Consider the following 72,089-nt stretch of genomic DNA (forward strand, 5'->3'; position numbering starts at 1 on the left):
AAATGGAAAAATACTATGAGGCAATGACTGATCATTTGCAGAAGTTATGAAAATTACGATTGAAACACCATGTATACTAAGCATAAGTAAGAAGAAATTCCTTTGATACAAGGAGAAAGGGGTCCATTTCCTCATTCATAGGTGACATCTTTTCACTTCATTCTCACATAGTGAAAAGGGCAAAGCAGCTTCAAAAGGCCACACCTTCAAGTACAGTGGGGACTTGCATTCAACAGATTTTGGGAGAGATACAAACATTCAGATCATAGCAGTGTTCAAATATGAGTTCATCCAACTTACTGGATCCATCCATGAGCACACGTCTACATCCTCTGCAACCTTCATTCAGATGTCCAGGAAAATTTTCCTAACGCTCTTCACTCCAGTCAACACTTGCCTGGCCACTGAGCCAATCATACATGGATTTTCTCCAGTTCTTATATTCTGAGTTCATTATTTATTCTGGTTCCTTATAACTAAATAGACATGGTTATTAATATCTCCTTCAACTGTATATTAATCTATCATTTTTTCTCTCTTGATAATTGAATTCCTCAAGAGATTTCATTTACTATACCTACCTCAATCAATTCTCACTGAAATTTTTAAAATAATAATATGCTGTTAATTATAAAACATGAGCAAATCCATTTCTAGAATCTTTTTATTGGTGCCTTGTGCTCAGCATAAATATTTTGAGATTCATTCACATTGCTGTGTGTAATAATAATTTATCGTTTTATTGCTAAATTCTTAGGTAATACTCTTTGTTTTATTATTTTAGTGGTCACTTGAGGATTTATAGTATTCATGTTTAACCTATCACAGCCTAAGTTAACTTCAAGTTTATACATTATACAGTTTCACATAAAATGTGAATCTTATAATAGCATGTTTTCATTTTTCTCACCTTGACCACACTTGTGCTATTGCTGCTACTTGCATATGTTATAAACTCACTATATTGAAATTATTTTTATGTAATCATTAGTTACATTTTAAGAAAATTTGAATCATAAGAAAAATAATATTTTTGCCTATTTTTAGTCTAGATCTAGATTTCCATTTCCATTTGGGATCATTTTCTGTCTTCTTGAAAAACTTCTTTTAACTTTATTTATTTATTTATTTATTTTTTGAAATTCAGGTTTCCTGGCTATGAATTCTTCATTTTTTTTTTTTCTTAGACAGAGCCTCGCCCTGTTGCCCAGGCTGGAGTGCAGTGGCGCGATCTTGGCTCACTGCAACCTTTGCCTCCTGGGTTCAAGCGATTCTCCTGCCTCAGCCTCCTGAGTAGCTGGGATTTGAGGCCCTGAAAATTTTTGTATTTTTAGTGGAGACAGGGTTTCGCCATGTTGGTCAGGCTGGTCTTGAAATCCTGACCTCAGGTGGTCTGCCCGTCTTGGCCTCCCAAAGTGCTGGGATTATAGGCGTGAGCCACCGCACCTGGCCTCTTCATCTTTTTTATGCCTGAAAACATTTTATTTGGCCTGCCTGTAATTTTGTTTCTGCCACTTAGTAGCTATGGGACCTTGATCAATTTCTCTAGGACTAATTTTCTTCGGGCATAACATAGAGATAATGCATATTTCAAAGAATTGCCTTGAAAATTAAGTTAATTAGTGCATGCAAATAATTTATAATAGAGCTTGACATAGAGTAAGCTCTCAATAAATATTTTAAATTTTGGGTGTTTCTAGAGACAAGCAATAGTAGTTTTAGCAATTCTGATTTATCACATTATGATGTTGGCTGGTCACTTGAAGTCTAGGAAGAGGAATTTCCAGGGTTGCTTTTGCAGCTCAATGATAACAGGGTAAAAGGTTGACATCCCAGCGATTTTTATCTTCCATGTGACACAAAATGATCTCCATATATTACATTTTCAAAGCAGTTTTCAAACATATAAAGGAAGAAGAGATGGCACAGTAAGACCTCTTTACACTCCTGTCCCTTTAGGTAAAAAGCAGAATTTTTTCCTGGCACCCTCCTAGTAGGCCTGACCCAACATGATGCTGACAGGAAGCTTGTCATATAACCACCGTTAACTGCAAGTAAGTAAAGTGAGTATATTCCTCAGGGAAAGGGATGATGATGAACCCATCATAATACATCCCTTGGGGCTGGCCACAATAGTGCCTGTATAAAACTGGAGATATCTTCATAAAGCAGAAGCAGGGGTAGCTAATAAATAAATAAGTTGAAAAAGATCCAGCTCTGAAAATTTTATATTAATTTTACATTTACATTTTTGTCTTGCAGACTCTATTACAATAATGCAATGCAATATTTTATTCATTTCTACTTGCAGAAAAAAGTGTTGCTTGTTAATGTTGATGGAAAATGGTTTCAAAGAATATGGAAATAGGCTTAGGATGTGATTGAAACTCTGATTGTACTTTTTTTCTTTATGAAGTTACTACTCTTGTTGTTGCAAATTCTATTTGAACAGAATCACCTTTGGCAAGAAACATCTTCATTGAATCACAGGCAGCTGTGAACCTGACAATTAACTGACATTTCTCTGATTGAATATGTGGAGCAATGTCACATATCCTGCCATCAATAACTTCAGGTGAAACATGTTACACATTAATCACCTTGTTTTGCTTTAAAAAGATGGTCGTTTTCAATAGAATCAGTGTATCATTTCTTTTGGTTTTAGCAATCTCTCTGGAGCAAATAGCAAGTATCTTCCCCACCATTATGTTCATAGTCATCCCAATGGTTTCAGTTTTCTCCTGTGATTATAAGTTAAAAAAAAAACACAGATACATATGTGGATATGGACACACAAAATATCAGCGTCTTCTCATTTATTTATTCAAAAATCATTTATAGAATACTTCATTTCTCAATTATTGAAGTGACATGATATAAAGCAAACTCTCCTTGCTGGCAAAAATTGTAAGTTTTAGATATGTAATAGCCTGGTGTGCCAGTGAAAGTTTTCCAATAATTATTATCCCATGTTTTTTCTTACTCAGAACACAAATGTTTAGGCACATTGTCACCAGACTCTGGAACTGGATTGGCCCAGAATTCTCTCATTTGAGTGCAGGGATACCAGGCTTTATCTCATTGCATCGCCAGGTTTTGGGAAGAAAAGAAACATAACCTTGAGTTAGCTTTCTTCCACCTACTGACAATCTTGGCAATCATAGGGTGAAGAAGGCAGAACTAAAGGGTAAGTGGAAACCCAGCTGAATACTTTAACCATTAACATCCCTAGCAGCTGGTAGGGAATGAGTGCTTCAGTACCCAAAGTGTGGAATACCACAGGGTATTATCTCTGAGCTGTCACTTTAGCTATAACATTACTAGCTGCTAAATCACTCTCTCATTCTGACAATTTCTGGGTAGTGTGGCATGTGATAGAATCAGTGGAACCCATTGTCATACATCCACAGCTGTGCTGAATGAGCTATAAATAGGTGATTTTTTTTTTAATGTTTGTTTCCCATACCTCATGTTTGATGCTCAGTGTTGGAGGTGGGACCTAATGGGAGGTGTTTTGGCTGATCTGTCATGAATAGATTAATGCCCTCCCTGAGGCAGGGGCTGGAGTTAATTCTCACTCTATTAGTTTCCATGAGAGCTGGATGTTAAAAAGGACCCGGCCCCTCTCCCCTCTCTCTTGCTTCCTTTCTTGCCATGTGATCTCTGCACATGCTGGCTCCCCTTCTCCTTGCTTCCTGAGGCCCTCACCAGATGCAGATGTTGATGCTATCCTTCTTGTACAGCCTGCACGATTATGAACCAAATAAATCTCTTTTCTTTTTAAATCATCCAGCCTCAAGTATTTCCTTATAGCAACACTAAATAGACTAAGACGTAAAATTAGTACAGAGAAGTAGGGTGTTGCTATAAGGATATCCGAAAATGCGGAAGTAGCTTTGGAACTGAGTAAGTGGCAATGTTTGGAAGAGTTTGGAGGGCTAGAGGGCTCAGAAGAAAAACAGATGACAGAAAGTCTGTAAATCATTTGAGATTGCATAAGTCTTTGTGATCAAAATGCTGATAGAAATATTAACAATAAATGCCATGCTGAGAGGTCTCAGATGGAAATGAGAAAGTTATTGGGAACTGGACCAAAGTTCATCCTTGTTATGCTGTAGGAAAAAGAAAAAAACAAAAAAACAAAGCAAAACAAAACAAAAAAAAACCTTTTGCTGCCTTGTGTTCATGCCCTAGAGCTTTGTGGAAGGCTGAACTTAAGAGTGATGACCTAGGGTATCTGGAGGAACTGCTTTCTCTTTTCTATTGCATGGCCAGGTTAGTGTTGCCATAAAGGGATACTTGAGGCTGGGTAATGTATAAAGAAAAGAGGTTTCTTTGGCTTAAGGTTATGCAGGCTGTAGAAAGAAGTAGGTGTCAGCGAATGCTTCTGGTAAGGGCTTCAGGCAGCTTCAACTCATGCAAGGATGCTGCAGAGCGATCACTTGCTAGAGAGATTTGCATGACTAAAAGGCAGCCAGATGCTCGGAGTCAAAATGATAGATAAAAGCTTCCAAAAACATTTCAGAAATATTCAGTTCTTTCTCTCCCATCACAGACCCTCTGGCCCAGAAAGACAGAATGGTTTCAGGGGCAGGACTGAGGTGCTGCTGCCCTGCTCTGCCTCAGGATGCTGCCACTTATATCCCCACAACTCAGGCTTCAGCCTCAGCTCAAATATCCCCAGGTATATTTTGGGCACTGCTCCAAAGAACAAAAGCAGTAAGTCTTGGCAGCCATGTGGTGTTGTCTGCAGAGTTGCCCAGAATGCAAGAATGATGGAAGCTTGGTGACTTCCGCTGAGATTTCAGAGGATGTATTGGAATGCATAGGTGCCCAGGCAGTAGCCTGCCAGAAGAGAAGAGCCTCTTCAGAAATCCTCTACTACAGCAGTACCTAGTAAAGCCCAGGAAGCAAGTTATTTTGAAACTTTAAGATTTAATGTCTGCCTTGCTGGGTTTGGGGCTTGCATGGGGCTTATTACTCCTTTCTTTTGGCCAACTTCTCGCTTTTAGGATGGGAATGTCTACCCAATACCTGTACAGCCATTACATCTTAAAGTAAATGTTTTTGATTGTACAGGTTCACGACTAAATAATTTGCCTTGAGTCTCAGATTTCGGACTTTGAACTTTTTTGAGTTGATGATGGAACAAACAAGTTAAGACTTTTGGAGACTATTGAAAAGGGATGATTGTATTCTTCAACGTGAGAGGGACATTAATTTTGGAGGGCTAGAGCCAAATGCCACAGTTTGTACGTTTTCTCCTCAAATTTTATGTTGAAATTTGATCCCCAATGTAAGAGACGGGGCGTGTTGTAATTTGGGTCATGAGGGCAGATTCCTCAAAAATAGATTAATGGCCCTCCTTGTGGAGGGTGTTGGGATTGAAAGTATTCTCACTCTATTAGTTTTCATGAGGGCTGGCTGTTAAAACAGCCTGGCACCTCCCTCCCCTCTCTCCTGCTTCCTCTCTCACCATGTGATCTCTGCACATAATGGTTCCCCTTCACCTTGCACCATGAGTTGAAGCTGCCTGAAGCCCTCACCAGAAGCATATGTTGGCACCTGCTTCTTGTACAGCCTGCAGAACCATAAACCAAAGAAACCTCTTTTCTTTATACATTACCCAGCCTCAGATATTTCTTTATAAAAACACCAAATATACTGAGACAGTAGGTCTCCTGCCTGGTTCAGTGAAGAGTTTAACAGAATCCATGCTGGGGGCTCAAATACTCTGTAAAACTACTTGGATTTTGGTGCTGAAGCACTAGGAACAGGAAAGAAAGGCAAAACTACACTTGAAATATGAGTTGATTTTAGCCAAGAAGAAGCACTGTCCCATCCAGGTTGGGAGGGCCCCAATGAAGGGAATTTGCTGAGTCAAATTTGTTCCCCTAGGGATTACAAAAAATTTCAGTCAATAGTAATTTGATGCCAAATATTTCTAGTTGAGTGTTACAAAATAACACCATAATGGCAGTAATCACTGAGACCAATCTTTTGGGAGAATGGGCTCCTTGAGGAGCTGGCAATCTAACAGGAGGCCAGTAGGGCTAAGCCCTTCAGTTAAATATGTGTGTCACAAATGAAGCTGCTACAGAATGTGACTTATTTTATTTTATGCCTTAAAAATATACCAAACAATCACAACAAGAGTTGAAGTCAGCACAGTTTGTAAAAGGAGCATCAGCATCAAATTTTATGTCATTCATATCCATACAGAAAAATATTCAGTCTTGAGATTATTCTACATGGGGACCAGGTAGAGGAGATTGGGACATGGAGTTTTGCTTTGTGTCCACAGAGCTAGATTTAACAACAACAAAGTATTTTCTCTTTTTCTAATACATATTATTTAGTGTCATAATTCAAGATAAACAAAAAGAAATGTGAGGGTGTGGGAAAGGGAAATTAATGAGCTTATTTCTTATTTCTTTTGTTTTAAATATGTTAATTCTGGCTCAAAAAATCATCTGCAATGGTGAGTCAAAAATTGAAAGAGAACATTTGGAATCAGCTGGGTTCAGTTAGACAAAAAAAGACACGTCTAATAAAGTAGAAAAATAGCCAAAAGATGACGTGTCAGGTTGGCACATGTCATCTAGCTACCATTTATTTAGCTAGGCATTAAAGAAACTTGCAAAAAACATAGAACAAGCCTACTCTTTCCATTATTTTGTTTTGTTTTGTTTTTGATAAGATAGTTATTTTATGTCAAACTGTGTTTTTGTTAATATGTAATGGGTTTATTGTTATTATTTTAATGTTTATTTTTTAATTTCACAGTTTTAATTTCTGCTATGATAAATACTGACAGATATAACCTAAGAATAAAAAAAAGCTATTTGTAGTCCTTGATAATGTTTAAGCTTAAAAGTATTTTTAGACAAAAATGTTTGAAAATCACTGGGCTAGAAGAAAGCAAACATTTGGACTTTGCTGCTTTACCTGTTTACAGAAAGATAGAAAAGTAGAGAAATTTAGAAATTATCAAGCAAATGGTTTCAGTGATAGACAAGGGGATCTATGCCAAAAACTACAAAGATGAAAAAATAGGATGAGACTGTAGTGATCATGGAGTGAAAAGGGACTAGAGGTCCCAGTGATGTTGAAGGGCCGGTAAAACATGAACCCCGTGGTCTGTAGGTTGATATTAGAGGGTGACAGATTTGACTATTCTACTTTGCAGCTTCCGTGTTTCCTGCATGGAAGGATTAGGGCTGGGAGGTGCAGTGGAAGTTCAAGTCACTGAAAATGAAGCAGAGGAGTGAGGATATTGGATGGTTGTTCATTGAACTGTTGAAGACCCTCCTGATGAAGCCATAGCTTGGGTAATGGTTCCAGAGAAAGGAAAGGCAGTAAGATCTTCAATACATGAAGAGAACAAAAGGAGACCAGCAAATGAGCCGAAACTGTGGGGACAGAAAACAGCAAAAAGTGAGAGAAGTCAAAACACACCTGCCTTTAGAAGTAATAATTTCATGCATGATTCTTATTTTCATGGGTTGGAAAATAATAAAGAGCATCCACTGCAAAGTGCTGAAGAAGATATGGTGCCCTCAGGGAAGATAGGTGTCTCCAGGAGAGTGTCTGGAGAGTTATGAGGAAATAAGAAAGTTTACAGGGTTCAGGTAGAGGAGAAATGGTGAGCTCCTTGGTATGGAATGGGGATTTCATGAAGCATCATGAAACAGATGTGGGTAGGTAAGGATCAATGGCAGTTATGGTCAGAAAAAAGGAAATGTAGACTTATATATATAAAATTCCATGACAGGAGAGATAGCTGAAGACATTTACAATTTGGAGATTGACAAAGCATCATATAAATATGAATCTAGTGGGCTGTGGTAGACACCAAGGCTATTATTCAAATTATTCTCACCATTTGCCCTCTCATTCCCACATATTAAAAAAGGCAAACATCACTTCCTCCAATATTCTTCCTTCTTTACCCCTTAATGCCGCTTTTGACCCTTTTCCCCATAATAGTAGTTTGAGGTTTTCCATATTATTGCATGCATCTTCCTGGTAAACATGGTACTTTCATCTGAATAACCAACTTACCTGATCCATAGAATCCAGAATCTTAGAATTAATGTGAATTAATTTTATTCACATTAATCCTAAGGAGGGGTGGATTTGAGGAGGGGGGATCAAACATGAATCATAACCTCAAAAGAATTAGAAATTGCAGAAACCTTCTCTTTAGATCACCTACAGAATGAAAGCAATATGTTGAATTTGATTTCCTCTAATTAGAAAGCTGAATTACCTTTGATCAGTAAATCACAGAGATAGATTTAGAGCAAATGCCATCATTCTACAAGTTACAACACTTTAAGAAAACACTGTACAAATACTATCAGGAAACATTTGAAAAAGTTCACAAGTAATTAAAATATATTTTTCAGCCAAATAGACATTTTATCTGCACATATTCAACATTATAAAGATTCATTTCTTATAAAACATTTCCTATTTTTGACTAATTAGTGAAATTATTTGTACAAGTTTTTAAATAAAATTTATACAAGTGTCAACAAGTAATTATATAACATTGATACAATAAGTAACAATTTACCCTAACCATTCTCTGTTAGATGTGGGTTTGTTAGCGAAGCTCTTAGGGAAACATCTTTTCTCTTGAGTAAGTAAGTAAATTACCCCTTTGATCTCTAATTTATATATCTAGTTCTTAATTTTATGAAATTGATATATTTTATGGAGATGTTCACATATTTGATTCATTCAGTGACAATTTGTTGAAATATTGTGAGCTCCTGGGATAGAGAGGTTTAAGCTGAGGCAAACTCTGGGATTTATCCTGGACAGACATGGCATGAGGGCATAGAAGTGAACTGCTAAAGCAAGATATAGTTCACAACAGGGGTACACACAAAAAGGCACTTCAAAACAGGAAAGTCCTGAAAAATTTGGACAGAGGAAATTGTAAGCACATTTTGTTTTGAGAGTCCAGCAAGGATTTTCTAAGACACACCAAAAATTATCTTCTATCCATTTCCCTAAAGGAAATGGTTTCAAAAAATGTAATAAAGGTCCATCAATCTCTTGTCTTTTAAAGTTAAATGCTTAGAAACATGCATATTTATAATGACACTAATTGTATTGAACTCTAATTTTATAGTTGTTTCAGAATTGCCAATTAAGTTATTTTCTCGTATAGTTCATAAAATCTGAGTGACGTAGGTCATATTGGAGCCTTAATGTGCATTATACCGTTCTAGTGATGTCTTGTAAGCATTGCGAATAGTGATACGAGTAAAGATTACTTAAAGATTAATTGTTTGTCATAAAACATAATTTTTTCGTTTGAACCATTGTAGATAATAGTTTATATAGCAATTCCAAGGAACTGTTATTTGAATCTAAATTTTTATTTAATTTATAAAGTTGCTTTAAAACATTCCACCAAGCAAAACTTGCCATCTCAACTTTTGTAAGTTCTTTATATGTTTATTTTCTGCCAAGGTAAAAACTAAACCAAGTAAAATTGGATTCTTTATTTTAGAAAATATTTGTAATTCACCTATAACTTATAATTGCTATGAAACTTTATAGTTAAAATTTATAACTGAGAGTGAGAGTGAGAGAGTATCCATGCACGAGCATGAGAGAGAGAGAGAAAGGGAGGCATTAAGTGAACCGAGAAGGGGGCCTATAGTAATTTATTCTCTTATATTTTCTTTGCATTTTACCATGTAAAAGCAATCAGCAATTTAGCAGTTCATAAAAGACTTTGATAACCAGTGGACAGAAAAATGAGAGTCATACAATGGAAGAAATATACACATGGACAGATGTGGAAATGGAGAAAACAATTTAAACAACATATTTTCTGGCTGTTGATTTTTTACTTGACCTTATGAGTATTGGTTAATTTGTGTTTTAGTGTTGAACGACTATACCTCCAGTGCAAAAAAAAAAAACAAAACAAAAAACAAACCTTGTCTTGTTAACCCTATAAAGGTCAAGCTAAGCTAATTTAAATTTCTAGGCTATTTCTACAATGCTATGTTTTATATTTTATTTCTTGGTAATGCAAATTGTAGTAAGTTATGTTATTTTTATGTCATGGATTTCTACATAAGGCCTGAGACTTACAAATATGACACATTAGTGATGTTAAAGAAACAGAATTGATAAAGCACGGTCTTCCTCATCTAAATCCTATTAAAGAATGACAGGTAGTAAATTAGAGAGATTTGAAAATTGTTTCAGTGTCGTTGACTTCATCCCTCAGTTTTAAGAAGAATCCCTCCATAATCTTTGACTGCTATCAAAGACAAAATTCTAATTATCACACTTTGCTAAATTTTTCTGTATATTTTAATTTTTAACTACTTGGGATAATTTATTGGTGGTCAGATATGCCCTGCTGTGGTCCTTTACATTTAAGAAACTCATTCAATAAAATAAGTCCCCTTTTTCAAGGACTAGCATGAACTGTAATGAGTCATGCATCTTCACTATTTCTCCAGTGATGTGTCGTACTAATACATCATTTCTGAAAGCTGTCTCTTTAATGATATATTAATATAATACATCATCAGGCTAAGGAAGAAAAAGATGGATTGCTTAAAATATGGTGTCCTTCATAGAACAAAAGATTTTTAGAGCCGATTAATTTTAATTAGAGAAGAAAAGAAGTCTACCTTTAGCAAATTATATTAGCTCTACCCAGTCAGTATCCGTGTCTCTTCACCTAATTTAAAGATTACATTTAATCTATTTTGTTTTGAAGCAATACATGTTGATTTTTGCTAGTTGTATTTGAAATATAGTCTTTTATGATTTTTAGTTGTTATATTCATAAGGCCTCTCCTCAACTAAAGTAGTTTTAACTAAAACACATGTTGAAAAGGACTTTATATAGGGATGATGTGATTTTATCTTATTTTTAAGGATTCTTCATCATGTATGATAAATTATAAACATTTATGTTATGTGAAAAATACACATCTACTGAAGCATGCTCTATGTGTGATTAACTATCATAATAAAATGCTGATCAGTTTGCTTACAAATTACTTGTTCCTATAGTTGATGTTCTTACCAGGAATCGACCATGATTTTGCCATCTATGTGAATTTTACAGGTCATATAATCTCTCTTAACCTTAATTCTTTTCCTATAGAATAAAACTCTTAGTACTAGCTAATTTCTACATGCATTTTCAGCTCAAAGAACCTGCACATCTGTCTTTGACTGTGTGCCTGCATAAGCCTCTTTGCAAATATTTGAGTACAAAACTTTTTGAAAAAAAAAATCAAATCAATCTGGAGCCCAAGGAAACACCTTCCTCTACCATACTGCATCTTGTTTATTTGGCGTCCTATCTTTTTGTTATTCCTTCTATCCCTATAATTCCTTTTACATTTGTCATTTGTATCTGGTTAATTCAGTGATTCAAGTCTTGCTGATCCTTTCTCTAGATATTTTTATTCTTTCCTCATCTAGAATCATGTCAACTGGACACACAACCAGAAGATCCAGGCTCAGATTTTCACTGTATCTTTTTATAAGTTTTGAGAAGTTAAAAGTCATTTGTCATTGTATAACCAATGTGGAAAAATTGTTTTTAGGTACTGACTAGAGTCAACCACATATACCTTATGTGAAACTGAGTGTGTCATCTGGGTGCAGAAGAAGAGAAATCTTTATTTGTCTTTATTCATCTTTAAAATGATTCTACCTTGGGCAGACGCATGCTGCCATAAATTTAACAGAAAATTTATATTGTATTTCTTTTTTTACATTTGTATGCATACATAATAATGGTACATATTTATGTGATACATGTGATATTTTCATACAAGCAAAAAATATGTAATGATCAAAACAGGATAATTGAGATATTCGTCACCTCAAACATGTATCATTTTGTGTGTGTGTATGCATGTGTGTTGGGAAATTTCCAAATCACTCTTCTAGTTATTTTAAAATATACAGTATATTATTGCTAACTATAGTCACCCTGTTGTGCTACTGAGCACTGGATCTCATTTCTTTTATCTAACTGTATTTTTGTAACCATTAACCAACCCCTATTTATCCCTCCACACCTACTATCCTTCCCAGTCTCTGGTAACCATCATTCCATTCTCTACTTCCATGAGATCTGTTCTTCTAGTTACTACATAGGAGAGAACATTTAATATTTGTCTTGCTATGCGTGAGTTATTTCAGTTAGCATAATGCCAGGATTTCTCCTAATGCATGTTGTTGCAACTCACAGAATTTCATGCTTTTTATGATGGAATAATATTCCATTGTGTGTATGTAACACATTTTCTTTTCCAATTCATGTGTTGATGGATACAGATTATGTTGATTCCATATCGTGGGTACTGTGAATACTGCTGCAATATATATGGGAGTGCAGATATCTCTTTAATATACTGATTTCCTTTCTTTTGGATATATACAGAGCAGTCAGATTTCTGGATTATATGGTAGTTTTATTTTTAGTTTTATGAGAAATCTCCATCGTATTTTCCATAGTGGTTGCACTAATTTGCATTTCTCCCTACAGTGTACAAGCATTCCTCTTTTCCCACATTCTCATCAGCATTCATTTTTAAGTCATTTTGATGAAAGCTATTTTAACTGGGGTAAGATGATAACCCACTGTGGTTTTTTAATTGCATTTCTCCGGTGATTAGTGATGTTGAGAATTTTTTTATATACTTGCTGGTCATTGGTAGTTCTTTGAGGAATGTCTATTCAGACTTTTTGCTCCTTTTTAATTAAATTATTTGTGGGATTTTATTGCAATTGAGTTGAGTTCCTTAAATATTCTAGATAAATCCTTTGCCAGAAGGATAGTTGGCAAATATTTTATTTCATTCTGCTGGTTGTCTCTTCACTTGATTGTTTCCTTTGCTGTGAAAAAGCTTTTTAACTTGATGTAATCCCATTTGTCCATTTTTGCTTTGAATGCTTTTTGCTTTTGATGTGTTACTCAAAAAAATCTTTACCCAAAACTATGTCCTGAAGCATTTCCTCAATGTTTTCTTCTAGTCGTTTCATAGTTACAAGTCTTATGTTTACGTCTTTAATCTATTTCAATTTTTTATAGGTGAGAGATAGAGCTCTAGTTTTATTATTCTGCATATGGATATTCAGTTTTCCTGGCACCATTTATTGAAGATACTGTTCTTTCCCCGATGTATGTGCCTGGCATCTTTGTTGAAAATGAACTGACTGTAAATGTGTCTATTTAACTATGGGTTCTCTAGTCTGTACTATTGGTTTATATGTTTGTTTTATGCCAGTAACATGGTATTTTGGTAACAATAGCTTTGTGGTATAATTTGAAGTCAGGCAATGTGATGCACATGGCTTTATTCCTTTTGCTCAGAATTGCTTTGTGTATTCAGTGTCTTTTGTGGTTCCGTGTGATTTTTTTTTTCTATTTCTGTGGAAAATGTTATTGGTATTTTAGTAGGGATTGCATTGAATCTACAGATCACTTTTGGTAGTATGATGATTTTAAGAAAATTGATTCTTCCAATTAACACGGAATATCTTTGCATTATTTTGTGTCTCCTCTTCAATTTCTTTCATCAGTGTTTTATAGTTCTCACTGTAGAGACATTTTACTTCTCTGGATAAATTTTTCGTAGGTATTTTTGAGCTATCATAAATGGGATTGATTTCATATTTTTTCAGATTATTCATTATTGATATATAGAAATGCAGGTTATTTTCCATCTAATTCACTAGTAAGATCAAGCTTGTTGTCAAATTCACTTAATTGTTTTTAGATGAACTCTACAATTAAGGCACAATTTTCACTGTGAATGTTGTCACCAATATTTCTCCCAGTATTACAAACATAATTTTTTTCTAATTGCTAAATATTTTTTTAAAAATATAGGTACTTTGTTACTATGAATTTGAAATATTTGGGTTCTATACTTATAATTTTTTATATGTTATGAAATTGCATATCCTAAATTATATATAAGTGGTAAGATTTTTCTGCTTTTAAAAAATCATAAACTGAAATGGTGTATTGCTAAGTTCATATTATAACAGTTAATTTAAATTTGGCTGTAAAGCTTTTAGAGGTAATTAACATTGTGAGAAAATTAGCCAACTTACTTTTTTTGTAAAATATTATTTAAGTAAAAAAAAGAATTATAGTAATTTAATCTATAGAAGATTATATGGTTGTTAGAATTTGAAAATATTCAAATATGGTTTAGTATTTAATGGAAGTTACTTATTAATTGGGTAGCATTTCAAAATGCTACCCACAGTATGGATTAATGTTAGACATAAGAGAAAATTAAATCATTATTGGAAGTGCAGTCATGAGCCACACAATACTTTGGTCAAAAACAGACAGCATGTATGATGTTGGTTTGATAAAAGTATAATACCGAAGTATAATACCAAGTATAATACCTATTTTTTTTTTGTTCAGATATGTTTAGAGACACAAGTACTTACCATTGTATTACAATTGCATACAGTATTTAGTACAGAAACATGCTGGGCAGGTTTTTAGCCCAATAGCAAAAGACTATAGCATATAGGCTAGGTGTGTAGTTGACTATACCATTTAGATTTGTGTAACTACACTCTATATTGCTGGCATGACAAAATTGTGTAATGACACTGTATTAGTCCACTTTCACGCTGCTGACAAAGACATAAGCGAGGCTGGAAAGAAAAAGAAGTTTGATTGGACTTACAGCTCCACGTGACTGGGGACGCCTCAGAATCATGGCGGGAGGCAAAAGGCACTTGTTACACGGCAGCAGCAAGAGAAAATGAGAGGGAAGCAAAAGCGGAAACCCCTGATAAACCCATCAGATCTGGTGAGACTTATTCACTATGATGAAAATAGCACGGGAAAGACCAGCCCCCATGATTCAGTTACCTCCCCATGGGTCCCTCCCATAACGTGGGAATTCTGGGAGATACAATTCAAGTTAAGATTTGAATGGGGACACAGAAAAACCATATCAGACACATTTCTCAGAATGTATCCCTGTTACTTTATTTCCTTACCACCTACTTGATTGAGTTGAAAACTGACCCTCCAAAAACCTGCACACAAATTTTTATAGCAGTTTTATTCATAATTTCTAAAACTGGAAGCAGCTAAGATGATGTTCCTCAATGGGTGAATGAATAAGTACTGTGATACCACTATAGAATGGGATATAATTTGGCAATGAAAATAAATAAACTACAGAGCCCCCCCCCAAAAAACCAAAGGAACCTTAAAATCATATGGCTAAAAAAGCCAGTCTGAAAAGGATGTATGCCGTATGATTCTAACTGTATGAAAATGGTAAATTACATAGAGAGGTAGCTGGTGAATTGGTGAAACAGGGGATTGTTAGAACAATGAAACTATTCTGTATAATACTATAACAGTAAATAAATGATACTATGTATTTGTCAAGCTCAGAATTGTGTAACACAGAATTAATATATTATTATTATCTAAACTTCATAATTATTGTCAATTATGGGCTTTACTGAATAGTAATATATTAATTTTGGTTCATTAATGGCAAAAATGTGCAATGTTTATGTTAGATGTTAATAATAAGGAAACTTGGTGTGTGGGGGGCAGTGAGGTACATGAGACCCTTCTGTAAAGTCTACTCACTTTTTTTTTTGTACATTTAAAACTATTCTTAAAGGAGAGAATTAGAGCTGAGAACATTTGGTTACAGTTTTTCTTCTTCTACATCATGTGACCCTACGAGAAAAACATCAGAAAATCTCCTTTGGCCTTACTTTATTTTCCCCCAAAGCATCTTTACCCTTTATAAATAAATAGAGTCTCCCTGAGATTTCAATTTCTATGATCCTTTGAAGAAAGAAGTATCTGAATATTATGCTTCTGTTTGTACCTACTGTATTTGTACATCATGAGATTGATGTCAGCATATTGGGCTACACAAATGTAATATTTCCTAAAGGATTTTATTATCTTAAGATAATCTTCTTGATGCTACTGCAATGATCTCAATTTTAAAAATTACATATGCAAATGACCTTAAGTACAAAAGCAATTGTCATGCTCAAAGAAAGACCTGGTGAAATAATGAATCTAATCAAATAACCGTATTTGGAGAACCTATTGTTTTCTGAAACAAAGTACTTCATTGACAAAAAATAATAATGTGTGGTGTATAAACACATGAAAGTCATTTTAATTTAACTTGAATATTATTTCCCCTTTCAATTATAATTTCCCTCTTAATTATTAACATAAATTCATTATAAGTTATGTCAATAGTCAAATTCACTGGGGAAAGAAGTAAAGAAGAATAGGTAGAAAAGAAAGACTGTTTAATTGTGTCTCAGAGATGAAAGAGTCGGAAATCCTGATTAGCGTGGGAGCAATAAATCATTAAATCTATCCACACTTCTTATTTTTAATCTCTACTATTCAATTCTGCATCCATAAATATTCTCATGCAATCACTGGTAAAACACTAATCAGTATTTTTGAACTGATGCGTGTTGTGCTTGACCTTTATATAAATTCAGCTTGTGAATTCTGTTTTTTGGTGTACAAATGACTTACCAAAACTGATTGCTTCCAACTCTAAAAAATTAATGTTTAATTAAAATAGCTTTAGCCATTTTAAAATAACTCCACATTATGTTTTTTTCATATTTATTGAAGCTACATTTCATCATAGCATTAAGTGACTTCATTAATTATTTTGGGAGTAAGAACATTATTTTTGGTAATAATTCAATTTTAATATAGATCCCTTTTGAATGATTCTTAAAGATTTGAATAGGATTTTAAAACTGTAATTATGTGTCATACTATGCCATAGTTTGGATGTTTGTCTCCTCCAAATCTCATGTTCAAATTTCATCCCTGTAGTGGAGATGGGGCCTATTGAGAGGTGTTTGGGTTATGAGGGCAAATGCCTCATGCATAGATTAAGGCCCTATGTGGGGGTAATAGTGAATTCTGGCTGTGTTAATTCCCAGGAGGGCTGGCTGTTGAAAAGAGTCTGGTACCTCTCTTTTTGCTCTCTCTTGCTTTCTCTCTTGCTGTGTGATCTCTACACACCCTGTCTCCCTGTCACCTTCCTCCGAGAGTAGAAGCAGCCTCAGGCCCTAACTAGATGCAGATGCTGGCATCATGCTTCTAATACTGTCTGCTGAATTGTGAGCCAAGTAAACTTTTTTTGTTTATAAATTACTCAGCCTCAGTTATTCCTCTATAGTAACACAAAATGGACTAAGGCGTACTGTCTTTTCTGCATAATTAGAATGTAGAGAGTATTGTAATTATACTGATGAGGAAACTATACCACAGAGAGTTAAAATAATCTTCCCAGTTAGGCAACAATGGAAAATGAAAGGAAAAGTTAATATGTCCTTTATTTTGCTTACCTTTTTTCAATAAGAAGTACCACAGGAAACATTTGCTACATTCCTAAGAGTGCCAGCTGCGACTCTAGAAAGGACAAAATTGCAAAGTTCATACTTTCCCTTATTTGTTATCCATGTCCCAACTTCAAACAAGCAGAACTAACTATCTTCTACATATGTGGGTTCCAAGTAAGCCAAGCCTTTGCTTTCAGCTTATTTCATAACAGAGTATATTTTTAAAAGTAGCAATGAGAGAGACAGCTACTTGTTTAAAACTTGAGGACTTTTTGCGTGTGCCTTCTACCTCCCAGTTATTTGTTTATTGTTTTTCCCTTTGTCAACTGTGAACTCCCCAAAAGTCTACCAGAAAACCCTACTGGTCAAGCAAAACCAAACTTACTAGTTTAATTTTGGCAAGGGAGAACACCACCTTGATAGAATTTTTGGCCATGTCTCAAAAGGGGAAATCAAGGGAGAATATTACAGAGCTTCAAATTCTGGACTGGGTAGTTTTAGGCAGGTCTTGCAAGGTGAGAAATGGGTTTGCATTGTGATATACTAGTTTTGGGTTCATGAGCATAGTAAGGAAAGTGTGTTAATAAGATTCTTAATGAGTAAGTTTTGATTAGTAAGCTGTTAAGTTGGTTCACAACCTTATCTTCCAGGAGAAGGTCTTTCTTAGAGCAAACAGACTATTTTCACTTATTTTGTGTATTTACCAAAGGAGGGGGAGAGAATGTCTTTTCTCAGTATTGATTAACACAAAGACAGGGCCTATGTTCATTTCATTTCTTATTTTTTTGATATCAATGTTCAGCTACAAATCTGGGTGTGAGATGAAAATATTTTAATTCAGCTTAAATCTAACTTACAACTTTCCAGGTTAGTGCACAAGTCAAACTTTATAATTATTGAGACTTCCTTTCCATGAGACCGAGAAACACAAGAATCTGAGTGTCCATGTGGTGCTTACAAATTTAGGGAAGGGCTTCTGCTTTCTGGTCCATCATAGGTGCTGCTGATATTTCTGTTGTCTGCATCCATGCAGCCCCTCTTGAATTCCAGGGCATTGCTTTCATGATCTTATAGTACATGGGAATACTTCTCTAGTTTTGCAAGGTCAGAAGAGGATTTGGGGTGAGGGGGTATAATTAATGAAGCTTAAGCTTTAAGAATGCTTACATGAAAAGGCCCCTTTCAAAAAATTTTGATGGGCACTAGAAGAATGTTAATATATTCAGTTTTTAAAAATAAATATTGTAAATTAAGATATTTAACAATAATTGGCTAAGATTGATTTTGTTCCCCACTATGGTGTCCCCTCCGTTTCACCACCCCTCCTGTCTGGTGGTGTCAACCCTAATAAAGGGGAAAGTAAGTTGAGGATAATTTGATTTGAGTTTGGTGGGATATACTTATGAGGTTCACAGGCACTTTTTTAATTACTCTCTTAATAGTTGAGTAATTAAAAGTCATCACATGTAGGCATGACTTCCAGAAATACTATTTCCACTTACCACCACTCATGTGATATTACGACAAAATAGATGTCATAGATGAAAAGGTACAGGATCAAAATGTGTTCCACATTGCCTGGCAATGGAAGTATATAGGTAGCTGATAAGAAACAAAACTTGGGATGCATGGAGTCATAAATTATAATTAATAAGCAGATGCATAAAACAATAAGCAGAGGATTTACTTCTCCTTGATGCACAGAGTGGAATTCTTCTCCAATCAGAAATATGCTCCAAAATACAGCAATGGACACTATGAATATTCAATTGTAATAATTTTATCCCTGTGTATATCACTGTACACAATCCCTTTCAACTGTTTTTTCATTGTGATAATATACATACTATAAACTTTACCATCTTAACTATTTTTAAGTGTCAGTGATATGACATTCATAATGTGCACTATCACCACTATTTTTAGAACTTTTTAAAATCTTACAAAACTGAAACTCTATATGCTTTAAAGAATAATGGTCCATTACTCCATGTCCCCCAGTTCCTGACAACCATCTCTCTACTTTCTGTCTTCATGATTTCAACTATTCTAAGTATTTTTAAATGAAATCATGCAATATTTGTCTTTTTGTGGTTTATTTCACTTAGCATTATGTCCTCAAGTTTCAACCAAGTTGTACCATGTGTCAGAGTTTTATTTCTTTTTAAGCCTGAGCAGTATTCCATTGTGTTTCTACTGTACATACATTTTAAATCAACTTTATTTTTATTGTTTACCCTCTGTTTTTATACCAGTACCATGCTCTTTTGGTTACTGTAGCCCTATAGTATAGTTTGAAGTTGTGTAGCATGATGCCTCCAGCTTTGTTCTTTTTGGTTAGAATTGCCTTGGCTATTTGGGCTCTTTCTTCTTTCTATATGAGTGTTAAAATAGTTTATTTTAGTTTTGTGAAGAATGTCAATGGTAGTTTAATAGGAATAGCACTGAATCTATACATTGCCTTGATTAGTATGGCCATTTTAATAATATGTTCATTGTAGCCCTATTCACAAGGGCAAAGATATGGCATCAACCTAAATGCCCATCAGAGATAGACTGGATAAAGAAAATGTGGTACATATACATCATGGAATGCTATGCAGCCATATAAAAGAACAAGATCATGCCTTTACAGGAACATGAATAGAGCTGGAGGCTCTTATCCTTGGCAAAATAATGTAGGAATATGAAACCAAATACCACATCTTCTCATTTATAAGTGGGAGATAAATGATGAGAACACATGGACACATAGAGGGGAACAACACACACTGGGGCCTATTGGAGGGTGGAGGGTGGGAGGAGGCACAGGATCAAGAAAAATAACTAATGAATAGTAGGCTTAATACTTGGGTGATAAAATAATCTGTACATCAAACCTCCATGAAATGAATTTTCCTATATAACAAAACTGCACATTTACCATTGAACTTAAAATAAAAATTACACAAAAATAATAATAAATGATTAAAAAAGAAAAAAGAATAAAGCTTTTATAAATATTTGTCAACACTTTTCTATATCTCATTGATAATTATAGAGGAGTGTAGGTGCTGGATCATTTCATAAAGCAATAGCCACCATTTTCCAAAACAGTTGTACCATGTCACCTTACCACCGGCAATGTAACCTTCCATATCTTTGTCAACATTAGGTATTGTCAGTTTTTAAAATGTTAACCATGTTTTTGAGTATACAGTGGTTTTAATGTGTTTGAGTAATGTTGAGAACTCTTTCATTTACTTATTAACTATTCATATATCATCTTTTGTGACATGCATATTCTTATATTTTGTTTATGAATTGATTGTTGTTATTAATGTATTACACTTTTAATATCTTCAGGAACTAAGTCTTTTTTTCTGGTATGTGCATTACAAATATTTTATCCTGATCAGTGTACTAGCTCTTAATTTTCATAATATCATCTCTTTCAGGGCAAAGTCTTAAATTATGATTAATTTTAACATCAATTTTTATTTTCTGGTTTATCTTTTTGTGTCCTATATAAAAATTCCATACCTGTTACAAGGTTGCAAAAATTTCTTCCTGTTTTTTTTCCTATTTGGATATGCAGTTTTTTCAGTAACATTTATTGAAAGGACATTCTTCCATTGAATTACCTTTTTGCCATTATTGGCCTCTAGTGTATGGTTTTTATTTCTGGACTCTATTTTATTTCATTAATCTATCTATCCATCTATCTAATGTATATCTGTGTGTATGTGTATATATTAATGTGTGTGTTTGTGTATATATACATGTATATCACACACACACACATATATATGTGTATATATATATATTTTTTTCCCACCAATACCACAATCCCTTGATTACTGTAACCAAGTGTGAGTCTAGAGGACAGGTGGTGTAAGTTCTCTATATTTTCCTTTATAAAACTGCTTTGAATTTTCTAGATTTCTTGCATTTCTATAAACCGTTAAAATTAGTTTGTGAATTTCTACAAAAGTCTATGAAAATTTTTATTTAGATTATTTGAATCTGTAGATTAATTTGTGTCAATTTTGGAAAGTTGTACTTCCCAAGGAATTTGTCCATTTTATCTAAGATACCAAAATGTTTTGGTTTAAAGTTGATCATGATAGTCTTGTTATTCACTTAACGTGTGAGGGATCTGTAGTGATAACCCCTATTTCTTGATATAGGAAATGTGTGTTCTCTCTCTTGTTTTTTTTTTTGAGAGTCTTGCTCTGTCACCCAGGCTGGAGTGCAGTGGCGCCATCTCGGCTCACTGCAAGCTCCGCCTCCCGGGTTCACTCCATTCTCCTGCCTCAGCCTCCCCAGCAGCTAGAACGAGAGGCGCACGCCGCCATGCCCGGCTAATTTTTTTGTATTTTTTTTAGTAGAGACGGGGTTTCACTGTGTTAGCCAGCATGCTCTCGATCTTCTGACCTCGTGATCCGCCCGCCTCGGCCTCCCAAAGTGCTGGGATTACAGGCTTGAGCCACTGCGCTTCTTCTTGATCAATTTAAGCCAAGGTATACTCATTGTATTGATTTGCTCAGCAATCATACTTTAGCTTTATTAATATATCTATTTTATCTTTTATTACTTTCTACTGAAATCTTTGCTATATCTTACTTTTTACTTATTTAGGTTTACTCTACTTTTACTGTCAAGCAGCTTAAAGGAATATATTAGACCTTTCTTCTTTTAGAACTTTCCTTCATTATAAAATAAGCATTTTCAGTCAAAAATTTTCTCTAAAATACTGTTTTAGCTATTCTGTATTTTTATTATCATTTGGTCTGAAATACTTCTAAAATCTCTTGTGATTTCTTTTTTGAACTATGAATAATTTAGATGTTCATTTTCTAATTATTTAGTAACTCCTTGACATCTTCTTGCTGATTTTTAATTCCATTTTGTTCCGATAGTAAGCTCTATGTCATAGCAGTATTTTTAAACCCATGGAAATTTGTTTGTGGCTAGGCATATAGACTATATGGTTGAAGTACATTCATTTAGAAATAATATGTCTCCTGCTGTTATTGGGTGATCCATAAAATTCAATTTGGTCAAAGTGGTTTATATCATTGTTAGGATTATCCATGTCTTTTGTAATATTTTGGTTAATGTTCTATCAATTGCTTAGAAAGGGCTGGTGAAATTTCCTACAATAATATAGAGATTTTTAAATTTTGCCCTTTAATTGATGAACTTAATTTTAGCTTCATATATTTGAAAGCCTTGTTATTAGGCAAATAACATTTATGCTTTCTAAGTCTAATGAGTTCACATTTTCATTATAAAGCATCCCCCTTTATCTCTGGTAATAGTCGTGTCTTAAAGTTAACTTTGCTTGGTATTATACTCAATAAATTATTCTTACGCTATTCTTTTCAAGGTACAGTTGATTCTAACTTTCACAAGTACGTTTTGTAAAGTTGTCATGTACACTAAATTAAGGAACATTGTACCACTGCTTCTAGGGAAAAGACAGGGTTAGGTTTCTGCGGTTGCAAAATTTTCATTCACCTATCAATAATAACCTTGTCTAATGTGTGTTTCTGTTAGAGACACCTCTAATATATTTATTTAACTAATTTTGCTTAACTAATAATATTTAACATATATCATTCTTCCCTGAACATTGAACTCATAGTCCACAGCACTACAACTTATGCCTGAATGATTTTCTAACACACGTATATTTCCTTTAAGGGGCATCACAGCCTTCTTGCACTTAAAAACACTAGACAGCACTTCAGCACTACATTTAGGGGCAATTTTAAACAGAAAAATCACCAATAAAAGCACAGAAATAAAAAAAAATGTGGCACTAAATAAAACGCGAAAGAACACTTGCTTATACTATGAAAGCTGAAACAAGAAGTCAGAGAGCCACTTTGTTTTGACCTCAGCGGGGAAGATGTGCATCAGGCAACTCAATTTTTTGCTGCTTTGCACATGTCTGCTAAAGATCATGAAAGCATTGTAAGTATTGATTTGGTAGTTACAAGTATTGATTTAGAATTTACAAAAACAGAATCTACAAATGATGAGTATTGATTGTATATACTTTTTTCACTTATGTGTATCATGTACTTTTGGTTTACCTGGGATTTTGTATTTAAAGTTAATGTCAACAACACAGAATTGGGCTTGCTTATTTATCCATTCTGGCCATCTCTGCATTTAACTAGAGTAATAATTTGTTCACATTTAATGTAATTACTTATATGTCTAAACTGAAGCATAAAATGTCATTATTGGTTTTATTCTGTTTGTTGAGTCAGTGATCACTTTGCTCTCTTTTCTCACTTTGTTTGAATTATTTAATTTGGTAGAAGTCTGTCTTAATTTACCAATTAGATTTTTAGCTACCCATGACTTTTATTGTTTGCTTCAGTTAAAGGATTCCATTATAAATCCTTTAATTTCCACAGTCTATTTATACCTAATATTGCAATGCTTCATGTAAAACATAGAAAATATTCCAATTTATAGTGCTTTTACTCCCATCATTTTTTAGAGTATAGTTATCAAAGGCATTTTATATACATATATATATATATCCATATGTGTGTTTGTATCCATATATATCTGTGTGTGTGTATATATCAAAGGCATCATATGATATATGTTATGATGCTTTTGATAACTTTACCATAAAGAATGAACTATTCATGAAACATATATATTCCATGAAAAATTATTATAATTTCAAATTTATAGTCAAATTTGTTTACATTTTTAATGATTTTTTTTTCAACGGAGTCTCCTTCTGTTGCCCAGGCTGCTGGAGTGCAGTGGCATGACCTTGGCTCACTGCAACCTCCACCTCTGGGTTCAAGTGATTCTTCTGCATCAGCCTGCTGATAGCTGGGACTACAGGTGCGTGCCACTATGCCAAGCTAATTTTTGTATTTTTAATAGAGACAGGGTTTCACCATATTAGCTAGGCTGGTCTCGAACTCTTGACCTCGTGATCTGCCCACCTTGGCCTCCCAAAGTGCTGGGATTACAGGTGTAAGCCACCGCACCTGTCCAATTTTTAATGATTTTTATTAGTTCCTAAAGATATGAGTTCCTATTGCAGTCTGAAGTACTACATTTACTATTTATAATAGTGAAGTTCTGCTGGAAGCACACTGTATTGGTTTTCTTTTATCTAAATATGCTTTATTTTGTCATTTTTTTAATTAAAATTTTATTTTACATTCGGAGCATACATGTACAGATTAGTTACATGGGTATATTGTGTGATGCCTCTAGCTTTGGGCTATGAATGATCCCATCACCTAGGTAGTGAGCATAGTACCTAATAGGCCTTCATTATATCTGAAGCCAAGTCCACAGTCCACAGTCATTCAAATCACTGTTTCTCTGTGTTCTAATTACCTAATGTTGCATAAAACCTCCCCAAAACTTAGTGGTCTAACACCAACAGCATCTATTCTTCTCATGAATATACACTCTGCAGGGCTTGGCATGGACTAGCTCCTCTATGCTCCACTCGGTGTGTACTGGGATGGCTCAAATGCTAGGGCTGAAATTATCTGAAGGCTTACTCACATAATGTCTGTTACCCGTTCTGGGAAGATTTAGCTATGAGCTGAAACAACTTGATCTCACCTGGTTCCTTCCTTCATTCTAAACTGTAACTTACCTAGTTTATCAGATCATTCCGTCTCACTTTTCCTATGTGACCTGGACCACCATGGTTCTTTGCAAGTTTTATCCATTGTGGTTGCTGCCATCCTGACCTTCATAACTTTCTATGGAAATAAAGAAAATAAAATGAAAAGGAAAATGTGTAGAAAAGCACAGAGTTCGGTTGGACGTCACTCGCCAACATGTTTAGGAGAATTGTTATGTTTGTCAACCTGAGGTTGGAAATCTTCACAAAACATATTTCAGTAGATGAGAGAAACATTGCTTTTAAATTCAAGACAGAACTTATTTTTACCTTCCTGGATTGCTTTAAAACATTTTTTTTGTTTTGTTTTGTTTTTTTCAGAAACCACTCAAGCCTATTTTGCGATGAAAAGATGACCATCAATAATTTCTGTAATTTATCAACAAAATGGCATTGACTTGCACTCTTTTCTTTATTTTTGTACTTGGGTCTGTTATTTGACTTCCTTTTAGCTTTTTTTATCTGGAAGACATCTTCTATACTTTTCTAAACCATTTTGCTCTTGTTTTTTAATCACAGATCTTTTTAGTTCTTACTGACATTTCTTATTTTCCTTTTGAAATTTTACCCTCTATAAGATTAGTCTACTCCCTTGTTTGGCGTGAAAGATTTACTGTGGAAGAGGACAATATATATATATAGGATTTCTCAGATTTATACTATCCTTAGGAAATGGCAGTATACCAGGAAAAAGCGGTTAATGCTTCACACCTCTCCAAAGCATAACTGTAGTACTAAAATTACACTTAAACATTTACCAAACATCTATGTTCCAGACTTTCTTATTTTCTAGGTATAAACCATTATTAAAACAACTTATTTTGAGGCCATTACAATTTAGCTGGAGATAAGATGACTTAAATACTTTTAAAATACAATATTAGAAAAACTGCTAAGAGAAGTGCTAGACAAAATGGCATGAATGTTTTTTCTTTCTCAATTTTTTAAATTTTAGGGATGAAATAGCAGCAATAATAAATAGTAGTTCAGTTTCTTTAGTAAGTGCAGAAATATAAGTTACATACGACTATTTTACAGTTAGCTCAAAATTATGTATTTCACACAAATACAGATACAGCACAAAGCAATGACTGTGAATCACTGATTATGATTCTTCTTCTTCTAAAACAGCTATTTCTCATTTACCAGACCTGGAAATAAAATATATATGCTGAACATAATTTCCAGATTGTTACTTTATTCATGTATTTATAAATATTCCAAATACTCTGGACCCTTTGCAGCTAACATCTTACTCCATGATTTTGATGATATTGCACAGAGCACTCCTAAGTGTACTATATACAGCTAGTCTCATCTGCATTTGCCAGCTGATTCTGATGCTAAAGGTCATCTCCACTGAAACCCAGTGACTGTGTTGTTTGGCAGAGGGGCTCAGCCTGCACTGGAGACCTTTGAAAATCCCATCTATGGACAACATATAGCTTCCTTTCTTTGAGTTTCTCAGAAGTGCTGTAGTATTCCATTACCTTCTATGTTTAGAAAAAAAGGGACTTGGCACTATGTAATCCTTTTAGGGTTTCTTTGAATTTTTGTTAACTTTTAAAATACTTTCTTGTTTTCCTCTTTAATTTCCTTCTGAAATGGGCAACTGTTGTACCAATAAGTTGCCGGGGGGGCATTATTTTAGCTATGTATTTTAAAGGGTTTCAGAAAGAATCCACGTTTTCCAATGGCTCCCATTTCACTCAGAGTAAATGCCAAATCCTTACAACAATGGCCTTCAAGGCAATTCATGATCTGGCCCTCAATACCTCTCTTATCTCACCTGCTTCTTCTTCTTCCTTTAGTTTGTTTGGCTTCAGCCACTGTTTCTTGCTGCTCCTCAAACACACCAAAAATTTTCCTGCCTTAGACCCTTCCTTGGTAGATTCCTCACATGGCAATTACTTTCCTCAGATAAACTCATGGCTTTCCTTTTTCAAGTTTGTGGTCATTTGTGCCCATGATGTCCACTCTATTAAAGGTGAAATTCACCTATCCATTTCCCTTTACATGGTCTATTTCTTGTCATAGCACCTACTGCATTTTATCATTTATTTACCCATAATTTCCTTTATTGTCTTTCTCTACTGTTAAAATAGTAGTGTTAAGAGACAAAATTTCAACAAATTTAATTTAAGGATATAATTGCATTTCATTACTAATTAATTAAATGGTCAGTATCTCATTAGAAGATTTAGAAAAGACCCTTTAGTGAGCAGAGCAGAGGAGGTGGACTTCAGAGGCAGAGAAGAGCTAAAGAAACAGAAACGAGATAAAAAGTGGATGAACCTTTTCCTTACAGAGTTAAAACAGAGGGGGCTAACTTATAAGGCTGGCTCAAATTAATAAGTCTCTTTCTATTGATTGTTGTGAATCTCCTGTTTTTGTTTTGTTTTGTTTTGTCTAGCCCATTTTAAAGTTCACTTTGATTACTTGGCACTTAGTATAGGTGACTTTATTCTGGTTTGGCCTCGTCTGTTGGGTTTAGTGTAGGAGCTCAGTCCAAAATCATGGCCTCTCATAATTTTAATTTAACAGTACGCACTCAATAAATATTTGTTAAAACAAATTTTAAATGCTAGGAATGTATTATGATAGTTACTTTTTCACAGATCATCTAAGAATTATGGATCCTAGTACACAGAGTCTGTTTTCCTAAAACAAATTACTTTTTATAAATGTGAGTTTTAGTATAAGACTGATTTCATGCTTAAAATAAATAAGAGTCTTTTCTTGGATATATAAAAGAGAGATTCCCAGAGTGTGTGTAGGGTGGTGAGTCTGGGGTTCCATAACAAGAGATCTTACTGACATTGCCATGAGGAAATGGTAGAACCTCAGGAAAATGGCTTCCCGCAGATTCACAGTCTCACATATGCTGCAGAAGATGCAATGCAAGAGATGCAGACACAGGTGGGCCTGAAGGAACCCTGTAAACTGGGAGATACCAAAGTATACTCAAGGTTGAAGAAAAGGCAAGAGACTGAGCAAGGATTGGGAATTAGGAAATTACACATAATTTTCTATCTGCCAAATAAAATAAGAATGCTGAGACAAAATGAACTTAAGAGTGCAGTGTCTTTGTTTCTGTTTTGGGCACAACTTGGCTTGTGGACTCAGTTTCACATACCCTAGTGAAGGCTAAAATTTTTCCAAAAGTAATATGTAATAAATAATATGATATCTCAAGGATACCTCAATGCTAATGACTGGTACATTTTCCCCTATTTTTCCATGGTATTTAGTCTTCCTTCATGTGTGTGTCTCTGTGTGTGTGTGTGTATCTATTCTCATGTTCTTCATGTCAGTATGCACCTATAATACTATTGATTATCTGGTCATTCTTTATCCTATGGAATTAAAATTCTAATTTCCATGGCCTCAGGTTTAAGTCAGGTGCCTCAATTACTTTTCCACAGCACTCTGGTTATATCAGAATTGTTGACTTCTTTGACTCCTAAATATAATCATCTTAATAGTCACAACAGTGCTTTTGTTATTTGCTTTCACAGTGCTCACAACATACACAGTTGATGATGTTTCTGGGAGCCTCCAGTTGTAAGTATTTTGAGATATATTTTTCTTTAAAATAAATATTAGCAGATTTTTAATAGACAAGTCTATTCTAGTCAATATACATTGACTGCTGTCTGCATTCTAGTCGGTATACATCTGCATCCTAAAACCATGCACTTTCTTCTCTAATCAAGCTGCATCTTTCCACATGAAAATCCTTAGCAGTATGATTCCCATATCAGAAGAGTCTACATTTGAAAATAATACAAGTTTTAGAAAATTTAAGATTTATGGGTGGTATACGGGATAATTCATGCAAGAGAAGCTCAGGAGTGAACCAGGAAGTATAGACACTTCAAGAACTGGAGAACTGGAGATGCCTAGAGACAGCTTTCTGCCAGCACATTCGCTTTTAACCTCATGTTTTCTCTTTCTGAGTGCCATCTTCAGTCTCTCAAACTGACATGCTTTGTACTACTCATAGACATATGAATCCATAACTAGAGAGATTTAGGAAAACTCCAGGGAAAGATTCTGATCACATGATGAATGCTGCTGCAGAGTAAAAGAATGGTCTCAACAACTTATGTAACCTCAACCTGGGGTCAAGAGACTGCAAGATTGGAGCCCTGCACATTGCTGGTGTGGGGAGGAGCAGTTCCCTCATCAAAATGAGGTGTCATTGCAGGAAGAAGGAGCATGTAAAAGATGTTGGATTGATTAATGTAACATGTATTTTTCTAATAGATATCAAAATGTGATATTCTAAGATATTTTTAGAAATCCCAGAAACTAGGCACAATAAGGAAGTTTATTTAAAATTTCTTTCACAATAATACTCCTCTGGAATACATTGAACTACTTCTAATCAAGAGGAAGATTTTAAAAGATTTTCTTGTTCATTCTTTCCCAAATCCTGTCCTTACTTGAAAGCTTAGGTGGAACTGGAATGATTCCCAGTGAGAACAATACTTGTTGAGTTATTCTACTTCCAAACTCCAAAAACTACTTTGAAAATAGGTCTGAATAAAATTCTATAGTCCTCTAATGAAGCACCCCCAAACAGGGTAATTATAACACCTCCTGAGGCTACTAGGAACCAAATCCATTTAAGAAGTTACTTAAGTATCTAGTTTTTTTCCACTTCTTTTTAGTGGAGAACAGTTGACTACTAGGCAGCTATGCAATACCTTTCCCAATAAGCAGGTTTTCATTTTTAAAGTCAGACTTCCTCATTGTAAACCATGTTGGTAGAAAATTGCCTAAATAATGATAGGTTCTTCTCAGATCAATAACCCTTGGTGATGTTTTTACGAATGTAGTGCAAGAGATTCCAGAGATACTTAAGTTAACATGTGAAAAGTAGAGGGCATTTCTGATCTGCTCTCTTTATTTCACTATAGAAATGGACATGGCAGGTTCAATGCATTATTTTCTAAAATGGCTATTTTCTAATTTTAAACAAATTGATGCTGGCTGGTGCCAAAGAAACCATTGAAGAGGCTACTATGAAATCACTGCAGAAAGTGATGGACATTGATAACAGGGTGTAGGCCTAGTAGAAATGGAAAGAAAGGTATAGTCCAAACCTTTCTGAAACAATATGATGTTTCTACAATATCTTACAGTGACAAAGAGCATGTCATGAATCATATATATTGATATATAAAAGGATTTAAAAGCCACTGAGTTTCTAAGTGCAGGATATGAAAATATGAAATCTTAATAATTATAAAATGCATTCCTAGAAAGAATACCCACCTTATCAATAAATATTAAATATCACAATCCTTCATTGATAAACATTAATTGACAACCAAAATCATGAAAAACAGCACAAAAACAGGGTCACGATGAACAAATGAACAAACTAAACATACAACAATAAGAATATCAGACAAATCACTGATCAGGTATGACAGTAAAACAAACCTAATTTGGACAGGCAAGACTCAGACGTTGTTTCATTCTCAGACATTCTCTGTCATATTTACTTAAAAGGTATTGTAGCTGTTTTAAGGGGTTCGAGGCATCCAAGAGGGCCTAACCTAGAGAAGTAAAAGAATGACAATTCTAAATGGTAATTGTGAAGCTGGCCTAAAAAGCAATGGGTGCAAATTAAAATAGAAATCATTTGCACTTCTAAAAACAGTCTTTAAAATGTGCTCTATATGATTAAGTAGGGAAGAGGACATTAGGCATAAAGTGAAGTGGCTGTTTAAAGAGCACACAAGGAAATAAGGAAGCAAGTGTATTAATAAAGTATAGGTGAAATAGATCAATTCAAAATGCTTCTTCCTTCTCCCTCCTTTCTTTCAAAAGTCAACATGCTCTTAACATTTGAGTAAAGAAATAGAAGTTTCAGTGTTCTGTGTACGTATGTAAGTTATAAATATAATAAAAATGAAAATGTATATATATTGTTAGCAAGGACTTGGAAGAGTACAAGGAAAGAATGGCAGTGTAATAAAGTAACAACTTTTCTGGCAGGGGTAGATTATGTTTAGTACTCAAACATTTATAAATAGATATATACATATAATATTTGCAGTTATTTAGATAATTATCTGAAAACCGAAAAGGAGACTTTTAAAAAGTGTGTCTGAGTAGACGGGAAGTAGGCTTTCATTTTCATGTTATATCCTTCAATATTGATTGGATTTATTATGAAGCACATGCATTACTCTTGTACTACAGATAAAACAAACGAAAATGGAAAAATAGTTATATCCCTGATGCATCATCGAGAATGATTACTAAATTGAAAAGATGATGACCTAGCACATTATTATATTTGTATTGCTGCTTACACTTATTACTACCTACGCTACTGGCCTAAGACTTGTATATTCCCACCAAGTGTCATCATCCCTCGCTCCGCTAATGTATAAAGCAACTGTTTTACCCCTTTCACAGCTTTGCTTGTATAACTCTGGTCCAGGCTACCAGTCACTATACCTTTATAAGCAATAATGATCTCTGTGAAGCAAACAGTGACTACTGGATGACAGATCTCATTATATTCTTCTTTATATTACAACTTTCACAGTAAAGAAGACATGCTTATTCTGGCGAATCTAAGAACCAGTTTTGGGTTATTACAGATTTCTGTAAAATAAATATATTGGGTATAATACTTAGAAGGCCCAGACAGAATCTTGCATCAGCATTCAGCATATGCAGCATCCTTATCCATTCTTTAGGGCACTTTTTTCTCCTCTGTGATAAAAGCTAGGACTAGGCTAAACCAGCCAGCTTTTTCTTTTCCCTGGAGATAAAAGGAAGTGGGAATAAATTACAGCTGGACTATTTTCTGCATCAAAGAGAGTATGGTGGGGAGTTCTTAAAGAATATTGTTATGATTATCTGTCCTTGGGAAAGAAGGAAAATAAAGCCCATGAGAAAGCTGGAGAATTTGGTTTGTAAAGCACTCTCTTCAGAGGGAAAAAGCAGATAAAGTTTTATACATATCATGATTTATTTCCTTCTGTTATTTCAGAATTCCACACAAGGCTTCACAAAACAGTTGAACCAACAGCGACAACAAAAAGCCTCCCTGCGTATAATGAAGTGGCCTTAGAAATTATAAAGCCGATTAGAAATGCTGATACAAGAAATGTAGGGAGACGTTCTTATGTTCATCAAGTGCCATTACTGGCAATGACCTTAAGTGAGGTCGTACTTGTATGCAGGCAGCCTTGGGAACAGGCTGAGACCACTGCTGTGTGCAATCTGTTGATCTAAGTGATATTAACTGCACACCCAATGTACTGGTTTCTCTCATCGAAAGAGGTACTAAAGTAACTGAACAGTGGGTAAGCCAAGGGTCAAGGGGAATAACTATCTACCCTCACTTGCTTCAAGCAAGCACACTTGGACTGTGTCTTGGGTTCAAGAATGAGATATTTTTTCCTTGGGGGAGGTGGGGTAAGAAGTATTGAAGCAGTAGAGAATTGACCTCACCATTTTGTTTTTCTTTTTTTCTATTATACTCTTGATAGGCATTTGTTTCCAGAGCTTGGGTGTAATGAGTACTTAATTCAGTCACACCACATGTAGTCCCCAGGGAGTTTTAGGATAAATGGCTATTCCTTTTGCTATCTGAGGTGCCATTCTAAACCAGGGCGGGAAATCAGGTTTGGACAACAGTGAAGAGAAAGGCATTGGTTGCCTTGTATGATGATGGTGAATCAGGTATTGATCTTTTAAATAAATCAGAGATAGTTTAGAGGTAGCAAATAAAGGTAAAAGATATTAGACTTGGCAGATTTATATCAGGCTGGTTTTAATTTGCTATGTTTTGATCTCATAAGGGAAGTTGAGATATCCAGCAGCTAACAACTACTATGTGCAATGAGCACATGCTTGAATAATAATTGTTATGTATTGCTCACCTATTAAGCGAAAGCATTTTAACAAATAAGCTCTCTATATAATCACTTTATAAGGTAGATACTATTCATCCAATATACAAGATGAGGAAACTGAAGCTCAGCAAGTGTAAGTAATGTACTTAAGGTGTGACACAGAACTAAGTGCCAAATCTAAGATTCAAATCTAAGTTGTCTGACTCTAAAACCAATTCTCCTCTCACTACACTACTGGATATATCAAGTAATACGTGTTTTAACAATGATCTTTTGTATATTAAGCTTTTTTGTTCCCCTTGAATTTATAGTACCATGAACCTATTTGGCCCATGGAAAGTTAGGCTTTGAAATGACTTGGACTCATCAAATGTTGAGCTTTAAATGAAAGCATTCTATGAATGGTGGCTCCAGATGACATCTGACATCCTAGTCCTCCTCATACTGGCTTCCTCATATCAAAAAGCAAATCAATGGGTATTATCATGAATCTTAGCAAACTCAATTTATACGTTAGTGTTAAGTTCCATTTATGCTTCAAAAATTCAAATAATATCAAAAAAATACAAGCCTAAAATATGGTATATATGTATTATGTTCTTGCAATTGAAATATTTTGAATTATGATTGTTGTTATTGTTGTATTTAAGGGATTTAAAAACTTCATCTTTACAGATATATTTTAATAAAGTTTTTCTGCACTTGACCAATATTACAAATTGTTTATTAATCTATCATAAATATAACATTAAAAATGGAGATGTTTTATGCAGTGAACTCTATCACATAAAGGCAAATTGTATAGGAAAAACATCTACACATATTCCTATAAATTGAAATATTAAATTATCTATTATTTGACAAGAAACTGAGTTAAATTTTTTTCAGTAAAATGTCTTCTATATTCAAATGTCATTTTAATTGACATTTTGAAAATATAGTTTACAAAAAAGTTATGTAAATTTATATAAAACAGTTTCAACAAAATATGATTATACTAGTATGCATACATTTGAGATTAAATTCATTTATATTTAGATTTTTAGTATATATGAAGACTACTCTTTTAAAATAATTAAATGCTGAAATCAGTTATGGAACATATCTCAATTGTTCCATGAAAATAATTTAGTTCTACATTGAGAAAAGCATAAATAAAATCATCTAAAATAAAAAGTTTAAATCTTAACTATTTACAACATTACCATTTTCAGAACCTGATAAGCAAGACCTACATAATTAATATTTAGTTTTAAAATATTGCTACCATATTTAAAAAGTAATTACACCATTTGCCGATAAATCATATAAAAATATTCTATATTTTTTGTTGTCCATACTTGTCTATGGTTTGTTGTCCATACTCCTACTGTCTATGGAAGTTTACATAAACATTACAATTAAATATGTAGTATTAAGACTATATATAAGTTCATGGTGATTTATTTCTAAAAATGTATTTTATCATTGGAATATTCATTCAATGACAATTACAAGTTACTAGAATACAAGATAAATGGTCCTCAGGTCATTATACATTGTAAAATTATAGGTAATTGCCAATAATAAAAAGTATTATTTGTTCAAATTATATGAGTTAGGTTGCCTAAGAGATGTGTGAATTTTTATTAAAGAAATCCCTGTTCTTAAGTGATTTTAAGTGTAAATGACTTCTATTTTTATGAGATATTAGCTCAGAAAATCAAACTGCCATTTAATTTGGCTCTAGTGAGCCTATTGTCTTCATTTCATGTCCTTCTTGGGATACATTTTTGTCTGTATTCCTGAGGATTTATTCATAAAATCCCATTAGTATTAATAGGGGTTGTATAACTCTATCCCCTGCACAGCCAGAGGTAAATGAAATCCCTTTAGCATAGTTTTCTAGCATTTAAATGAGTCTTGGGCTTTATAAAATACAATAAAGGTGCAGTGTTACTAATGTAAATACTAAGAAGATACGGGAAATGAAATTAAAGGTGCCCTTTATAATGACACTTATGAGGCCATACTTTCTCAAACTGAAAGACACAATTGAGAGAAGTTCATAAAATATCCATCTGATCAACAGTTTTGGCAACAGTGTTTTTTGGAATTTGTAGATATTAAATCTAAAACCTAACAATGGATAAGATAGTTTTATTTCTTAATATGGGAAATAAAAGGGCAAAATTATTTATGGCTAGTACTTGACTTCTTGAACTGTAGGTATAGTATTTACAGCTCACTTTGCTTGTAATAACTGTAATAATTTCCACATTTATTTAATTTGAGTAACCTCAATGTTGAGAGAGTTACATAATTTCCAATGGGAAGGGTCATAAATAATGATAAACAGACATCTTAAAGTGGGAGTATATGCAATGCACAGTGCTAAAAAATGCTAAGCTTCTAAAGATATCAAGAATGTTAACTTTTCCCTCTACTCAAAACACCTGCTAGGATTTTAACCTACAGGGTTAAGTTTGGTTCCTTCTTACAAGTACGTGCAGTGCATATTACAAATACAGGTATAACAGGTAACTGAACTTTTTACAAATCTCACCCCCATATTATGTCACTATTCCATTGATTGTACTATTAGTAATATGCTTCTTTGTATCTCAAAGAATTTTTTTTCAAAATGTATTTTGAAGATCTTTGTAAAACTCATCTTAGAAAAAAAAATAATAGCTTATGTCAGGAAGGAACAGCATGGTAAGCCATTAATTGTTTAGTGGAACATTCTTCTATACCTGGAAAGCCAACTGAGAATCTGGCTTTATTTAAATGGAACAAGTGTTAACTAGGAGAGATGGGGCCACAGAGTCACAGGGATGGGGACAGAGCAGTAAGAGATGGAAGGTAGGGGAACACTGGGAAACGTCTCTGACCAATTCACAGTAAGACAGAAGTTGGCTCTACCCTTGGTGGTAGCCCAAGATTACAGATACCACCCAATCTCATGGACTCACTTCACTGATTGTTTCATAGCACTAAATTTTGAAGTATGGGCTTTGAGTTGAACAAGCCTGGATGGGTTTCTTTTATCTTTACCTAAATATTGTTCTAAATTGATAATCCTGGATAGCTATTAGCAATAGATGACAACTAGTTGGGTATTTGGCATGTGGCGATATTCCCTAAACATCAAGACAGAGGTGTCTGCTGGAACTGGTAGCCACCATGGTCATCAGTGAGATCTTCCTCTTTTAAAGGTAATCTTAATCTGAATATCCATCATCTTTGAAGATCTGTTACTTAAACTTGGTTTTGTCTCATGAATAATTTTAAATGATTTTACATATATTTTGATATTTAATAGAAACTTCAGTTGCTGTGTCATTCTTTCCATATGTGCTGTCTTATCCTAGAGTGTTTATTACTGTGGCTTTTTATCCATAGCAGCTATCCAAGATCTTTTTGGAATGCAAGTTGAATCCAGGCATCAGTAAATGTAGAGAGCATGAGAAGTGCTTATAAAATGCCACACGACTAAATTGTATAACTCGTTTTTAGGTCAGGTAAGTTTGATCACATTTCAATTGGAAAAGTATGAATTTCTATTACGGTCTCACATTTATTTTCTTCCCCCCTGCTAATCCAAAAGCATGATGTTTGGAAAAGGCTAATCTATTAGCTTTTTAAAGGATGAATTGGAGAGTGGACCAGAATTGGAGAGTGGAGATATCTGTTTCAACAAATAGGGATTGAATTCTTCTTATTTTTTAGATCAAATGCAAGTTGTTTATGTACATTTAATCAGAACGAGCAATGTTAAGTTGCTGTTAGGGCCTTATGATTCCGAAGAACGTATTCTGCATCACATAGGTCAGCAAATTACGGTTCACAAGCAAAATCTGGCCTGCTGCCTGTTTCTGGAAGTAAAGTGGCTTTTGGTGACCCAGCAACACTCATTCATTTACATATTGTGTATAGCTGCTTCTGTGCAACAATGATGAGTTGAGTAGTTGCAACAGTGTATGGCTCATAACCCTAAAATATTTTAATTCTGATGCTTTACAGAAATAGTTTGGCAAGCCTTGAATGTACATGAAGCATGTCACTGATCATATATTGGCAACTAAAGATGCAATAAATGTTAAAATCATAGATATTCAATTTTTTCCAAAATATTTAATTATATTTAACTAAATCCAAAAAATGATTTTAACGTCATATAAGTAGTTTGTTTTTACCTCCATTATGGTCTCATATTGTCAGTTACATTTAATAAAAATTTTTAAATATTTTTTGAGAAAAATATTTTAAACATCAAAAATAATTTTAATTTTTACTTTTTCATATGAAAACCAGTATTCATTTAAAAAAATTTTTTAAATTGTTATGGGTACATAATAAGTGTATATATTTATTGGGTACATGGGATGTTTTGATACAGGCATGCAATGGGCAATAATACCATAATAGAAAGTGGGGTATCCATCCCCTTAAGGCTTTATCCTCTGTATTACAAACAATCCAATTGCACCCTTTTAGTTATTTTTTAAATGTACAATTAATTATTATTGACTGTATTATCTATTTTTGATTAAATATTTTAAAATTCTTATACTTGGAATACAATTACATTTTAATCCTTTAAATAATTGAGAACAAAGTACAATCTAAGGGATTTGATAGAAATGAACATTACGAAAATGGACCTTAAGGAAGAGCCAAAGGTGAAAAGAAGAAATGAAATCTTGACATGATGACATAATATTTAGTTGGAGTAGGAGGGCAGAACACAATTGTCAAGTATTTTGTTAGCTTGGTTTATAATTCTGTATATTTACAGCTATGGTACATGGGCCTCCATTTGTGCTCTTGTCCCAGAGCCTGAAAATGTTTGGAATGAGGCTGTTGAGTTCCAAGCTCGGCAGCATTCAGCTGCTTTGGCGAATCACTCACTGGATAAATTACCCTAAATTTCACCAGATTGTATGTCACTCTTCTACTCCAGTAAAAAGTAAACCAAACCTAATCCTGGTGAGCTAGTTAATGAAAAGAGAGAGCCTTTCATCTTCTTATGGACAGTTACAACTTGCTATTTGTAGCTATCATCCAAGACAGGACTGAACATAACACTACACTATCTCATAGTTTCCTTATTTTCCACAATTATGTATCTGTTATTTAGCACTGTTGTTTTTTAGCAGTTAGGATTTATGCAGTCTCTCTCATTAGAGTATAAACTTGTGATTGAAAAGTCATGTTTTCCAAGAAAATATACAATTAATACAAACTAAATTTAAATTAATATATCTATTTGCTTAGATATACTGTAAAAAACACATGCAATGGTCTTCTGCAACAAATATAGTTAATTTTATTTGCTTATTTATTTTAGCATCAGGAGAAAATACTTTGGATTCAGTTTAACAAAATATTTTTATGGTGAAATTAAAATAGAGGCCATATTTACAAAATTTGCTTAGTATGCAGTCATGCTTCAGAAGTGAATTCTGATATGCTTTATTTATTTGACAGTGTGAACCAAGAAAAAGCCAATCGTTTTGAAACTGTGGAAAATGATCTTCAAGAAAATTTCAGATGCACTTCCTCAAGTAGTCTAACCCAGGGTGAGGCAGTTACATTTATTTACTTAACAATTATTAATGTTTTCCAAGCCACAAGGGTTAACACAATTAATCTGAAATAAACCTAAACATACATGCATCTAATAGGGATATTTTAGGACTGTTTCTGCATAAGTTCTTTGACACACTTTGAACAACTCCATTAAAATTATAGGCTTTTCTTAAAGGGCTTCTGCAGTTCTCTCCATTGAACAATTTATCAGCTTCTATCTTTAGCTGGTTTATGAAGCTTTGTACTAATTTAACTTACTGAATTAAAACACATAGTCCTTTCAGCGTTACGAGATGTGTTACCCTACTTGTCTGAGTGGTTTGAGTGAGTGCTTCCTAAATGATCCAGATCTCATAAAGGTAAGATTGTTTCCTCAGCACATGGAATACTGTGACCATAACTCATAAAGTAAAACATGGCTGATTTCCCTGCTTGTATCTATGACTTTTATGTCCAAACATACACACACAAAAAAGATGTTCCACTTTTGTATTTTTACCTTCTGCATGACATCTCTGAAACTCAAGAATATTTAAAATGAACTTGGCAATCCCCTCTAAAGTTTCTCTTGATCTATATACTTAATTGGTTTGTTTACTAGTGTCTGCATTCAATTCAATTCAGCAAACTTCTGTTGCTAAAGAATGTTTCGCTTTGTCCCTGTCTTTCCATCTCCATTGCCATCAACCTGCTTAGCCAAAGTTGGCATTATCTGTATCTTACAGGACTGCATTTGCCTCCTGAGTGGTTATTGCTATGATTTTTGCCCCTACACAGCCTATATTCCATATGGCACGTAGACTTTCTTTTTAAATTATCTACTTCCTCTTCTTAACGTACAGGGTCTTTCTGTCACCTTCTGTGCAAGAGCTTCCCTCTTTAATATTGTCTTCCTGACCTGACTGCCCCAAATCCCTATCTCAGATATTCTTCCCTTTCAAAATTATAATCCAGCTGAACTGGCTTCTCTCAGTGGGTTCATTCTTGTTTTGTACAGCATGAACATATAATAGAGGTGAAGTCTCCCAATCCAAAGTAGGCTTTCCCTTGCCTTTTTTGGTCTCTTTCTCTTGTCTTTTTCCTTCTCAATTACAACTTTCAACAAATTTTTTATTTGCTAATTTTCTTATGGCCTTTCTTCTCCATTATATTCTAAATTCTAAGAAGGCAGAGTCCTCATATATTTTGTTTACTGCTGCCACTTTTTTTTCCAGAATTTAGGATATTACCTGACACATTGTAGGCACATGATAAATAGATATTGAGTGCATAATTCATGGATTAACTTAATTAATCCATAAATTATTTTAGAAAGACATTAGAATCTTAACTATGGCCTTAAAGGAAGACTTTTCTCCCCACAAAAAGAGCTTAAAATATGGATAATATTCAGATAGGCAAGGAATATTAGTATTAATAGAGAATACTAATAATTCTATGTCTGTGATGTACCATGTACATAAAAAATGAAGATGTATAAATGTTAGAAATTGAGAGAGTCAAAAGAATACATATGGAGAGGTTTGTTGGAACTGTATTTGAAGCTGATAAAGTATCTGAATTTTAGCTTATAAGGAAATGAGGAATCACTGAAGGGTTTCGAGTAGCAGGCTGATATGATCAAGTTTGTGTTTTATTAAAATGATTTCAGTCAGTGTGTGTGTGGTAAGAGAGGATTAGTTTGACGAAAGCAAATGAATTAATGTAGATGAAGACATTTAGCAGGACACTGAAATCATTTAGAAGGATCCCATGAGGGTCTGTAAAGGAAAAGCATAACATGGAATTGACATCACAATAATGTAGAAAGAAAGAAGAAGTCAAGAATAAATGCATATTTCTAAGTTGAATATCCCTGAAGCAGTTGAATGTTTATAGGAGCATATTTATACATACAACTTGTATGATAATTAATGAATATATTTCATACATATTGAAAATTTTGTCTCCAGTTGATATTTCATCAACTGAGTTTCATCATTCAACTTCCCTCTTGTTTTGCCAAACACAATCCCACAAAAATGGGGAAACCCAAATCCTTGAGACTGCTGTTCTGCATATACCACTGGGCTGGGAATACTGACCCTTCAAAGAAATTCTGACATGTAGCAATAGCAAAGTTGTTAACTCTCGAAATAATAAATGCATTAATCAATGAATTAATGAATGAATGATGATACCAGATACACTTTTGTGTCCAGAATTTATTCCTTCTGGTGGGTTCTTGGTCTCGCTGACTTCAAGAATGAAGCCGCGGACCCTCGCAGTGAGCGTTACAGTTCTTAAAGATGGTGTGTCTGGAGTTTGTTCCTTCAGATGTTCAGATGTGTCTGGAGTTTGTTCCTTCCGGTGGGTTTGTGGTCTCGCTGACTTCAGGAGTGAAGCCGCAGACGTTCACAGTGAGTGTTACAGCTCTTAAAGGTGGTGCGTCCAGAGTTGTTTGTTCCTGCAGGTGGGTTCGTGGTCTCGCTGACTTCAGGAGTGAAGCCGCAGACCTCTGCAGTGAGTGTTACAGCTCGTAAAGGTAGTGCGGAGCCAAAGAGTGAGCAGCAGCAAGATTTATTGTGAAGAGCAAAAGAACAAAGCTTCCACAGCGTCGAAGGGGACCCAAGCAGATTGCCACTGCTGGCTTGGGTGGCCAACTTTTATTCCCTTATTTGACCCCGCCTACATCCTACTGATTGGTCCATTTTTACAGAATGCTGATTGGTCCATTTTACAGAGTGCTGATTGGTCTGTTTTTACAGAGTGCTGATTGGTGCATTTACAAACCTTTAGCTAGACACAGAGCGCTGATTGGTGCATTTTTACAGAGTGCTGATTGGTGTGTTTATAAACCATTAGCTAGACACAGAGCGCTGATTGGTGCATTTTTACAGAGTGCTGATTGGTGCATTTACAAACCTTTAGCTAGACAGAAAAGTTCTCCAATTCCCCATTCAACTCAGGAAGTCCAGCTGGCCTCACCTCTCAATTCCCCCTCTAAACAGGACACCCCAACTACTGTTTGGAATTGGGTGATGACCACTCTAGTTACTTCCTGCTGGTAAGGGGTGAAGAAGAGGCCCTGCAGTTATAGTGTCCTCCAGAGGGGAACTCTTTAGGCCAGTGAAAGGGCCAGAGGGTCAGTCCAGGAGTCTTTGGTAGAAGTGGTTAATTGAGCTCATTTGGGGTTCCATTTGTAAGACAATCTATAGCTTGATGGCCTGGATTCTAGAGGAAACAAATTTGACAAGGAGTTTAAAAATACAGGGCTCAAAGGTGAGTAATAGCAAGATGGCTGCCATGGGACCTAGAAAGGGGAGAAGCCATGTCACCCAACCCCAGAGGTTGGTATAAGAGTTTGAAAGGTGTTGTCTGATTTCAGAAGCCTTTTCCTGTAAATGCCAGGCAGCATCTCTTACTATCCCTGACTGGTTAGTGTAAAAACAACACTCTTCCCCTAAGAAGGTGCAGAGTCCTACTTTCTCAACAGTGAGGAGGCCTAGGCCTTGGCAGTTTTGGAGAGTCACTGCTGCCAAAGAGTCTATTTGGGATTATAGAGTGAGGATAGATTTCGTTATTTCTTGTAACTGTCTGAGAAATCCTTTGAGAGTGTGTGGTAGTAGGATAATGAAGTAGATAAACTAGTTATTCTGGTTCCTGTAGCAGTAGTCATTCCTAACCCTATAAGTAGTGGTATTAGTTGTATGGCTCTGTGCTGACAGACTTGAGCTTTGAGGGGTACTGATAAGGTCTGATTTCCTGGGGCAATGTTAATGTTGGGACTTAGTTAGTGGGGAGGCAGATATAGGTTGAAGTTCCACATAAGAAGAATATGCCTTAGCTGGGTAGACAGAAATTTACCTTGCCTTTTAAAGGAATAGGGTACACTGTTTTTTCTTTACTGCTTCTCTTTCTCTTTTTCTTTCTCTTTGACTTCTTCTTTGTCTCTTTCTGACTCCCTCTTTGTCTGTCTCTTCCTCTCTCTCTTTGACTTTCTGTCTCTCTCTTTCTCTCTCTCCCTGACTCCCTCTTTGTCTATGTCTCTTCCTCTCTCTCTCTGACTCCTTCTTTGTCTCTGTCTCTTCCTCTCTCTCTCTCTCTCTCTCTCTGACTTTCTGTCTCTTTCTCTCTTTCCTTTCTGCTAGTCTTTTCCTGCCTCTGCCAGCCACGCATCCTGCTGTTCTCTGCTCTCCTTCCCCTTTTTGATGGCTTTGGCAGTGTAAGACCTCCTTGGGTTTTTGCACTGCAGGCAATAACTCCATGATTTCCTTCTGGTATTTAATGGGGGTTCCCCCAGAGGTTAGGAACTCCCTTTCTTTCTATATTGCAGCATGGGCATGTAGGATTAGATAAGCATACTTGCTATCTGTATACACATTTATTCTTCCCTTTCCCAGTTCTAAGGCTCGGGTAAGTGCCACTAGTTCTGCTAGCTGGGTGTTTGTCCCTGGGGGAAGAGGCTTACTTTCAAGTACTGTTACATCACTAACTATGGCATAACTTGCCCTTCGCATCCCACTCTCCACAAACGAACCTCCATCGGCATATAGGTTAAGGTCAGGATTAGCCAAGGGGACTTCCAAGAGATCATCTCGGTGGCATAAGTCTGGACTACAACCTGTTGGCAGCCATGCTCAACCAGCTCCCCACCCTCTGGGAGAGAAGCGGCAGGGCCAAGGGCCACACATGTATGCACTTGAAGCACTGGTCTCTCAAGGAGTAGTGCCTGGTATCTAAGCAGGTGGTTGCCTGATAGCCATAAACTTCCTTTGGCACCTAGTATGCCATTTATATCATGAGTAGTCCAGTGAGATCCTTTCCTTGTATTATTTTGATAGCCTCTGACACTAAGACAGCCAACACCACAACTACCCATAAACAGGCCAGCCTTTTGCTACTATATCAATTTCCTTACTTAGGTATGTCACTGGTTGTGGGGTTGTCTCACGAGTCTGAGTAAGGACTCCAAGAGCTATTCCTGCTCTCTCTCTGTGACGTATAATGAAAAGTTTCATCCTATGGAAAGGCTTAAGGCTGGAGCTTGAGTTTGCTCCTTCCAATGCCCAGACTTCAGGGTTTTGATTCCCTCGTCAAGCAGGGGACAACAAGTGGGTAACTTGTTCCCCATATTCATGTAGATAATAGCTCCAGCTTTGGCTAATATATCCCTCCCTAATAAGGGTATGGGATTTTCAGGCATAACAAGAAGGGCATGTGAAAAGAGCAAAGTCTCCCAATTACAACTGAGGAGGTGGGAGAAATACCTGGCTACAGGCTGTCCCAGGATTCCTCAGATGGTAATGGACCTTGAGGACAGCTGTCCAGGATAGGACAGGAGATTAACACTGAGCAACCTGTGCCAGTGTCCAGGAGGAAGTCAATTTCCTGGCCCTCAATGGTTATACATACCCGGGGCTCAGTGAGAGTGATGACGTGAGCTGACGCTTTCCCCGGGCACCCTCAGTCCTGTTGATGGATCATCTGGTTGGGGGCTTCTGGCCCAGATAACCTTTGTCCTTGGGGGCAGTGTGCCTTCCAGTGATTGCCTCGGCATAGTGGACATGGGTGAGGGGGCAGCTTGTTTCTCATAGGACAATCTTTTTTAAAGTGTCCTTTTAAACCACACTGATAACAAGCCCTACCAGGGGATTGGCCTGCTCCATTTTCTGTCCTCTCTGAACCACCAAGGTTTGTTTGTCTTAGGGCCATGACTAAGGCTGCGGCCTTTCTCTGATCTTGCTTTTCCTTTTGGGTCTGTTCCTCTTGGTCCCTATTATAGAACACCGAGGTTGCCGGGTTTAATAATGCCTCTAGATTTTGTTCAGGGCCCAGGGCTTGCTTTTGGAGCTTTCTTCTGATATCTATGGCTAATTGGGTAATAAACTTATATTTTAGGATCAATTGAACCTCTAGTCAGTCAGGTGACAGGGGAGTATATTTTCTTAAGGCCTCCTGTAGCCACTTGAGGAAGGCAGAAGGATTTTCTTCCTTTCCCTGAGTTATGGTGGACATTATTGAATAATTCATGGGCTTTTTCCTAATTCTCCTTAGTTCTTCTAGAACACAGGTCAACAGATGTTTACGACTCCAGTCCCCATGATCTGAGTTGAGGTCCCAGTGGGGATACATACTGGGGACGGCTTGCTGACTGGTAGGGAATTTGTCCCTTTCTTCAGCTGTCATTCTATCATTTACTTGACTAAGATACCAGCTATCTCCAAACTCTCGGGCTGCAACTAAAGCCGCATTCTTTTCATTAAAGGCCAGGGTTTGATCTAACAATAGTGTGACATCTCTCCAAGTGAGGTCAAAGGTTTGCCTGTGACCCTGTAGGACATCTACATACCTATCAGGATCATCTGAAAACTTCCTCAGGTCTGCCTTGATCTGCTTTAAATCAGAGAAGGAGAAAGGGACATGTACACGGGTTGGGCCAAATTCCCCTCCCACTACAGCTTGAAGTGGACATAACTGATAGCACAGGGGTTTCTGTAGTCCTTTGGAGATTTCTTTGCTTGTTTCCTTCTGCGCATGGGGAGATTAGAGGAGGTTTATCATTAATAGGAAGGGTAAGCTAAGCGTTCCTCCTGTGGAATGTAAATTGCAAGCTTTGCATAGTTGTGGATTCTCCTTCAGTGAAAAGAAAGCTTGGACATAAGGTATTTCACTCCATTTGCCTTCCCTCTTATAGAAAAGTTCAAGCTGCAGGATAGTATTGTAATTTATATTTCCCTCAGGTGGCCATTTTCTCCCCATCAGAGAGAGAATACTGGGGCCAGGCTGTAGTGCAGAAAAAAATGAGCCGCCTCTTTTTCAGGGTTTGCAGGTCAAATTGGTCCCAATGGCTTAGGATGCATTTCAAGAATGAGCCTGTTGACACCTGAGTGTTTCCCATCTGAAAGACAACACTGCCCACGGTTTTGGTTTGTTTGTTTCTCCCCCTGCCCAAGAACCTGCAACTGTCCCTGGACCCTGCTGATTGGAATAGTTGCGCTCACCGACGCAGCAGCAGAAACACCTCTTGCCCCAGAACCCACAATGGTCCCTGGATCCTGCTGGTAGGAATAGTTGTGCTCACCGACGCAGCAGCAGAAACACTAGCTTTCCTCTTAGACCACAAGGAGGACCAAGGAAGTTCGGATTTAGTGGCCCTTACTGATGCAGTCTCGAAAACCTGAGTACTAAGCATTTTCCTGTTAGTATTGGGATCTTACCCCTGTCACATAAAGATGTCATGCCCCAAAATTGAAGTGGAGGGCCATACCCTGAGGGACGGAAGGGATCTCCAGGGTTGGAAGAGTGATGCCTTTTGTCCTCACTTATATGAATAGGAAAGATACCATTTCTGAAGCGCCCCATATCCTAGCTTCAGGAATAGCTTTTGTTAGGCCTGCTAGTCTGAGGAGGAATCCTAAAATTCCAGATAGTCCCCCACCCCAATGGGGCTTTGGGCAAAAATTATGTCTTTCTGATTGGTGAACCCGGGTGCCTAAAGAAGGTAATGGAGTCCTGAAGTTTATACTAGAAGTCATTCTTACAGGAGAAACTAGAAAAGCACCAGAGACAGGGAGTGGTTTTTAGAAGTGGGACTAACCTCAGAGAAGAGAGTTGGGAGGAAGTTTGTCCGACAGGTGTTAGGACCCATGAGGCAAGGGTCAGGATAGATAGGATAGATGGGTGAGTCTGGCTTGGGCGACATGACTTTGAGAGTTCCACTCATGGCCGCAGGGTCAACCAACTTGTTGCCGGGACCCCGGAGCTGAATGGATTTCCTCTCTGTCAACCCTCAGCTCAGCCCAGAAGTACACGAAAAGTGGAAGCTGGTTCCACGCAAACCAATGCTGCCAACTCCGAAGAATTGGGCGTTGTTAGAGAGCCCTTTCCCAGAAAGCCTGACATTCGTGTCTTTAGTCTAGTGGCTGCGCTAGTCACTTTTAACTGTCCAACAGGTGCTCGGTATTTAGCCCCCGAATTCTAAGGAAAAATAGGACAGAATAGCAAGTGAAAGGGGTCTGATGTTACTCACCACTTGATGATAGTCCCATCTGTGTCGCCAAATGTGTCTGGAATTTATTCCTTCTGGTGGGTTCTTGGTCTCTCTGACTTCAAGAAAGAAGCCGCGGACCCTCGCAGTGAGTGTTACAGTTCTTAAAGATGTTGTGTCTGGAGTTTGTTCCTTCAGATGTTCAGATGTGTCCGGAGTTTCTTCCTTCCGGTGGGTTCGTGGTCTCACTGACTTCAGCAGTGAAGCCGCAGACCTTCGCAGTGAGTGTTACAGTTCTTAAAGGTGGTGTGTCTGGAGTTGTTTGTTCCTCTTGGTGTGTTTGTGGTCTCACTGACTTCAGGAGTGAAGCTGCAGACTTCTGCAGTGAGTGTTAACAGCTCATAAAGGTAGTGTGGACCCAAAGAGTGAGCAGCAGTAAGATTTATTGTGAAGAGCAAAAGAACAAAGCTTCCACAGGAAGGGGACCTGAGCAAGTTGCTGCTGCTGGCTCAGGGGGCCAGCTTTTAATCCCTTATTTGACCCCACCCACATCCTGCTGATTGGTCCATTTCACAGAGTGCTGATTGGTCCATTTTACAGAGTGTTGATTGGTCCATTTTTACAGAGTGCTGTTTGGTGCGTTTACAAACCTTTAGCTAGACACAGAGTGCTGATTGATGTGTTTTTACAGAGTGCTGATTGGTGCATTTACAAACCTTTAGCTAGACAGAAAAGTTCTCCAAGTCCCCACTCGACCCAGGAAGTCCAGTTGGGTTCACCTCTCACTTTTATCCCTACTATATAAGGTATCTATGAGACACCTGGTTAATTCTGCTAGAGAACAGTAAGGACAAACACTAAGCAAAGGATCAAGTCAAGCTTCTGTAAATGCACAGGGTGTACAGTGAAAGAGCCAAATATTTGGTGTCCAGCGGAATGACCCAATATGAAATAATAAAGGTTGTTTCTTAAAAGAAAATAAGAAGATAGGGAGAAAAAATATAACAAATCTGATGTCATTCAGCAGAAAAAGTCAATTGATTACTGCTTACCCATAATTTACATTTTGGAGTTTACACAAACTTATTAATTGCTCCATCCAAAATATTGATTGGCTCCTTAGCAAAGCTAAACAAATATACACCTTTCATATTAGCAATTACAGTTCATCTTTTTATATTGTATCATTGTGGATTGTAAACAATGGTGGAATTAGAAAGGTGTTTGCAACTCCATTCCATACTTTCTCCTCAAAATTTTTGTTACATAGACCACTTTATAGCCTTGAATTTCTAATAACAGTTTAAACTTTATTAGCAAGGCACCTAATTTAACTGGCAGCGATAGAAGGAAAAAAAATCTTTCACTGTTTTCAGACAGTGATCTTAAATTAGCTTTAATCTTTGCCAAACAATGATTTATATGTTTTCTTAAATATATTTGCAGCACTAGAAAGGTTCATGTTGGTTTGTTATGCTTTTAGAAAATAAGCATTTTATCAACTTGATTCAACAACCAGAATCATAATTCATTACACATAGGCTAGCACAAAACTATTCTCAGCATTCAAATTTATTACATAGGAGGAATCACTATATCTTGTTATGGTATTATCCAGGACAACTAAACCTAACAAATTTCTGAAGTGTTTCAAATCCAGAAAGTAGATAATAAAATATAGAATTTTATATTATACTTTAAAATATTCACTCTAGAAAGGAAGAATTATTTTTTAAGATATGCCTTATCTACCATATTTTTGAATATAAATTATCTTCAAAATTTTGCCAGCTCTTACACACATATCATAAACTAAAAATAGAAGTTAGTAAGTCTTGAAAGCTAACATGCCTATGAGAAACAAAATTCTACAGTGGTTTTTCAATAAGTTAAGCAACTAAAAAAAAATGGCACATTTTTGCCATTCATTTTGAAAATACAATATTTCAAACATCTCTTTAGTGTTGATTGAACTGATGGCAGAATCTCCACAATAATACAGGTTTTCTTTAGTTCATAATGGCATTCGCTAGGCAAAACAAGGCCCATCAATTGTAATTGAGGTGGCCTCGCATTCCCAAATGTGTATAGTGGAGATGCCAGACTGCTCTTAGACTATAAAAGTGTATTTTTAAATTTTACTTGTTTTATTTTGGAGTGGAGTTACACAAAACATTAATTGCTAAAAAAAAAAAAAAAAAAAAAAAAAGTAGTGATAGGAACAGGAGGCAGGGGAATTCTGGGCAGAAGAGGGTGGGTCCCCAGTGAGGGTCCCACCCTCAAGCCAAAAAACCTAATAGTGCAGCCCGAAGTAAGAACCTTACATCCCTGTTTTCCTGCTCCAATGTTGCCTTTTTCAAAATCACCCATGGCCTGCCCTGACACCATCTTGTGCCCATAAACAAATGGGATCTAATTAAACTAAAGAGCTTCTGCACAGCAAAAGAAACTATCATCAGAGTTAACAGGCAACCTACAGAATGGGAGAATATTTTTGCAATCTATCCATCTGACAAAGGGCTAATATCCAGAATCTACAAGGAACTTAAACAAATTTACAAGAAGAAAACGACCCCATCAAAAAGTGGATAAAGGGTATGAACAGACACTTCTCAAGAGAACACATTTATACCATCAACAAACATGAAAAAGAGCTCATCATCACTGGTCATTAGAGAAATGGAAATCAAACCACAATGAGATACCATCTCATGCCAGTTAGAATGGCAATCATTAAAAAGTCGGGACAAAAGAGATGCTGTTGGAGAGGATGTGGAGAAACAGGAATGCTTTTACACTGTTGGTGGGAGTGTTAATTAGTTCAACCATTGTAGAAGACAGTGTGTCAATTCTTCAAGGATCCAGAACCAGAAATACCATTTGACCCAGCAATCCCATTACTAGGTATATACCCAAAGGATTGTAAATCATTCTACTGTAAAGACACACACACACATTTATTGCAGCACTATTTACAATAGTAAAGACTTGGAACCAATCCAAATGCCCATCAATGATAGACTGGATAAAGAAAATATGGCACATATACACCATGGAATACTATGCAGCTATAAAAAAGGATGCATTCGTGTCCTTTGAAGCTGGAAACCATCATTCTCAGCAAACTAACACAGGAAAAAAAACCAAACACTGCATGTTCTCACTCATAGGTGGGAGTTGAACAATGAGAACACATGGACACAGGGAGGGGAACATCACACACCAGGGCCTGTCAGGGGTGGGGGGCTAGGGGAGCAATAGCATTAGGAGAAATACTTAATGTAGATGATGTGTTGATGGGTGCAGCAAACCACCATGGCACGTGTATACCTATGTAACAGACCTGCACGTTCTGTACATGTATCCCAGAACTTAAAATATAATAATAATAATAATAATGAAAACCAAAACAAATAACAAAAAATACCCCAGGCTCTACCAGCAGAGGTGAAGCAGCTAGGCATCAAAGACTATTGCTGGATGTTGGAGAGAAGCTGCTTGACTTCAGAGGGATGGCTTGACGGTGTTGCTTCGAAGAGGAGTCTGGCCGGAGATGGCTGGACTTGGGGAAGATTACCTTCCCGCTCCATTCCCTATTCAACTTCTCTTCCTGCTGAGAGCCATTTTTGTCCACAATAAAATCCCTCACTTTTACCATCTCTAATTTGTTTGAGCAATCTCATTCCTCCTGGACACTGGACAAGAACTCACATGCAGGTGCAAAAGGCTGTCACACTGACTCTCTACTGAGCTGTTAACACTCAAGCTGTCCACGGACAGCAAAGCTAAAAGAGCACTGACTGTAACACTCTTTCTGCGCCTTCAGGGATTGCAGGCACCACCCTAGAGGCTGCTGCAGGGCCGCACAGAGTTTTGCTACTGCTGGCACCTGAAAGCACTCACCCTGGCTTCTGCACCTGCTTACCTATGCTCCCCGTCCTGTGAGGAGTGGAACGCAGTGGGACAGAGTGAGTGCAGTCTGCCCCTGCTGACACCAAAGCGGCCAGCTAGTCCTAGCACCCGTGCATTCCAGTTCCCACCTGCAAAGGGGTCAAGGAAATTTCCTGCTTCAGTAGGAAGTAAATCTTTAATAAAGTATAATTATCTTTGATTATAATTCAAAGATTTCAAATAAATCTTTGAAGTATATTTCATGAAATTACAGACATGAATTAATGCAACAAAAGTAGAAGGAACATAAATCCAGCCTATTGTTTGTTTACTTGCAATTTGTAAATATTGTTTAGAAAGAGCCCTTTGAAATGTCATTCTGCATATCTCATGTTCTACTCAGCCCAAAGCTCTGTTTGAAAGTAACAATTATGGAGTAATTATTAAAGGTGGAAAGCCTACACTCCATGTCATAATCCTCAAAGATTTTAGTTTTATTTAATAGATTCATGTATGTGGAACTCCTCTTTCAGTTTTATGATACTACATAAATATAAGAAATTATTATAATTTTTCTTCTCTGGTTTCCTTAATGTAGGCATTATAAAAATCTATGGGTTCAATACTTCTCAACAGAGTCAGTTTTATCTGATACCCATGTATGTGAGTATATGTTGGGGTTCATAAGTGAGTTGCCAAGTAGGAGTTTACTTTTCTGCCTCCTTATTTGTGCATGTCAGGGGCCTCCACCAAAGTAACTACCCTGGTCTCTTTTTCCACTCCCTACACATTTCGCCCCATGAGGAGATATGAGTGATCATCAATTCTCAATACGGTAGAGCTTTTCTACTAATGTGCTCTAAGCATTGCGTATATGCTCAGATGAACTGTTGAAGGTCTAGACTTTATGGGATAAAATGGGGGAACTGAGAGCATTAGGAAGCTCATTTGCCACACACCTTAGCCATATTCTACAAACTAGGTTTTATATCAGTAATAGAACAGACATTTTGATCTCTGTGTGCATATTTCCTTTGTCGCTCAATTTATTTCAAACTGAGATAAGAGGTATATAATTTACTTGAACCCTAAAATGTTGAGAGCAACACCTATTGCTATAAGCAATAGATTTCCACAATAAAATTACTTTGAAGTGCTTCCCTAATATCTGATTTATCCACTTTTCTGCAAAGAAAGGTAGAATCAGCACAGTAGAATTCCTTCTACAGAATTATGCATATGTGTGTTGTGCACACATATAAAATTTACAGTTGTTTCTTCTACTGTTGCTAATTCTAAACAGAATAAAAAGGATACATTATAAATATACCATCAATACAGCTAATGATTCATGATCTTGCTTTTAACTGGTGTTTACTCCGTGGTGTAATTTTCTTTTCAGAAAAAAGTACCAAGTATTAAAATGTCAATAATGACAAACTGCATTTCAGTGATTTATATTTCATTCTGTTTAGAAAATCTGATGGAATAATTTGAGCGATCTTCTAAAGACATTTTTAAAAACTCATAATCCTACCCCACATTCTAACCTTCACAAGCACCCTGCGCATTGATGCCATCAGTTCTTACTAACACAAACTGCTTCATCGGTTAGCTTGTCTCCCATATTCAGGGATCAAATTCCCTTGCTTCTATTTAGAATTTGATGTAGTCAATAAAATAGTTACTAAAAATATGTAGAAAAAGGTATAGTAAATTGTTCATTTTGGACTAATAATTTTGTTTTGACAAATAGTATTGTTGAGCAATAAATTTGCAATTTATTGATTTTCTTTTAATATCCCTTAAATATCCTTATTTAAGATATGCCTTACATTGGTGTAACATTTTCGTTTTTTCAAAGGATTTTTAAATACCTGTTTTCATCTGACATTCAGAGAGTGGGGCATTTTCCTTATTTTATGTATGTGCACACTGAGATAGGAGAAAATCAAGGGAATCACTCAAGGGTTCATGGCTATGTCCAAAAGAAATGTTAAGACATTTCTGAGCCAATTTTTATGACATTAGACTTGCCTAAGTGCATCCCAGGACTATTGGCTAAATTAGTAGAGGCCTTAAGCAAAAATTTTTTTAAAGTAAGTACTTTGCTGAGTATCTTGAGTGTTTGTTTGGATTTTGAACAAGGTTAATTGATTAGTTGGGGTGAAATAGAAAGCAAAACAGCGAAGCACATCTGGTGTCGATTGATAAGAAGGCCAGCCACACTCAATTCCCTCCTAGGAAGAGAGGAACTGCCCTCTCCTTGACAGCTTAGCCATGCGCTCTTGCCTCTGCTGCCTAATGTCACTGCTGGGAGTACCTAATGGAAATAGTCTCTATCCACTGACAGAAGAAAGAAAGTGGGTTCATAATTTAAGGAGACCTTCAGGCTCCTGAATAGCCCTATTCCTCTTTTCCTCCATTAGTGTTTGCTGACTATTTTTAAGTGGGTGAAACTGTGGGGTGAGCCTCTTGTCTAAGAAACTCTCCTCTCCACTTCTGTGTTAAGGCATCAAATAGAATAAACTCATGTGATTAACATCAAAGCCTATGTATGTGTATACTTTTTCCTTTAGATACTTTCATTCATATACTCTCTCACATATACACACACACACAAACACACACACTCTTAAAGAGACAAGTCTGTTACCTGAGCAACAGGCATTATTCCTAGTCCAGTATTTTTGGCTTTATTTCAAAATCAGAAAAAATATTCAGATGACTGAGTTATTCTTTAATGTATTCTGTAATGTTTAGCAGACATTAAAAATGATAATCTAGACCATTCTTTGAAATTTTAGTGTGCATAGGAACCACTTAGGGATCTTGTTAAAATGGAGTTTCTGAGTCAGTAGGTCTGAGATGCGGCCTGTAAGTCTATATTTCTAAATGAGCTCCCATGGAACAGTAATTCTTTTGGTCTTCAGATTACCCTTTGAGTAGCAAGAGTCTAAATTATGACTACAGAACGTAGTAGGAAACATAGCCAAACAACTTTTTTACTCTCTACAGTTTACATGTAAGTATATTTTGCTTTCTCATCTTGGGTATACTTTCTTGTTTTTTTCTGGAAGTCTTGGAAAAAAATTGAATATCCTTGAGGCTACACTTACCAGGTTTTTTTTTTTTCCTGTCTGAACACAGAGTAACATTTAAAAAGAGTCATCTATATGTAAGTAATGCTTGAGTTAGCATATTTTTCTAGTACCTGGCTTATAAATATTTACATGGTACTAAACATCTATTACTTGGGCTGTAGACCAAAATTCTGTTTTTTTGTAAATTCAATTGAATCTAACATATTGACAAGGAATTTTGTTAGTAACATAATTAGCTATTCAATCCCAGTTATCCCCAGCAAGGATATGGGGATACATATTTATGGTAGATGAGACAAATATTCTACAGTGTTTTGTAATCTATGTAGATTAGTTTCAGTCACTGTTTACGTGACAGGGGCAACCTGCCTCTTGGCCAGCAGTAAGAGAGAGGTGGAGAAGGCAGGCTTTCCCTCTCAAGTAATAGAGCCTGGTATAGAAGTATAGTAAAAATACAGCAAATTTCCTACACATTTTTTGTGTTTTAAAGTTCTATTGAAACAATACCTCTATGAGGATTCTTGTAGTAAGCAATTCCCTTCAGCTCTGCAGTAGTATTTAGTAAACACTTTACTACTCAGAACACTTCTTTTATCAGTTTAACAAATGCATTTCAAATGCATATTTACTGGGAGGCATAAAGATGGAAAGCAAAGTCTCTAACCTACAAATGCTACTATTAGGGTGGGAGGTATGCAGGCAGCCATGTATGATAATATGAGATAATATGTATAACAGATTATGCCTGAAATGCAGTGGGAACCCAATAGAATAAGACAAATCAGTGGCAACCTTATAAAAGATACAGTATTAAAACTGATGCTTAGGCCAGGCGCAGTGGCTCACGCCTGTAACGCCAGCACTTTGGGAGGCCAAAGTGGGCGGATTATCTGAGGTCAGGAGTTCAAGACCAGCCTGGCCAACATGGCAAAACCCCGTTGTCATGGTGGCACATGCCTGTAATCCCAGCTACTCGGGAGGCTGAGGCAGGAGAATCGGTTGAACCAGGGAGGCAGAGGTTGCAGTGAGCCAAGATTGTGCCACTGCACTCCAGCCTGAGCAACAGAGCAAGACTCTGTCTCAACAAACAAACAAACAAAAAAAACTGATGCTTGAAGACTCTACTTAAAAGATTGGGGACAGGCGATTAATGAGTACAAATGTGCAGTTTGATAAAAGAAATAAGACCTAGTGCTTGATAGCTCAACAGAGTGACTATAGTTTACAATAATCTATTATGTATTTCAGAATAACTAGAAGAGGATAATTTCAATGTTTCTAGCATAAACAAAAGACAAATATTTAAGATGATGGATATTTCAATTATACAAATTTGATCTTTTCAAAATATATGAATATATTAAATTATAGCATGTACTGCAAAAATATGTCCATCTATTATGTATCAATAAAAAATAAAATGAATAAAAAGGATGGGTCTTATTTTCCAAGTGGGCACATTTTGTTAGGGAGAGGGGAATAGGAGAAGGCAGGAGAACATCCCAAGGAGAGAAGGTAGCATATTCGAAAGACAGGGCTTATTACAGAATGTGACCCATGTAGGTATCATCATGTCCTTCGGAAATGACCGAGTGGGATTTGTGATGGGAGAGTAAAGAAAAGCAATATTGAGCAGGTAGACAAGGCCACAATATGAAGAATCTTCCGTCCTTAAAAGAATAAAAGGTTAAATCTTATTTTTAAGTTGCAGGGAGTCATTTAAAATGTGAGTATCTGTAATATCATAGTCTTGTATCCAAATAAGTTACATAAAATTTCTCTCCTTTGCTAAAGCGAATATGTGAATAAACTATTTTTTAGGGCAATTTTTTTCACACCAATTAGTTTAACATTTCAAAATCAAAATTTTTTTTAGTTTTGGACTACATTTCCATCTACCTTTTGCACATGCCTCTCCTCAGGTAAAGAAAGAATCTGCCATCTTCTTGCACCTCAAGTCTATGTCTCCATTCTCCTGTTTCCTTGCTATGGGAGTAGAAATAGCCATGTGTTCTATCGTATTCCCATCAACACCTTCCTCCACCTACTATACATTTTAACTGTTCAACTGTAGCACGCTGGCTCCTAGTTCCTTTATTCAAGTTCCGGGGTGACTTCATACCATCAGATGATTGAAACACGAGTGAAAAACTCTGATGTGCTGAGTTTGTGTGTGTGTGTGTGTGTGTGTGTGTGTTAAAGAGAGAAACAGATTTGTGATTTGAGTATCAGAACTAATAATCTGACTTTTATGAAATGCCAAACCTAAGTGGAAAGGGTGGAATTAACAGTTATTGGCTAGTAGAACAGCTCTGAGTAATTTCATTTGAGCACTTGAAAACAAAGGAAAGATCTCCTTTGACACTGTTTGCCAAGTTTTTTTAAATGCATGGATTGGGAAGATGCTCTAAGTTCAAATCAAGTGTTAATTACAGAAAAAGTACTGATGACCGATTTCCACTGTATGAATTTCAGGATGTCTTTGTCTTTCCGAAATGAGAGACATGGGAGACAAGTTACTTATGAAACATGAGATTACTGAAAGAAGTTTTCTATACTTGTAATTAAAATAGTGACTATTACCTTTGTGAACAGGCAATTTACTACAGGATTACCTTTCCAGTAATATAAAAACACTGGTTTCAAAAGAACCTCATTAAATGTGGTGTTTGCTAGGAATCTCTAAATTTAACTTGAAATATTGGTAAAAATGAGGCTAAGTTTGGCTGCTTCTTCAAATTCACTCAAATGCTTAAGTAGAATGTTGTGATGAAAACTTTGAATTTTATAGGTTTTAGTAAGCAAATGTCTACTAAAGTGGCTGTTTTTACTTTTTATAAATACACTATGCTGCCTCATATATTTTTCTTTTCTTTTATGAGCAGATGGATCTTAAATAACAAAAATCTATAGTCACAGGTTGTACAGCAGATCTCTAGAATTTACTCATCTAGCATAACTGAAACTAAGGTATTATGCTTTATAAAATTTATTGAATAGATATCATGGTGAATGTTCTTATAATAATATAAAAAAAGACAATGACAAAGGAACACAAGGAAACTTTGGGAGGTGTTAGAAATGTCTGTTACCTTCATTGTAATAGTCATACCATGGGTGTGTACATATGTCCCTGCTTTCCAAATTGAATGCATCAAATATATGTAGTTCTTTGTATATCAATTATAGTTTAATAAAGCTTTTTTATTAAAAAGATAGAAAACAACATATTTCTAAAAGTCTTTTCAGATTAGCATTCCTTCATTGGTCATAGTTCTAAGAGTTCAGAGAAAGAATGTGGAGGCAGATCTGACAAACTGAGCATTTAGATAGGAACATAAAGAGTGACAAGCTGATTTCCTGACATCTCTGTGATGTAGAAATTAGAAAAAAACTTATGATCAGGAACATATATTTAAACTACAAGGAGCATGAGATGGTGTTAGTTTTTGAAGACTGTTTATTCTATAAATTTGGCAGTGTACACACAACACCTTCTTGATTTATGATCAATGACAACAGTCACTAGAAGGGGTACAGGGAACACAAGAATTTTCTGATCCATGTTTTCATCTGGGAAGTGCTAAAAGCACAACTTTGCTGTTCAGTTCTAAAGCTCTTATTCAGTTCTCATGGTTCCAAAATAGAGCAGCCCACAGGGAATTCAAAATTAGATGATTTTTGTTCCCAATTCCCACCACCATTCATAAAATACAGTTAAATTGGTGGCAAAGGCCATTTGTTCTCAATGCCCCAAAATCCCAAAATAGACTGAATTAAAATACGGCATAGGATCCTTCTGGCTTCACTTGTTTTCTCACTCCAGAATCAGTCCATTTCTTTCCCCTTTTCAATAACACGTCACAGGAGGCAGTGCATGAGTGAATGAGTGCAGGAACTGGCGTGAACAAGCGCTGGAATTGACCAGCCCCTTCAGTGCCCATGGAATCAAACTCCACTCACTCAGACCTGCTGCGTTCCACCCCTTGCAAGAGTAAGCAAATGGCTGAGCAGGTACAGGAACCATCTGGATGCTTTAGCACCAGCAGGGCTGAACTCTGTGCAGGTCCCATGGCAGCATCCAGGTGGGAGTGCCTGAGACTGCAGAAGCTCCAGAGAGCATGGTACAGTACTCTCATAGCTCTGCCATCCATGCATGGCTTAAGCGTTAACAGCTCAGTGGGCCCTCCGCCTTTTTGCATGAGGTGGCTGCCCTCTGCCAACAAGGGCAATGTGCCAGTGTGTCAGCTTTTTGTATCCACACTTGTGGCTCACAAGCTCTTGTCTGGCATCCAGGAAAAATGAGGTCGCATGAACAAATTGAAGGATGGTAAATGTGAGGGCTTTCATTGCTGATGAAAGTGGCTCTCAGTGGGAAGGGAAGCTGAAAAGGGGGTGGGGCGAGAAAGTAATCTTCCCCTGAAGTCTGGCTGCTTCTGGTTGGATTTTTCTCCAAAGTTACTCCATCAAGCTGTCCCTCTGAGGTCAAGCCACTTCTCTCTGACATCCAACCACAGTCCCATCTACTGACTGAGTCTGGGGTTTTTATAGGCATAGGATGGGACAGTGCAGGGCCATGGGTGGTTTAGGAAAAGGCAACATTCGAGTGGGAAAACAGGGATATAAGTTCTCACTTTAGGCCACGGTTTCAGGCTTTTCAGCTTGAGGGTGGGGTTTCACCAGGGACCTGCCCTTTTCTGCCTAGAATTTCTCTGCCTCCTGTCCCTATCACTAGCATACCTTAGCAGAGACTTTCAAATTGCTGATGATGCTGAGGAGATATCAGCTTCCCTCCCTACTTCAGTTTCATGTGTTTACACTCCATGCATGTCCACAATTTCCCTGTGTAGAATCTTAAAGAGAAGTGGACCTGGCAATACTTTTGAAATAATGAGCATTTAACTGAGTCCTCTGGACAGGTACCAACTTCCTAAATAGATAAATTAATTACTGGACCAGGTGAGATTACGAGGTTAGAATTCACCTAGTTCCCCTCAACACTACACACCACTGTCTCTTGTTATGTTAGGAGCTAACAAGAAGGATAATTCCAGTTATATCAAAATGAAGGACATATTTTTTGTTTCATACATAAGTGTAGTGTCAATAAACTTTTCTCAACAATTACAGCCCACTATGCCGTGAGCGCTGAAACCAATGACCACATTTTTCTTATTCACTGTCTAAAGCACCAGTGACTGTTTTGCCACTCATTGTCTACTTTTGAGATGTGAAGATAAGTGAGACAATTTATTATTTTTCCTCCAAGACATAGAGGCAGACAGCAGAGGCAGACATATAATTATGATTTAAAAAACTAAAATTGCTACCACTGATCATGAACTCATTTCCTTTCACTTTTTCTGGAGCCCTTATACCTCAACTGCCCCACTTTGTTCTAGCATGTTCATTCTTAATTTTATTAGTCATTTTTACCCTATAATTATCAACATGCAAAAGTTGTCCCTTCTTGAACTAAGGATCAAAGACAAATTTATTTGAACACTCTGCCTTTTTGGGCAGTCATCCAACTTCTGTTCTTTTCTATTTTAATGGAATTTACAATCCCTGCAGTTATTTCCCTTGCAGACTTTCTCTCTCTCTCTTTCTCTCTCTGGCTCTCTCTCTCTTTCTTTTTTTTTCTCTGTTATCTTTTCTCCTCACTAGATTCAGAAATCTTACCTAGGAACTAAGAATTAGCCTTAGCACCTAACAATATTCTATTGATTTCCTGTTGTTAAGTGCAAGAGCATATTTCTGTTATTCTTGGCAGCTCTGGAAACCTTGATTCTGACAAGACCTTCTTTATTGATGCTTTCTTCTCTCATAGCTCTAGTGAAATGCATTCTCCTAATTATTTTCCCTCCTCCTTGTTACCTCTATTATCATTCTTTTGTTTAACGTTTGTGTCTTGTTTACTTCCCACTTCCCAACCATGCAAGCCTTTACATTTCTCTGAGGCTGATCTACTAACTGCTTTCCAAGTATGCTGTATACATTTCCATCTCCAAAGTTTTTAGTCATCTCAAAAGCATCACTGTGGGAGCTGAAGAACACAGGGCTTGTATCACATATATTAGGGCAGATTATTAACTCAGCTATTTAATAACTGTTTGGCCTTTGGTAGATTCTAAACATTTTAAGTGTAAGTTTTATTATCTGTAAAAATTGGATAATTATGTTTATATAAAACTGTTACTTGATGATTTTAAAAAAGTTAACCTTAAAAGTGGCAAAAATGGTTGGCATATAATGTATACTAATAAGTGATAGAAATTTTTATGTTTGGTATTCTAAGCATGTATTTTATTTCTTCCCCCCCCAACACACACTAAAATCATTAAAATCCTACATCTTTCAAGAAGCATAGACTTTTTGCTCTAAATTCTGGGGTTTACTTGCATCTTGGAAGAAATTTAAGAAAATACAGTGTCCATTACTCCCCTCTAAATTTTGTATAGAGAGTTATTTGGAAGACACTTCTATGATGATCATCATAAAGACTATGAGGTAAAAACAGGTACTCACTGTGTAAGAACTTTCCATAGTATAGATGAATTTCATCCCTCTTAAATGTGTGCTATTGTAATCATACATGTTATTTTTACATAAATTATAAAACACACTGCATATTGTTATTTATTGTTTAAATTGTCAATCATGCATTACAGATATTTACATAATAAGAACACTGTGTACTTAACCATATAGTTATTATTTCAAGTACTTGTCTATTCTATATGAATATCCACATTTCCATCTGAAGCAATTTTTGTTGTAACCTGAGGGACTTCTTTTAATTAATATTTTCAGGTTTTGCACATGTGCAAAGTCTTTACTTCTCTTTTATCTTGGAAAGATGATTTAAACAAATGCAGAATTCTAGGTTGACTATATATTTTTCAGTGTGTTAAATATTACTTCACCATCTTCTCACTTACATTGTTTCTCACAACAAATATGCCATTATCGTCATTTCTTCGTATATGACATGTCTTTTGTCTCTAGCTGTTTCTAAGAGCTTTTACCAACACTGGTTTTGAGAAAATTAATTGTGATGTACCTTAGTGTAGTTTTTTTCATTTCCTCTCCTTGGAATTTATTGACATTTTTGGATGTGTAGATTTATAATTATTGTCCACTTGGAAGATAATCAAACATTATTTCTTCACATCATTTTTCTACATTCCCTTTTCTCCTCTTTCCTTGGTGATTTTAATTATATGTAGTTAGGCTGCCCAGAAGTGTTTATCAGCTTCCTGATTCTGTGCTCATTTCTTTATTTAATTCTAAGTTGCACCATGTTTTATTTTCAATAATATCAATCGCTGTGCTGTCGAAGTCCTTCATATTTTCAATGCAATATCTAATTTGCTATTTATTCCATTCAGTGCAGGTCTCAGCTTTTGCACTGTAGTTCTTCTATCAGTTTAACTTCAATATATTTTGTTTTTCATTCCTTTACTAAAATTTTGAAAACATGGGATACCCTTTACAAAAGTGTTTTTATTGTCTTTGTCTGCTAATTCTAGTATCTGTTCTGTTGCTTTCTATTGATTATTTCCCTCCTCATTATAGGACATATTTCCATGACCATTTGGCAAGCCTGGTAATTTTTGACTGGGTTCCAGACTTTGTGAATTTTAATTCATAGGTGCTGGATATTTTATATTTCTGTAAATATCCTTGAACTTAATTTCAAGATGAAATTAAGTTACTTTTTAACAGTCTGATCCTTTCAGATGCTTCTCCCTCTCTCTTTCTTTCTCTCTTTCTCTCTGTTTCTCTCTCTCTATGTGTGTGTGTGTGTGTGTGTGTGTGTGTGTGTGTGTGTGTGTGCTTATTTATTTATTTATTTTTATTATACTTTAAGTTCTGGGACACATGTGCAGAACATGCAGGTTTGTTACATAGGTATACATGTGCCATAGGTATACATGTGTTGCACCCATCAACCTGTCATCTACATTAGATATTTCTTTTAATGCTATTCCTCCCCTTGACCCCCACCCCCCGACAGACCCCAGTGTGTGATGTTCCTCTCCCTGTGTCCATGTGTTCTCATTGTTCAACTCCCACTTATGAGTGAGAACATGTGGTGTTTGGTTTTCTGTTCCTGTGTTAGTTTGCTGAGAATGATGGTTTCCAGCTTCATCCACGTCCCTGCAAAGGACATGAGTTCATTCGTTTTCATGGCTGCATAGAATTCCATGGCGTATATGATGGGCATGTTAGTTGGTTCCAAGTCTTTACTATTGTAAATAGTGCTGGAATAAACATATGTGTGCATGTGCTTTATAGTAGAATGATTTATAATCCTTTGGGTGTATGCCGAGTAATAGGATTGCTGGGTCAAATAGTATTTCTGGTTCTACATGCTTGAGGAATCACCATACTATCTTCCACAATGGTTGAACTAATTTACACTCCCACCAACAGTGTAAAAACATTCCTATTTCTCCACATCCTCTCCAGCATCTGTTGTTTCCTGACTTTTTAATGATCGCCATTATAACTGGCATGAGATGGTATCTCATTGTGGTTTTGATTTGCATTTCTTTGATGACCAGTGATGATGCACATTTTTTCATATGTCTGTTAGCTGTTCATATCCTTAGCCATTTGTGAGATGGGTAGATTGCAAAGATTTTCTCCCATTCTGTAGGTTGCCTGTTCACTCTGATGATAGTTTCTTTTGCTGTGCAGAAGCTTTTTAGTTTAAATAGATCCCATTTTTCAATTTTGGCTTTTGTTGCAATTGCTTTTAGTGTTTCAGTCATGAAGTCTTTCCCTATGCCTATGTCCTGAGTGGTATTGCCTAGGTTTTCTTCTAGGGTTTTTATAGTTTTAGATCATACGTTTAAGTGTTTAATCCATCTTGAGTTAATTTTTGTATAAGGTATAAGGAAGGGTCCCAGTTTCAGTATTCTGCATACTGCTAGCCAGTTTTCCCAGCACCATTTATTAAATAGGGAATCTTTTCCCCATTGCTTGTTTTTGTCAGGTTTGCCAAAGATCAGATGGTTGTAGATGTGTGGTGTTATTTCTGAGGCCTCTGTTCTGTTGCTTGACTCCTGTCGCTTCCTGGGTGAGGCGACATCCCACCATGCTTCTGTTCGCCCTCCATAGGATGCACCCAATGTCTAACCAGTCCCATTGAGATGAACTGGGTACCTCAGTTGGAAATGCAGAAATCACCTGCCTTCTGCGTTGGTCTTGCTGAGAGCTGCAGACCAGAGCTGTTCCTATTTGGCCATCTTGCCAGCCCTCTATCTATTTACTTTTTAGGTTGCACAGGAGTAGCAATCGGTTTAAGTATAATTGTTTTCTATTATTGAGGCAAGTACACTGTACCCAAATTTTTGTGAGTAATAGGATTTTACACTTACAGGCATTTTTCCTGGCTGTATGTGAGCTTGTCCCTACTAACTCTCATTCTTTTGGATGGTTCTTCTTCTGGTGCCAACTAATTTCTTTACATGCACCTACTGGTCAGAGCTCAGCTGAATTCTAAGCTTGGATCTTCTGCAGATCTCTATGTTTCTATCATCATGCACGGGCACTTTCTCCAGTATTCTGCATGTGACCTTTCACTACCTTGGTGTCCCCAGACTTTTAGTTCTATTTCTGCACCTCAACTCTACCTAACTTCTTGTTCGCAGCACCAGAAAATACTCCCAGCAGCAAACTGTAGCAATTATGGGGACTCACCTTACTTGTTTCCTGTTTCACAGGGATCACATTTCTCTACTGCCTTATGTATACTGTCCTAAAAGTTATTGTTTCCTATATCTGATTCATGTTTCAGATTTTTCATGTAGGGTTTTCTGTACCTTTTACTCTAGCATGACCAGAAATATAAGTCTTGTTGAAATGTGCAATGTGTTTTGACTTATTTAAGTTTATAATCATGCTGATTGAGTCTTGATTTTAACATGTTATTCTGGCTGAAAACTAGGTCTCTACTTCTTAATACATGTTTGCTTATTTTAGTGAAGTTTAATATTATACACATGCACACAAATCCATACTTGTGTATTTGTGTTTGTGTGTGTGTGTGTGTGAGTGTATTCTCCAACTTGAGTGATATATTGCTAATTTCATTCAGTCAGTCAGTCATTCATTCACTTTTTAAGTAAGTATCGAATGCCTCCTTTATGCTGGTCATACTTATACACATGGGGAATGCAGTAGTAAAAATACATACAAATTTTTGCTTTTAAGAGTCTTAGTTTAACGAAGGAGCAGAAATCCAAATACCACATGTTCTCACTTATAAGACGGAGCTAAACACTGAGTACACATGAACATCAAGATGGCAACAATAGACACTGGGGACTACTAGGGATGGGGGGTGGGGGCAAGGGCTGAAAAAACTACCTATCAGATACTATGCATCACTATGGGTAACTGGATCATATATACACCAAACCTCAGTGACATGCAATAGACCCATGGAACAAACCTGCACATGTACCTCTCGAACCTAAAATAAAAGTTAGAAAAATGAAAATAAGAATCTTAGTTTTAGGTAAAACAAGCTATTGAATAATGTAATACAGTTTATTCTTTTTATTTCTTTTGTAGCTTCTTGTACACCGTGGGCCTTAAAATAGTTAAATGTTAATTAAAAATATAATTTTAAATTTAAAAGAAAATTATAAAATAAATATAGTCTTCAAATTCTAATACTGTGTGTGTGCAAACACATATGTTTGTGTGTATTTAGAAAAAAAGAAAATGCTTCTATAGTATAATATAAAAGATTTGGACTTTTCTTTTGAATGTGAGTTAAAGATTAATACATAAGATTTTTCCTCTACGTGCTACCTCCCCAAATACACTTCAAAAATTTTTGGTTTTTAATGCATTTGATGATGCTTAATTAATTTGAATATTTTTAAAGTCAGTTCTTCTATTACTATGATACAATTTCAAGTTTAAAGCCCCATTTTTAATATATTTCTTAAGTCATTTGTTACAAGTATGAAATAAGTACCTTGTATCAATTTGACTTCATTTTACTTTTTTATTTTATTTATTTTTAAGACAAGTTTCCCAGTGCTGGAGTGCAGTGGCATAATCCTGGCTCACCACAGCATTGATCTCCTGGGCTCAAGTGATACCCCTGCCTCAACCTCTCAAGTAGCTGGGAATATAGGCATGTGTCACCATGCCTGGATAATATTTTAAATTTGTATGTAGACATCAGGTCTCACCATATTGCCAAGGCTGGTCTCCAACTCCTGACCTCAAGTGACACTCCTGTTTCAGCCTCCCAAAGTACTGGCATTACAGACATAAGCCACTGCACCTGATACATTTTATATTTTTATTCTTTCTATCAGTGGATTGATTCCTTCTTTCTTGTACTAATGGTATATAGAAAATGTAAATGAATATTTTATTTAACTGCTATCATGGCATTGATATCATGTACAATAAAGCTTCTGCAAAAAACAAAACAATCTACTTATAGAAGGCAGCTCTGATATTTTTTGTCCTTAATTGTGTCATTATGGAACCATAATGTATGTCTATATGACTTGCATAAGATTTAGTTACATAAGTGTGATTATAAATATGATTAGAAATATCCATAAAATTGCCCTTCTAGTTCTTAAATTTTAAATACATGTATCTTATTTTAACTTTCTTTTATTTTAAAGTTTTTATATAAATGCTAAACATTTTAGAACCTACACTTGAAATTACCTTTGGTAATATAAAAAGACACTTCTCAACAGAAGACATACACTAGGCCAACAAGCATATGAAAACATGCTGAACATCACTAATCATTAGAGAAATGCAAATAAAAACCACAAGCCTATACCAGCTCATACCAGTCAGAATGGCTATTATAAAAAGTAAAAAATAATAGATTTTGGCAAGGTTGCGGAGTAAAAAGAGCACTTATACATTACTGGTGGGAATGTAAATTAGTCCAGTTACTGTAAAAAGCAGCTTGAAGATTTCTCTAAGAACTTAAAACAGAAGTACCATTTAACCCAGCAATCCCATTCCTGGCTATATATCCAAAGGAAAATAAATAATTCCGTCATAAAGACACATGTACTCATATGTTCATTGCTGCACTATTTGCAATAGCACAATTTTGAAATCAACCTAGATGCCTACCTGTGGTGGACTAGATGAAGAAAATGTGTCACATATACACCACGGATTACTATGCAGCCATAAAAAAAAGAATGAAATTAATCTTTTGCAACAATATGGATACAGCTGGAGGCCATTATATTAAGTAAATTAATGCAGGAATAGAAATCCAAATATCACATTTTCTCACTTATAAGGGGGTGCTAAACATTGAATAGACATGGACACAAAGAGAGGAACAAAGGACATCAGAACTTACTTGAGGATGGAGGGTAGGAGGGTAAGGACCAAAAAAATATTTGCTGGGCACTATGATCACCACCTGAATGATGAAATAATTTGTACACAGAACCCCAGCGACACTCAATTTACCCATGTAACAAACCTGCACGTGTACCTCCTGAAGTTAAAATAAAAATTACAAAAAAAATTACCTTTGGCCTTCAAAGCTGCTTTTTAACTGGCAATGCTGTTTATAATTACATATATAAATATACATGACATATATATACAAAATTCTAATTGATAATATATAATTATAAATAAATTATATATAACGTGTGTGTGTGTGTGTGTGTGTGTGTGTGTGTGTGTGTGTGGTGTATTTCAGCATATTGGCATGCTTTAGCGAAATCTACATGAGATGTAGGAAGGCAAATATTATGGTTTATGTACGTTATTGAGGTGACTTTTTAAATTAGTTGTTCAAAACTTATTGTATATCAATGGAAAATTGATTTATTAGTTTTCCTTTGTTGTTACTCAAAGACAACTTTAGGAGAGCGGTAGAGCAGGACAGACAAATACAAATAGAAGGCTATATCAATTGTTCCCCCTGCAAGGACATCAATTTAGCAGCTATCTACATAACAAAAAACCTTCATAAGAACCAAAAATTAGGTAAAGACTCACAGTATCTGCTTTTAACTTTATATCTCTGAAAGAGGCACTGAAGATGTAGGGAAAACAGTCAAACTGTGGACACCACCCTTTCTCCATCTTACTGCAGCAGCGGTGTGGTGCAGAGAGCATTTCTATGCACGTGGGAGTGGGAGACTGCAGCAATTGTGAGGCATTGAACTCAGTGTTGCCTTGTTATAACAGAAAACAAAACCAGATCAAACTCAGCTGATACCTGCACATGGAGAGAGCATTTAAACCAGCACTAGCCAGAGGGGAATCTCTGATCCCAGCTTTGCAAACTTAAGTTCCCAAAAGACTGGCCACCATGGGGTAAAATGCTCTGGGGCACTAAGTCTGAATTGGACAGAGACCATGGACTGTGGGGGCATATGACCTACTGAGACACCAGCTTGAGTGGCTAAGGGGCTGCTAGCATCACCTCTCCCCTATTCTCAGGCTGCACAACTCAGCAGTCCAAAAGAGACACCTTTCCTAAGCTTGAGGAGAGGAGAGAGAAGAATGGAAAAAGATGTTGTCATGCATCTTGAATACCAGCTCAGCCACAGCAGGATATGTCACTGATCAGAGTTCTGAGGCTCCTTTTTGAGATCCTAGCTCCTAGACAACATGTCTAGACACATCCTGAGCCAGAAGGGAACCTACTGCCTTAAAGGAATAATCCCAGTCCTGACAGGAATTGTCACTAGCTAACTGAAGAGCCCTTGGGCCCTGAATAACCAGTAGCAATACTCAGGTACTATGTCAAGGGCCGTGGGTGAGACTCAAGCTTGCTGGCTTCAGGTGAGACTCAGGACCTATCTAGCAGTGGTGGCTATGGGTTGAGACTCCTTCCACTTGAGAAAAGTGGAGAGAAAAGTAAAGGGGACTTTATCTTGCACCTTAGATACCAGTTTGGCCAAAAGGGGTTAGAACACCAAGCAGGCTCTTGGGGTCTCCAATTCCAGGACTTAGCTCTTGAACAGTGTTTCTGGACCTGCCCTGGGCCAGACGGGAGCCCACTGCCCTGAAGGATGAGTCCCAGGCCAGAGAGCATTCACCACAAACTGACTGAAGAGTCCTTGGGTATTAAGGGAACATCAATGGCAGTCTGGCAGTACGCCCATGGGCCTGTGGTGGTGGTGGTGGACATGAGGTGAGGCTCCTCTGCCTTTGGAAAGGACAGGAAAGAGTGGGAAGGACTGTGTCTCATAGTTTGAGTGTCAGCTGAGCCACAGTACAATAGAATACCAGGTAGGATTCTAAGGTTTTTGACTCTAGTCCCTGGCTTCTGGACAATACTTCTGGTCCTCTCCGGGGCCTAAGGAAACTTGCACACCCCCACCCCTGGAAGAAAAGGACACAGGCCTGGCCAGATTTTATACCTGCAAATTTTGGAGCCCAGGGCCTTGAATGAACATAGGCCATAGCCAGGGATTGGTTACAACATGCCTTGGGCCAGACCCAATGCTGCACTGGCCTCAAGTCTGACTTAGCACAGTCACAGTGATGGTGGCAGCAGAGGTGTTTGTGTCACTTCGCTCCCAGCTCCAGGTGGCTCAGAACTGAAAGAGAGAGAGAGAGAGAAACTCCATTTGTTTGGGAGAAAGTAAGGAAAGAAAACAGAAGTCTCTGCCTGGTAACCCACAGAATTCTTCCAGATCTTATCATAGACCATCAAGGCAGTACCTCTAGGAGTCTAAGAACCACAGTGTTACTGGGATTAGGGTGCCTCCTAAAGCAGACACAGTTTATATCACAACACCCAAGTCCTTTTGAATATCTGGAGAGCCTTCCCAAAGACGAATACAAACAAGCCAAGACTGAGAAGGCTACAATACATTTATTTTCCTAACTCTTCAATGCCCAAGCATTGATGAACATCTAAAAGTTTCAAAAACATCCAGGAAAACATGAGCTCCAAGATAACACAGAGAGGAAATCAGAATTCTATCACACAAGTTTAGCAAATAGATTGAAATAATTAAAAAGAAACAAGCATAAATTCTGCAGCTGAAAAATGAAACCAGCATACTGAAGAATGCATAAGAGTCTTTTAATAGCACAATTGATCAAGCAGAAGAAAGAATTAGTGAGCTTGAAGACAGGCCATTTGAAAATATACAGTCAGAGGACACAAAAGAAAAAAGAATAAAAACCAATGAAGCACATGTATAGAATCTGGTCAATAGCCTCATAAAAGCAAATCTAAAAGAGTTATTGGCCTTAAAGAGAAGGTAGAGAAAGAGAAAGTGTAGAAAGTTTATCCAAAGGGGTAATAACAGAGGACTTACCAAACCTAGAGAAAGATATAAATATCCAAGAAAAAGAAGGTTATAGAACACCAAGCAGGTTTAACCAAAGAAGACTACCTCAAGGCATTTAATAATCAAATTCTCAAAGGTCAAAGATAAAGAAAATATCTTAAAAGCAGCAAGAGAAAATAAATAAAATACAATGAAGCTCTAATACTTCTGGCAGCAGACTTTTCAGTGGCAACCTTACAGGCCAGGGGAAAGTAGCATGACATATTTAAAGTGCTGAAGAAAAGAAAATTTACTCTAGAATAGTGTATTCAGAGAAAATATCTTTCAAATGTGAAGGAAAAATAAAGACTTTCCCAGACAAAGATGAAGGATTTCATCAGCACCAGACCTGTCCTACAATAAATGCTGAAGGAAGTACTTCAAACACAAAGAAGAGAACATTAGTGAGCAATAAGAAATCACCTGATGGTACAAAACTTATTGGTAGTAGTAAGTACCCAGAAAAATACAGAATATTATAATTGTAATTGTGGTTTGTAAGCTACTCTTAAGTAAAAAGATTAAATGATGACCAATCAAAAATATTAATTAATACAACAATTTTTCAAGACATAGACAGTACAATAGGATATAAATAGAAATGAAAAAAATTAAAACATGAGGGGATGAAGTTATGGCATAGAATTTTTATTAGTTTTATTTTTTCTTGTTTGCTTTTGCAAATCACATTAAGTTTTTATCAGGTTAAAATAATGGATTATAAGATAGTATTTGCAAGCCTCATGGTAACCTCAAATCAAAATACATACAAAAGACACACAAAAAAATAAAAAGCAAGAAACAAAATCATATCACCAAAGAAAATCACCTTCACTAAAGGAAGACAGGAAGAAAAGAAAGAAGGGAAAACAACCAGAAAACAATTGACAAAATGGCAGAAGCAAGTCTTTACTTATCAATAAGAACATTGAATGTAAATGGACTGAATGTAAATGGATTGAATGTAAATGTAAATTGGAATGTAAAAACTTTCCAATTAGAAGACACAGAGTGGCTGAATGAGTAAAAAAGACCCACCAATCTGTTGCCTACATGAAACATATTTCACCTATAAAGACACACATAGACTGAAAATAAGAAATAGAAAAAGATACTCCATGTCAATGGAAACTACAAAAGAGCAGGATTAGTTATACTGATTGATATTAGACAAAGTAGATTTTAATACAATAAATATAAAAAGGTCACTATATAACAAGCAGTCAATTCAGCAAGAGAATATAACAATTTTAAATACATGTGCATCCAACATGGGAGCACACAAATATATAAAGCAAATATTGTAAGAGCTAAAGAGAGAGACAAGCCCCGATACAATAATAGCTAGAGACTTCAACATCCCATTTTCAGCAATGGACAGATCTTCCAGACAGAAAATCAACCAGGAAACATCAGACTGCAGAATATACACTATTTTCCTCAGTACATTGATTATTCTCAAAAAGACACTATATATTACATCACAAAAAAATCTTATCCAAAAAAATTGAAGGAATACCAAGCATCTTCTTTGACCACAATGAAATTAAACTAGACATCAATAACAAGAGGAATTCTGGAAACTATGCAAATACATGAAAATTAAACAATATGCTCCCAAATGATCCACTGATCATTGAAGAAACTAAGAAAATAATGGAAAAATTATTGAAACAAATAATAATGGAAACACAACATACCAAAGCCTATGGGATACAGCAAGAGCAGTACAAAGTGGAAAGTTTAGAGCTATAAGCACCTACATTAAAAAAAAAATCTAATGAAGCATCTTAAAGTACTAGAAAAGTAAGAGTAAACCAAACCTAAAATAAGTAGAAGAAAAAAAGTAATGTAGATCAGAGCAGAAATGAATAAAATTGAAATGAGGAAACATAATATAAAGGATCAATGAAACAAAAAGTTGGGATTTTCTGAAAAACAAACAAAATTGACAAACCTTTAGCCAGACTAACTTAGAAAAAAAGAAAATACAAATAAATAAAATCAAGGATGAAAAAGGATACATTAAAACTGATAACACAGAAATTCATAGAATCCCTGTTGGTTACTGTGAGCAATTATAGGCCAATAAATTGGAAAATCTAGAAGAAATGGATACATTCATAGACATATACAACATATCACAATTGAATCATGAAGAAATCCAAAATCTGAACAGATCAATAACAAGTAATAAGATCAAAGCCATAAAAAAAAAGCTCAATAAAGAAAAGTCCAGGACCTGATGCCTTGACTGCTGAATTCTACCAAACATGTAAAGGAATAGCAATCCTTTTCAAACTAATCTGAAAAACAGAAGAGGAAGGAATACTTCCAAATTCATTCTGTGAGACCAGTATTACCCTGATTCTAAAGCCAGACAATGACACATAAAAAAAAGACAGACCAATATCTCTGATGAATATTGACACAGAAATCCTTAGCAAAATATAAGCCAAATGAATTCAACAGTATGTAAAGACATTAATCATCATGAGCAAGTGGGATTTATCCCAGAAATGCAAGGATGGTTCAAGATATGCAAATCAATCTGTGTTACATTACATGAACAGAATGAAGGACAAAACCATATGATCATTTCAATTGATGCTGAAAAGCATTTGATATAATTCAATATACTTTCATGATAAAAACCCCCCAAAACTGGGTATAGAAGAAATATATCTCAACATTTAAAAAGCCAAGCCATGTATAACAGATCCAGCGCTACTATTATACTGCATAGGCAGAAACCAAAAAGCTTCTTTCTAGTATCTATAACACAACAAGGATATTCACTTTTGCCTGTTATTTAAGATAGTACTGGAAGTCCTAGCTAGAGCATTCAGATAAGAGAAAGATATAAAGGATATCCAAATTGAAAGAAAGAAGTCAAATTATTTATTTTTTGCAGTGGATATGATCTTATATTTGGAAAAAGCTAATGATTCCACCAAAAAACTATTCAACCTGATAAACAAATTTAGTAAAGTTGTAGGATACAAAACCAACATACAAAAATCAGTAGCATTTCTATACATGCTAACAGTGAACAATCTGAAAAAGAAATCAGGAAAGTAATCCCATTTGTACTAACCACAAATAAAAATTAAATTCCTAGGAATTAATTTAACCAAAGAAGTGAAAGATCCCTATAATGAAAACTGCAAAACACTGATGGAATAAATTAATGAGGACACAAAAAATGGAATGCGATTTTATGTTCGTGGATTGGAAGAATCAATATTGCAAAAATGTCCATAGTAC

The 72,089-nt window shown here is 36.0% G+C and overlaps 1 long non-coding RNA gene across 1 annotated transcript; it reads left to right on the forward strand.

Moving 5' to 3' along the window:
* The first annotated feature begins 14,737 nt into the window (after positions 1-14,737).
* Positions 14,738-34,611, forward strand: LOC134758016 (uncharacterized). Its single transcript, XR_010132702.1, has 4 exons — positions 14,738-14,849; positions 24,166-24,264; positions 28,588-28,633; positions 32,091-34,611. It is a non-coding gene; the product is annotated as an uncharacterized lncRNA (long non-coding RNA).
* Positions 34,612-72,089: the final 37,478 nt, after the last annotated feature.

Source organism: Gorilla gorilla, chromosome 2 (assembly GCF_029281585.2).
Source record: "Gorilla gorilla gorilla isolate KB3781 chromosome 2, NHGRI_mGorGor1-v2.1_pri, whole genome shotgun sequence".
Taxonomy (NCBI): domain Eukaryota; kingdom Metazoa; phylum Chordata; class Mammalia; order Primates; family Hominidae; genus Gorilla; species Gorilla gorilla.